This window comes from Nerophis ophidion, linkage group LG08, assembly GCF_033978795.1.
Source record: "Nerophis ophidion isolate RoL-2023_Sa linkage group LG08, RoL_Noph_v1.0, whole genome shotgun sequence".
Classification (NCBI taxonomy): domain Eukaryota; kingdom Metazoa; phylum Chordata; class Actinopteri; order Syngnathiformes; family Syngnathidae; genus Nerophis; species Nerophis ophidion.
Genome location: NC_084618.1, coordinates 9,031,994 through 9,104,082, shown reverse-complemented (window position 1 = coordinate 9,104,082; position 72,089 = coordinate 9,031,994). Strand labels below are relative to the sequence as shown.

The 72,089-nt window shown below is 40.8% G+C and overlaps 3 protein-coding genes across 3 annotated transcripts in view; 2 read left to right on the top strand and 1 right to left on the bottom strand.

Annotated features, from left to right (window-relative positions):
• Positions 1-20,941: 20,941 nt before the first annotated feature.
• col1a1b (collagen, type I, alpha 1b) lies at positions 20,942-34,943 on the top strand. Its single transcript, XM_061907635.1, has 51 exons — positions 20,942-21,171; positions 21,978-22,169; positions 22,716-22,735; positions 22,824-22,859; positions 23,163-23,255; positions 23,422-23,493; positions 23,579-23,623; positions 23,701-23,754; positions 23,840-23,893; positions 23,967-24,020; positions 24,097-24,150; positions 24,221-24,274; positions 24,355-24,399; positions 24,482-24,535; positions 24,616-24,660; positions 24,762-24,815; positions 25,037-25,135; positions 25,223-25,267; positions 25,341-25,439; positions 25,519-25,572; positions 25,646-25,753; positions 25,826-25,879; positions 25,954-26,052; positions 26,125-26,178; positions 26,247-26,345; positions 26,433-26,486; positions 26,575-26,628; positions 26,729-26,782; positions 26,874-26,927; positions 27,013-27,057; positions 27,142-27,240; positions 28,025-28,132; positions 28,221-28,328; positions 28,530-28,583; positions 28,664-28,717; positions 28,809-28,916; positions 29,000-29,053; positions 29,130-29,183; positions 29,264-29,425; positions 29,500-29,607; positions 29,691-29,798; positions 29,896-29,949; positions 30,024-30,131; positions 30,218-30,271; positions 30,352-30,459; positions 30,535-30,588; positions 30,679-30,786; positions 31,710-31,992; positions 33,828-34,018; positions 34,079-34,321; positions 34,392-34,943. The coding sequence occupies exons 1-51, from the start codon at positions 21,090-21,092 to the stop codon at positions 34,536-34,538; spliced, it is 4,347 nt and encodes a 1,448-aa protein (XP_061763619.1). The 5' UTR covers positions 20,942-21,089; the 3' UTR covers positions 34,539-34,943.
• A 6,029-nt stretch (positions 34,944-40,972) lies between these two features.
• Positions 40,973-63,315, bottom strand: sgca (sarcoglycan, alpha). The gene is made up of 10 exons (XM_061907634.1): positions 63,204-63,315; positions 62,945-63,073; positions 59,851-60,002; positions 54,278-54,344; positions 46,711-46,909; positions 46,479-46,647; positions 46,200-46,408; positions 41,596-41,622; positions 41,350-41,532; positions 40,973-41,265 (listed from the first exon to the last, which is right to left on the bottom strand). The coding sequence occupies exons 1-10, from the start codon at positions 63,238-63,240 to the stop codon at positions 41,235-41,237; spliced, it is 1,203 nt and encodes a 400-aa protein (XP_061763618.1). The 5' UTR covers positions 63,241-63,315; the 3' UTR covers positions 40,973-41,234.
• Positions 63,316-69,317: 6,002 nt separating this feature from the next.
• The window catches only part of LOC133557278 (neurabin-2-like), a 52,702-nt gene continuing 49,930 nt past the window's right edge, over positions 69,318-72,089 (top strand). Inside the window, exons 1-2 of the mRNA XM_061907633.1 lie at positions 69,318-69,481; positions 69,647-70,862. Of these exons, the coding sequence (XP_061763617.1) occupies positions 69,765-70,862 (1,098 nt within the window). The 5' untranslated portion in view covers positions 69,318-69,481; positions 69,647-69,764. The remainder of the gene's footprint in view (positions 69,482-69,646; positions 70,863-72,089) is intronic.

The window sequence follows — 72,089 nt, the reverse complement described above, 5'->3', positions numbered from 1 at the left end:
GTGTTATCTCCTTCAACAATTTAAAAATTTTTTTCCGGATTTCCAAGAATTCCCAGTTTTCAGGGACATTTTCCCCATTCAAAATGAATAGTCCATTTTTTAAACTTCCACAATTTGCACATTTTTCAACCGATTTAAACCATGCCACATTCAACATATTCCACTCATCTTGCACATTCAAACTATCATTTTTCCAAGTTCCAAAAAATTCCAGGAATTCCTAGAATTCCCTTTTTTGCAAACCCTTTCTTTTGGCGACTACTCTTTTGACATTTTTCAACATTCCACCTTCCAAACATTCCTCTTAATCAGGAAAAAAACCAAAGTGTTTTTTTAACTAAAAAAATTCCCGTTTTTCCCGAAATTCCTGGAATTCCTTAATACCGTTTCTCAATTAAAAATGTTACTACTTCAACATTTCTCAGCTGATTTGAAAAATTCCCACACCAACCATTTCAACTCATTCAGAACCTTCAAGTATTTTAACATTCTCCTCAAAATTTCCGCTTTTCCCGAAATTCCCAAATTTCCATGAAATTCCCATTGAAAGAAATGGGACATTTTTTAAAGTTTCATCCGATTCAAACTCTTCCAACAAAATATTCAGCCAGTTTAAAATTGTGTTCTCTCCTTCACCAATTTACATTTTTTCCCGGTTTTCCAAGAATTCCCAGTTTTCAGGGACATTTTCCCCATTCAAAATGAATTGTCCATTTTTTAAACTTCCACAATTTGCACATTTTTCAACCGATTTAAACCATGCCACCTTCAACATATTCCACTCATCTTGCACATTCAAACTATCATTTTTCCAAGTTCCCAAAAATTCCAGGAATTCCTAGAATTCCCTTTTTTGCAAACCCTTTCTTTTGGCGACTACTCTTTTCACATTTTTCAACCATTCCACCTTCCAAACATTCCTCTTAATCAGGACAAAAAACAACGTTTTTTTTTTAAACTGGAAAAATTCCCGGTTTTCCTGAAATTCCTGGAATTCCTTAATACCATTTCTCAAATAAAAATGTTACTACTTCAACATTTTTCGACTGATTTGAAAAATTCCAACACCAACCATTTCAACTCATTCAGAACATTCAAGTATTTTAACATTCTCCCCCAAATTTCCGCTTTTCCCGAAATTCACAAATTTCCATGAAATTCCCATTGAAAGAAATGGGACATTTTTCAAAGTTTCATCCGATTCAAACTCTTCCAACAAAATATTCAGCCAGTTCAAAATTGTGTTTTCTCCTTCAACAATTACATTTTTTTTTTCCGGATTTCCAAGAATTCCCAGTTTTCAGGGACATTTTCCCCATTCCAAATGAATTGTCCATTTTTTAAACTTTCACAATTTGCACATTTTTCAACCGATTTAAACCATGCCACCTTCAACATATTCCACTCATCTTGCACATTCAAACTATCGTTTTTCCAAGTTCCAAAAAATTCCAGGAATTCCTAGAAATCCCTTTTTTGCAAACCCTTTCTTTTGGCGACTACTCTTTTCACATTTTTCAACCATTCCACCTTCCAAACATTCCTCTTAATCAGGACAAAAAACAACGTTTTTTTTTTAAACTGGAAAAATTCCCGGTTTTCCTGAAATTCCTGGAATTCCTTAATACCATTTCTCAAATAAAAATGTTACTACTTCAACATTTTTCGACTGATTTGAAAAATTCCAACACCAACCATTTCAACTCATTCAGAACATTCAAGTATTTTAGCATTCTCCCCCAAATTTCCGCTTTTCCCGAAATTCACAAATTTCCATGAAATTCCCATTGAATGAAATGGGACATTTTTCAAAGTTTCATCCGATTCAAACTCTTCCAACAAAATATTCAGCCAGTTCAAAATTGTATTATCTCCTTCAACAATTTAATTTTTTTTTTCCGGTTTTCCAAGAATTCCCAGTTTTCAGGGACATTTTCCCCATTCAAAATGAATTGTCCATTTTTTTAAACTTCCACAATTTGCACATTTTTCAACCGATTTAAACCATGCCACCTTCAACATATTCCACTCATCTTGCACATTCAAACTATCATTTTTTCCAAGTTCCAAAAAATTCCAGGAATTCCTAGAATTCCCTTTTTTTGCAAACCCTTTCTTTTGGCAACTACTCTTTTCACATTTTTCAACCGTTCCACCTTCCAAACATTCCTTTTAATCAGGAAAAAAACCAAACTGTTTTTTTTTAACTGAAAAAATTCCCGTTTTTTCCGAAATTCCTGGAATTCCTTAATACCATTTCTCAAATAAAAATGTTACTACTTCAACATTTCTCAGCTGATTTGAAAAATTCCCACACCAACCATTTCAACTCATTCAGAACATTCAGGTATTTTAACATTTTGCAAAAAATTCACGCTTTTTGCGAAATTCCCAAATTTCCATGAAATTCCCATTGAAAGAAATGGGTAATTTTTCAAAGTTCTATCGGATTCAAACTCTTCCAACAAAATATTCAGCCAGTTTAAAATTGTGTTCTCTCCTTCAACAATTTACATTTTTTCCCGGTTTTCCAAGAATTTCCAGTTTTCATGGACATTTTCCCCATTCAAAATGAATTGTCCATTTTTTAAACTTCCACAATTTGCACATTTTTCAACCGATTTAAACCATGCCACCTTCAACATATTCCACTCATCCTACACATTCAAACTATCATTTTTCCAAGTTCCCAAAAATTCCAGGAATTCCTAGAATTCCCTTTTTTGCAAACCCTTTCTTTTGGCGACTACTCTTTTCACATTTTTCAACCATTCCACCTTCCAAACATTCCTCTTAATCAGGACAAAAAACAAAGTTTTTTTTTTAAACTGGAAAAATTCCCGGTTTTCCTGAAATTCCTGGAATTCCTTAATACCATTTCTCAAATAAAAATGGTACTACTTCAACATTTTTCGACTGATTTGAAAAATTCCAACACCAACCATTTCAACTCATTCAGAACATTCAAGTATTTTAACATTCTCCCCCAAATTTCCGCTTTTCCCGAAATTCACAAATTTCCATGAAATTCCCATTGAAAGAAATGGGACATTTTTCAAAGTTTCATCCGATTCAAACTCTTCCAACAAAATATTCAGCCAGTTCAAAATTGTATTATCTCCTTCAACAATTTAAAAATTTTTTTCCGGTTTTCCAAGAATTCCCAGTTTTCAAGGACATTTTCCCCATTCAAAATGAATTGTCCATTTTTTTAAACTTCCACAATTTGCACATTTTTCAACCGATTTAAACCATGCCACCTTCAACATATTCCACTCATCTTGCACATTCAAACTATCATTTTTTCCAAGTTCCAAAAAATTCCAGGAATTCCTAGAATTCCCTTTTTTTGCAAACCCTTTCTTTTGGCGACTACTCTTTTCACATTTTTCAACCGTTCCACCTTCCAAACATTCCTTTTAATCAGGAAAAAAACCAAACTGTTTTTTTTTAACTGAAAAAATTCCCGTTTTTTCCGAAATTCCTGGAATTCCTTAATACCATTTCTCAAATAAAAATGTTACTACTTCAACATTTCTCAGCTGATTTGAAAAATTCCCACACCAACCATTTCAACTCATTCAGAACATTCATGTATTTTAACATTTTGCAAAACATTCACGCTTTTTGCGAAATTCCCAAATATCCATGAAATTCCCATTGAAAGAAATGGGTAATTTTTCAAAGTTCTATCGGATTCAAACTCTTCCAACAAAATATTCAGCCAGTTTAAAATTGTGTTCTCTCCTTCAACAATTTACATTTTTTCCCGGTTTTCCAAGAATTTCCAGTTTTCATGGACATTTTCCCCATTCAAAATGAATTGTCCATTTTTTAAACTTCCACAATTTGCACATTTTTCAACCGATTTAAACCATGCCACCTTCAACATATTCCACTCATCTTACACATTCAAACTATCATTTTTCCAAGTTCCCAAAAATTCCAGGAATTCCTAGAATTCCCTTTTTTGCAAACCCTTTCTTTTGGTGATTTTACCATTCTCCCCAAAATTTCCGCTTTTCCCGAAATTCACAAATTCCCATGAAATTCCCATTGAAAGAAATGGGACATTTTTCAAAGTTTCATCCGATTCAAACTCTTCCAACAAAATATTCAGCCAGTTCAAAATTGTGTTCTCTCCTCCAACAATTAAAAAAAAAAAAATTCCGGATTTCCAAGAATTCCCAGTTTTCATGGACATTTTCCCCATTCAAAATGAATTGTCCATTTTTTAAACTTCCACAATTTGCACATTTTTCAACCGATTTAAACCGTTCCTACATCAACACATTCCACTCATCTTGCACATTCAAACTAACATTTTCCCAACTTCCAAACCAAATTCAGTTTTTCTTGAAAATTCCAACTATTCTCACATTCATCCTGCATTCTGTCAGCATTTCACTTCAACATCAGCATCGGAGCATTCACACGCAATTCCTTCAGGATTTGCCTCGTCTAGTTTCCACATATTATTTCCACCCTTGGGGGTCCACACAAGTTGAGGCGCTGGGCCATATCTGGCCCCCGGGCCTTGAGTTTGACACCAGTGTGTTAGACAGTTATTTTAAATAAATACAAAGAAAAATGAACACACAGTGACGACAACATTCCTACTAGTCCTGAACGTGAAACCGGAAAAAACCAACAAACAAAGGTTCATTTCACACGTTAACGGTGCTAAAAATTCAGCCCACGTTGGCGTTTGGTCATGAAGTGCGAGACGGCTGTGCAGAGTACTTTTCCCCTGCGCTAACGTCACATGTGGCGTGCAGATGATCCTCACTTGCAGCGTGGACGCCTCAAAAAAAGAAGAAAAATGCACCGAAGCCAATAGAAGACGAGGAATTTTTATGTCATTTTGTATTGAATGCTGTAAGACACAAACCTGCTATCGGCCTCTCTGCTATCAAACTTACATCCTACTTCTCCGTGAGCGCTTTGAGTGTTTAGAAAAGCGCAATATAAATCTAAGTTATTATAATTATTATTATTATTATTATTATTATTATTATTGTTATTATTATTATTATTATTATGATTACATCGTCTCCCTGCCTGCCGTCTCCTCATAATTTTGTCAAGATCCAGCGGTGACTGGCAGTTGCAGCGATGGACTTAACTTAACAATGTTTGCGCTCTGGTGTCCAAATAATAAAAACATCCTTCTTCTTTGACATATCTAGCGATTAGCGCTTTAGTTGTTACTGAGCGATCAGCATGCTAGCTGTTGCTGCAGTAAATCATGGTTTTACAATTAATTAACATTTGAAAAGGGAATAGTAATCACTGGGAATTTTTACCAGTGTTTAACTGTTATACTGGCCTTGAATTGTAACATTTTAAGGTCAAAAAAGTGTTTATATATATATATATATATATATATATATATATATATATATATATATATATATATATATATATATATATATTAACACTTTTACTTTATTTAACACGTATTTTTTACTTTATTTGCCACTTTTTTAACACTATATATATATATATATATATTCACTTTTTTGACCTTAAAATGTTACAATTCAAGGCCTGTATAAGGGATAAACACTGGTAAAAAGTATATATATATATATATTTATATATATATATATATATATATATATATATATATATATGTATATATATATTTATATATATATATGTATATATTTATATATATATATATGTATGTATTTATATGTATATATATATGTAGATATATATCTACATATATATATGTAGATATATACAGTATACAAAAGTATATGTATATATATTTATATATATATATATTTATATATATATTTATGTATATATATATATTTATATATATGTATATATATATATGTATATATATATACATATATATCTACATATATATGTAGATATATACAGTATATATATGTATATACATATATACATACATATATGTATATATATATATACATACACTGTATATGTATATACAGTTTTTTCCCCAGGACGTGGGCGGGTGTAAGGATCGGTGTAACTCGGCCTTTCGCCATCACGTCTCCACCTTGTCGCTGCCACCACTGCCTGGGGAGCAATAGACTACAGGCTGTGGTGAAGTAGGCATGCTTCGTTGCATGATGAAGCCTTAAATTTTTGGTTGTGTATTCTGCAGGAAACCTTGAATATATATATATATATATATATATATATATATGTATATATATGTCTTGATTGGATTATCCAGAGAATAGTGCTCGATACCGTGGTAGAGCGCAATATGTAGGTGTGGGAAAAAATCACAAGACTACTTCATCTCTACAGAACTGTTTCATGAGGGGTTCCCTCAATCATCAGGAGATTTTTTTTTTTTTTTTTTTTGATTGAGGGAACCCCTCATGAAACAGATCTGTAGAGATGAAGTAGTCTTGTGATTTTTTCCCACACCTACACATATATATATATATATATATATATATATATATATATATATATATATATATATATATATATATATATGTCCATTGTGGATCTCGTTGATAGTGTGAGAGTCCAGTCCACAGTGGATCTAACATAATAGTGAGAGTCCAGTCCATAATGGATCTAACATAATAGTGTGAGATTCCAGTCCATAATGGATCTTGTTAATAGTGTGTGAGTCCAGTCCATAGTGGATCTAATTAGTAGTGTGAGAGTCCAGTCCACAGTGGATCTAACATAATAGTGTTAGAGTCCAGTCCATAGTGGATCTAACATAATAGTGTGAGAGTCCAGTCCATAGTGCATCCTGTTAATAGTGTGAGAGTCCAGTCCATTGTGGATCTTGTTAATAGTGTGAGAGCCCAGTCCATAGTGGATCTAACATAATAGTAAGAGTCCAGTCCATAATGGATCTAACATAATAGTGTGAGAGTCCAGTCCATAGTGGATCTAACATTATAGTGTGAGAGTCCAGTCCACAGTGGATCTAGTTAATAATTTGAGAGTCCAGTCCATAGTGGATCTAGTTAGTAGTGTGAGAGTCCAGTCCACAGTGGACTCTCTAAATACATATATATATATATATATATATATATATATATATATATATATATATATATATATATATATATATATATATATATATATATATATATATATATATATATATATATATATATATATATATAAAATTGCCATCTTTCAACATTTTATAAATATATAAAAACAGTGTTCATGTATGAGATCTAGGGCAGCCAATTATGACCAAAGTAATAATTAAGATTATTGTTTTCAACTTGGAAATCATGATCAGTGATTGTTAGGTAAAGCAGTGGAAGGGTGTGAAGGTCATACCATCATCTTTTCTCCTATCATCAATGCACTGGGAAATGTTCTCTTCTTTTAATTTAGTGCATGGACACGTACTGATTGGCTCCATTGTTAGCTGATGTTCGCTAACATTTATGTGCGTGTTAGAATGCATTAAAGAAAAATAAAACATGTGTGTTCTTTTTTCACATGAGAATTGTGAATGACAGGAGAAACTTCCCAAAAAGTGCAGTTCCCCTTTAAAATTCTACAGTTCAAACACTCTTAAAGATGTGAACAAACAGGAGAGCCAACGTGGGGGTGAAAAGCAGCAGCGTACTTTAAAGAGGCTGACTGACTAACTTTCCCAGATGTTGGGAATGACGAACAACCCCCCAAAAAAAGAGCAAGAGATAGAGTGTGCAGGTCAACTGGAAATGTGGAGAAATCTGAGGACTCCTCCCTCTTGAAAGTGGCAGTGAAAGCACCGCTTAAAGCTTTGCAACCTCTTGTTTTGATGATTGTAAAAATAACACAAACGTGAGGCAAGTTTCTCACTTAAGTTTGTTGCTGCATGGAAACAGGACACCCCTCTCCACTCACACCCTTTGTCATCATTGCTGCTTTTTTACATTCTTTTGCCTGGTTCAGTTGGTGAAATAAAACAGTGATTTCCTGGAGCTTCTTTCGCTCCCTTTTGAGCAGCCCTTTGCCAGTGGACATTTATCTCAAAGTCCAAGCACAGGATCCAGTCATATTTTCCATCTCTGCTGTCTGACTGGATGTCTGCGGCACCGAGGGGGGAGCGCGAGGATGGGAGAAAGCGAGAGAGAGAGAGAGAGAGAGAGAGAGAGAGAGAGAGAGTGGATGGATGGGGGCTGGGATGGAGCACGAAGCCAGGCGTAAAAGAAAACCAGACGTTGGGAAGGAGAGGCGTCCTCAGTTCGTATGCACACAAAAGTATTGGGTCTTCATGCCTTTGTTATTCAGGAGAAGAGTGCCTGGCTTTGGGTGGAAGTCCACCACCTCACATAAGGCCCCAATGGACCTCCCTGGGTGGTAATTAATATTTCCCAGCCCACGAAACTGACACTGATGATTGATGCTCCCCTTCATGATGCAGCAATTCACATTTAGTTAACATAAATGCTTGGATTATATTGTATTGTAGCCCCGGTCCCCAATTCAACTGAACAATGGCGACACACTCCTTTGACTTATTTTAGCATTGTAACCCCGGTCCCCACTTCGACCGAACAATGGCGACCCACTCCTTTTACTTATTTTAGCATTGTAGCCCCGGTCCCCACTTCGACCGAACAGTGGCGACACTCTCCTTTAACTTATTATACATAGTAGCCCAGGTCTCTACTTCGACCGAACAATGGCAACGCACTCCTTTTACTTATTTCAGCATTTGGCCCCGGTCCCCACTTCGACCGAACAATGGCGACACTCTCCTTTTACTTATTGTACATTGTAGCCCAGGTCCCTACTTCGACCGAACAATGGCGACACACTCCTTTTACTTATTTCAGCATTTGGCGCAGGTCCCTACTTCGACCGAACAATGGCGACACACTCCTTTTACTTATTTCAGCATTTGGCCCCGGTCCCTACTTCGACCGAACAGTGGCGACACTCTACTTTTACTTCTTATACATTGTAGCCCCAGTCCCCACTTCGACTGAACAATGGTCACACTCTCTTTTTACTTATTTTAGCATTGTAGCCCCGGTCCCCACTTCGACCGAACAATGGCGACACACTCCTTTTACTTATTATACATTGTAGCCCAGGTCCCTACTTTGAGCAAACAATGGCAACACACTCCTTTTACTTATTTCAGCATTTGGCCCCGGTCCCCACTTCGACCGAACAATGCGACACTCTCCTTTTACTTATTGTACATTGTAGCCCAGGTCCCTACTTCGACCGAACAATGGCGACACACTCCTTTTACCTATTTCAGCATTTGTCGCAGGTCCCTACTTCGACCGAACAATGGCGACACACTCCTTTTACTTATTTCAGCATTTGGCCCCGGTCCCCACTTCGACCGAACAATGGCGACACTCTCCTTTTACTTATTATACATTGTAGCCCTGGTCCCCACTTCGACTGAACAATGGTCACACTCTCTTTTTACTTATTTTAGCATTGTATCCCCGGTCCCCACTTCGACCGAACAATGGCGACACTCTCCTTTTACTTATTATACATTGTAGCCCAGGTCTCTACTTCGACCGAGCAATGGCAAGACACTCCTTTTACGTATTTCAGCATTTGGCCCCGGTCCCCACTTCGACCGAACAATTTCGACACTCTCCTTTTACTTATTGTACATTGTTGCCCAGGTCCCTACTTCGACCAACAATGGGGACACACTCCTTTTACTTATTTCAGCATTTGGCTCAGGTCCCTACTTCGACCGAACAATGGCGACACACTCCTTTTACCTATTTCAGCATTTGGCCCCGGTCCCCACTTCAACTGAACAATGGCAACACTCTCTTTTTACTTATTTTAGCATTGTAGCCCCGGTCCCCACTTCGACCGAACACTGGCGACACTCTTCTTTTACTTATTTTAGCATTGTAGCCCCGGTCCCCACTTCGACCGAACAGTGGCGACACTCTCCTTTTACTTATTATACATTGTAGCCCTGGTCCCCACTTCGACTGAACAATGGTCACACTCTCTTTTTACTTATTTTAGCATTGTAGCCCCGGTCCCCACTTCGACCGAACAATGGCAACACTCTCCTTTTACTTATTATACATTGTAGCCCTGGTCCCCACTTCGACTGAACAATGGTCACACTCTCTTTTTACTTATTTTAGCATTGTAGCCCCGGTCCCCACTTTGACCGAACAATGCGACACTCTCCTTTTACTTTTTATACATTGTAGCCCAGGTCCCCACTTCGACCGAACAATGTTGACACACTCCTTTTACTTATTTCAGCATTTGGCCCCGGTCCCCACCTTGACGGAACAATGGCGACACACTCCTTTTACGTATGTTAGCATTGTAGCCCCCGTCTTCACTTCGACCGAACAATGGCGATGCTCTCCTTTTACTTATTATAGCATTGTAGCCCCGGTCCCCACTTCAACCGAACAATGGCGACGGTCTCCTTTTACTTATTTTAGTATTGTAGCCCAGGTGCGCACTTTGACCGAACAATGGCGACACACTCCTTTTTGTCTCGCCTACTTGTCCAAGAGTTCTCAAATGCGGGATTTGGATTCCTGTTGGTTAAAGGCTTGGCTGCGCTGGATTTGTCTACCGAGTAAACACTTCTGACTCGAAGTACAATTCCTGTCCCTTGCTAAGTGTGTACTGTGTGGGAACTCAGCATGTCTTTGCACCGTACCGAATGTTCCATACCTATAAATCCGAATGAATGTACCGTTACACTCATTAGAGGGAAAACATAGTCAGAGGTGGATAGGGTAGCCAAATTGTACTAAAGTAAGAGAACCATTACTTTAAAGAAATGTCAGGGTTTTCGCGGGTCACGCCCTGTAGTTTCTCTGAGGTAGGTGGTCACTGCACACTGAACACGGAAGCAGACCACAGTGCGGAATTGCAATGAATGGAATCAATGTGAACAAGATATTGCCGTTTGAAGGTTAATAAATACTCTGTGGACGTGTGAAGTGTTGTTGCGGGAAGTGAATCCCCAGGCAGGCAGGATTTTAGAGGCGCTTGCAAGTAGAAACACGTGGGCCAGGCTGCACGTCGCCGCTCTCAGGCTTGCTGGGAATGTAAAGTTTTGTATTTTAGCTACTCTATATAGCAAGCTCCATACTATCTTCAAGCTGCCATGTCCATCTATGCAAAGTAGTCCTCCATGCTCATCCCATTGATGACATAATTAATTGTCTGTAGTGACAAAAATAGTTATACATTCCAAAAACATTTTAGTCTGAGTCTTACTTGAAGCCCAAATCTTTGCCTAAGACTATATTTTACTCTACGTTTATAGCTAGGCCTACATCTGCTTTTGGCATTACATCTCTGGGTGAGTTTATGTCCAAACAAATAACCTACCTAAGTCTTTGACTAAGTTAATGCATGTTTACATTTAAATATATGCCTAATCTTTTATCTACATCTTGCATTACACCTATGACTGAGTCCATGTCCAAGCCTTCAGTATATCACCGGTTACATCTTTGTCTAATTCTACAGACTGGCTATGTCAAAATCTCAATTTTTGGTCTAAATCTGAGTAAGTCATTTTCAAAGTGTCTAAATGTAGACTAGTAAGTCAGTCCTGAGTATGTCAGTGTCTTAGTCAAAGTCTACAATAAGTATTTGTCTTAATCTAAGGCATAGTATTAGTTTCTCTATGAATTACCATGAATTGATTAACGTGGACCCCGACTTAAAAAAGTTGATACCATGAATTGATTAACGTGGACCCCGACTTAAAAAAGTTGAAAAACGTATTCGAGTGTTACCATGTACGGAATTTGTACTGTACTGTGCAATCTACTAATAAAAGTCTTAATCAATCAATCAATCAGTCTTTGGCTTTATGGTTAACCCTAAACTTAGATCTAAGTCTATATTTACGTATAAACCTATTTTTAAATCACACATTTCTTCTAAATCCCAATCACAAGTCAAACATATGTGAATTATTCTAAGTCTGCGATTAAGTCTAAGCTTTTAACTACATATTCTACTACACTTATAGTAAGTCTATGTCCGATCCCAAATTTACGACTATATCCAGGTCTAAGTTTAAACTTCAAAATTTGGTCTAAATGGACATAGTCAATATTTTTCATAGTGTCTAACTTTTAGTGGATACCAATGTCCATGTTTTAGTCAAAGTCTACTGTAATTCTTTGTCCAAATCAAAGGCAGTGTATGTGTTACTGGGTAAGTCTATGGCTCTATAGCTAATCCTACACATAGAGCCTATTTGTGCGTCTAAATCTACATGTCAGTCATACTAATAGTCTAAATCCCAGGCATACGTCAAATGTATGTGAATATTTCCAAGTAACAGACTAAGTCTATGTTGAAGCTCAAACTACATCTTTCATTACACCCATGCCTAAATCTAAATCCAAGCCTGGTTCTATGACTAAGTTTTGGTCTAATTATTTGTCAATATTTTTCATACTGTCTAAATCTTACTGGATAAGTATGTCCATGTCTCAGTCATAGTCTACAGTAGATCTTTGTCTGAATTTAAGGTAGTGTATGAGTTGCTCTATCAGTCTATAGCTTTATAGCTAACCCTAAAATTGTATTTAAGTCTATCTTTGTCTGACTACATCTAGGTCATACTTTTAGTCTAAATCCCAGGGGACAAGTCAAATGTATGTGAATTATTCTGAATCAAAGTCTTTGTCGATGTCTAATTCTACTGGTTAGGGCTAAATCTCAAGTTTTGTCCAAATCTAAGTCTTCTTTTTCATATCGTCTTAATTTATAAGTCATGAGTATGGCCATGTCTTAGTCTAAACCTACTGAAAGTCTTTGTCCGAATCTAAGGCAGTGTAATCTGTAAGTCTCTGGCTCTATAGATAACCCTAAATTTAGATTCAAGTCGATATGTATGTCTAAATCTACATCTAAGCCTTAGGTTAGATGTCATTCCCAAGCATATTGTAATTTATAAGTAAGTCATGAGTATGGCCATGTCTTATTTTAAACCTACTGAAAGTCTTTGTCCGGATCTAAGGCAGTGTATGTGTTTCTCTGTAAGTCTTTGGCTCTAGAGACAACCCTAAGTTTAGATTCAAGTCGATATGTATGTCTAAGTCTACATCTAAGCCTTAGGTTGGATGTAATTCCCAAGTATATATCCAATTCATCATGTCTACGTCCTACCAGTCTAAGTCAATGTCTTGCTTGTCCTTGTTCTCCCACGATCAGACGAGGACAGAATGTGGAATCTGCTCCTAAAGTCTGTGGTCTCGGCGGACACTCATCAGTCATTTTTGTCCTACATCTGCTTTTTGTCCCACTCGGACCTTCTCTGCTTGCTGGCGCTCACCTGAGCCGGCCGGAGCCAACAGGTCCTGTTCTGTGGGAGTCTGCTAGAATATTCTGCAGGTCTGAATGCGGCCCAAACAGAAACCTAAAAAAAAAAATAGGAGAGTCCGGGCCGTGCTCCCGACGAGCAGCCACAAAACAATCTGTTACAGAAAGGCAGCGACTGGATTCGGAAGAAAATTACAAGTTCTATTTAAACCTGAGTTTACTCGTGGAGGTTTTTCCCGTCCGCTTGTGTCATGGTTGCCTTTGCTCCCGGCCCCATGGCCGACAAAAACAGGACAAAATGTGTAAATGAATGTAATGATTGACAGCTGTCAGTGTGTGTCACACATTCATTTTGTCCAATCATAGAAGATACAGCAGACTATTTTTGGCAATACTAATAACTAACTATTAACTACCACAGCTACTGTTATCTCCACCACCAGGAGTAACACACCCAGTACTAACTCTATTAATATTTCCAGTGCTAAAGCTAGCATTTGGTTGTGCATACTAATACAAATACTACTTCCACTTCTAGTTACTATTCCATTATTAGTCCTTCTTATGTGTAAACACTAACACTGCTATTTCAACTACCATTACACCAACTGCTTTACCTACCAATACTATTACTAATAATAGCTAATACTGCTTTAATCGCTACTACTATTTCTATTGTAGACTACTAATGCAACACTAAGACTCCTGCACCACTGATACAAGAAGTATTAATTACCAATACTTGTTGAAATACTAGTAATATTATTAGTTTGATTTTTAACAACTACATATGTTACTACTACTATCACTACAAAAAGTACTACTACTGTTATTTAGTAAGACGACACATGCAAACACTACTATTATTGTTACTATTACCAATACCACAACCAATACCAGTATGAACGCTTTTATTACTATGACTATTACTAGTTTACACATTTCTCCTACACATATTACTATTAGCGCCACAGCAATGACTACGACAACACTTGCTACTACTACTACTACAGTTTTTTTTTATTAAGACTACAAACACAGACATTGACACTCATGCTACTACTATTATTGTAACTATTACCAATACTAAACCCGATACCAGTATGAAAGCTTTTACTACTATTACTAGTTTACACATTTCTAAAACACATTTACTATTAGCACCACATCAGTGACTACTACAACTACTGTTACTACTACTACTACAGCTTTTTAGTAAGACTACAAACACAGACATTGACACTCCTGTAACTACTATTACTGTAACTATTACCAATACTACAACCAATACAAGTATGAACACTATTACTGTAACGAGCACTACTTTTATACATTCCTACTACATATATTACTCCTAACACCACATCAATGACTACTACAATAACTACTACTATTACTAAAACTGTTTACTAGAAAGACTAAAAACACCAACACTAGTGCTACAGCTATTATTGTAACTATTACCAATACCACAACTAATACCAGTATGAACGCTTTTATTACTATGACTATTACTAGTTTACACATTTCTCCTACACATATTACTATTAGCGCCACAGCAATGACTACGACAACACTTGCTACTACTACTACAGTTTTTTAGAATGGCTACAAACACATACATTGACACTAATGCTACTACTATTATTGTAACTATTACCAATACTACACCCAGTACCAGTATGAATGTTTTTACTACTATTACTAGTTTACACATTTACTATTAGCACCACATCAGTGACTACTACAACAACTGTTACTACTACTACTACAGTTTTTTAGAAAGACTACAAACACAGACATTGACACTCCTGCTACTACAATTATTGTTACTATCACCAATACTACAACCAATACAAGTATAAACACTATTAATGTAACGAGCATTACTTTTACACATTCCTACTACATATATTACTACTAACATCACATCAATGACTACTACAATAACTACTACTACTACTAAAACTGTTTTACTAGAAAGACTAAAAACATTAACACTACTGCTACCACTATTATTGTAACTATCACCAATACCACAACCAGTATGATCACTATTACTGTTATGAGTAGTACTTTTACACATGTCTTCTACAGATATTACTACTAGCACCACATAAATACATGCTACTACTACTATTACAACTGTTTTATTAGTAAGACTACAAACCTAAACACTAACACTGCTGCTACTGTACTACTATTATCGTAACTACTAACAATAGTACAACCAATACCAGTATGAACACTTTTATTACTATGACTATTACTAGTTTACACATTTCTCCTACACATATTACTATTAGCGCCACAGCAATAACCACAACAACACTTGCTACTACTGCTATTACTACAGTTTTTTTTAGTAAGACTACAAACACAGACATTGACAGTCCTGCTACTACTATTATTGTAACATTACCAATACTACAACCAATACAAGTAAGAACACTATTACTGTAACGAGCACTACTTTTACACATTCCTACTACATGTACTACTACTAACACCACATCAATGACTACTAAAATAACTACTAGTACTACTAAAACTGTTTCACTAGAAAGACTAAAAACACCAACACTACAGCTACAACTATTATTGTAACTATTATCAATACCACAACCAATACCAGTATGAACACTTTTATTACTAGGACTAATACTAGTTTACACATTTCTCCTACACATATTACTATTAGCGCCACAGCAATGACTACGACAACATTTGCTACTACTACTACCACGACAGTTTTTTAGTAAGACTACAAACACAGACATGACACTCATGCTACTACTATTATTGTAACTATTACCAATACTACACCCAATACCAGTATGAATGTTTTTACTACTATTACTAGATTACACATTTCTAAAACACATTTACTATTAAGCACCACATCAGTGACTACTACAACAACTGTTACTACTACTACTACTACAGTTTTTTAGTAAGACTACTAACATAGACATTAACACTCCTGCTACTACTATTATTGTAACTATTACCAATACAAGTATGAACACTATTGTTGTAACGAGTACTACTTTTACACATTCCTACTATATGTATTACTACTAACACCACATCAATGACTACTACAATAACTACTACTACTACTAAAACTGTTTAATAGAAAGACTAAAAACACCAACACTACTGCTACAACTATTATTAGGGTAAAAGGAGTCCTTTTCCAATGGGCCAAAGGACCCTATTGAATTTGTAAGGTTTTATTATAACGAGTATCAATACTACAACCAATACCAGTATGATCACTACTACTGTTTTACAAATGTCTTCTACATATACTACTACTAACACCACATCAATACCTACTACTACTATTACAACTGTTTTATTAGTAAGACTACAAACACTAACACAACTGCTGCTGTACTACTATTATTGTCACTACTTACAATAGTACAACCAATACCAGTATGAACGCGATGAGTACTACTTTTAACATTCCTGCTGTTTGACAATACTACTAGTTCCACAACTATGACTGCTGCATCTACACTGGTAGCTCTACAACTGAGATTACTAATGTGACTACTACTACTACTACTACTTTTACTAATATTTTGCAAACACTAATACACATGCTACTACAGTACTACCGCAAAAATACCAATACTAATTCCAGTACCAACACAAGGGTTGTTAAAAATACTACTGATATGACTTCGCTATAACTGCCACAACAATATAGTCTGCTACCTAATACTAATATTACTGCTCCCACTCCTACTATGACTAGTAGTACTACTACTATTGACTGTTACTGCAACCACTACTACTATGACTCGTAGTACTACTACTATTGACTGCTACTGCGACCACTACTACCATGAGTACTAGTTGTACTACTAGGGACTGTTACTCCGACCACCACTACTATGACTCGTAGTACTACTACTAATGACTGTTACTGCGACCACTACTACTATGAGTAGTAGTTATACTACTAGGGACTGTTACTGCGACCACCACTACTATGACTAGTAGTACTACTACTATTGACTGCTACTGCGACCACCACTACAATGACTAGTAGTACTACTACTAGGGACTGTTACTGCGACCACCACTACTATGACTAGTAGTACTATTACTATTGCCTGTTACTGCGACCACCACTACTATGACTAGTAGTACTACTACTAGGGACTGCTACTGCGACCACCACTACTATGACTAGTAGTACTACTACTAGGGACTGTTACTGCGACCACCACTACTATGACTAGTAGTACTATTACTATTGACTGTTACTGCGACCACCACTACTATGACTAGTAGTACTACTACTAGGGACTGTTACTGCGACCACTACTACTATGACTAGTAGTACTACTACTAGGGACTGTTACTGCGACCACCACTACTATGACTAGTAGTACTATTACTATTGACTGTTACTGCGACCACCACTACTATGACTCGTAGTACTACTACTAATGACTGTTACTGCGACCACTACTACTATGAGTAGTAGTTATACTACTAGGGACTGTTACTGCGACCACCACTACTATGACTAGTAGTACTACTACTATTGACTGCTACTGCGACCACCACTACAATGACTAGTAGTACTACTACTAGGGACTGTTACTGCGACCACCACTACTATGACTAGTAGTACTATTACTATTGCCTGTTACTGCGACCACCACTACTATGACTAGTAGTACTACTACTAGGGACTGCTACTGCGACCACCACTACTATGACTAGTAGTACTACTACTAGGGACTGTTACTGCAACCACCACTACTATGACTCGTAGTACTATTACTATTGACTGTTACTGCGACCACCACTACTATGACTAGTAGTATTACTACTAGGGACTGTTACTGCGACCACTACTACTATGACTAGTAGTACTACTACTAGGGACTGTTACTGCGACCACCACTACTATGACTAGTAGTACTATTACTATTGACTGTTACTGCGACCACCACTACTATGACTAGTAGTACTACTACTATTGACTGCTACTGCGACCACCACTACTATGACTAGTAGTACTACTACTATTGACTGTTACTGCTCCCACTCCTACTATGACTCGTAGTACTACTACTATTGACTGTTACTGCGACCACCACTACTATGACTAGTAGTACTACTACTATTGTCTGTTACTGCGACCACCACTACTATGAGTAGTAGTTATACTACTAGGGACTGTTACTGCGACCACCACTACTATGACTAGTAGTACTACTACTAATGACTGTTACTGCGACCACTACTACTATGACTAGTAGTACTACTACTATTGACTGTTACTGCGACCACCACTACTATGACTCCTAGTACTGCTACTATTGTCTGTTACTGCGACCACCACTACTATGACTAGTAGTTATACTACTAGGGACTGTTACTGCGACCACCACTACTATGACTAGTAGTACTACTACTATTGACTGTTAATGCAACCACCACTACAATGACTAGTAGTACTACTACTATTGTCTGTTACTGCGACCACCACTACTATGACTAGTAGTACTACTACTATTGACTGCTACTGCGACCACCACTACTATGACTAGTAGTACTACTACTATTGACTGTTACTGCGACCACCACTACTATGACTAGTAGTACTACTACTATTGACTGTTACTGCGACCACCACTACTATGACTCCTAGTACTACTACTATTGTCTGTTACTGCGACCACCACTACTATGACTAGTAGTTATACTACTAGGGACTGTTACTGCGACCACCACTACTATGACTAGTAGTACTACTACTATTGACTGTTAATGCAACCACCACTACAATGACTAGTAGTACTACTACTATTGTCTGTTACTGCGACCACCACTACTATGACTAGTAGTTATACTACTAGGGACTGTTACTGCGACCACCACTACTATGACTAGTAGTACTACTACTATTGACTGTTAATGCAACCACCACTACAATGACTAGTAGTACTACTACTATTGTCTGTTACTGCGACCACCACTACAATGACTAGTAGTACTACTACTATTGACTGCTACTGCGACCACCACTACTATGACTAGTAGTACTACTACTATTGACTGTTACTGCTCCCACTCCTACTATGACTCGTAGTACTACTACTATTGACTGTTACTGCGACCACCACTACTATGACTAGTAGTACTACTACTATTGTCTGTTACTGCGACCACCACTACTATGAGTAGTAGTTATACTACTAGGGACTGTTACTGCGACCACCACTACTATGACTAGTAGTACTACTACTATTGACTGTTAATGCAACCACCACTACAATGACTAGTAGTACTACTACTATTGTCTGTTACTGCGACCACCACTACAATGACTAGGAGTACTACTACTATTGTCTGTTACTGCTCCCACTCCTACTATGACTCGTAGTACTACTACTATTGACTGCTACTGCGACCACCACTACAATGACTAGTAGTACTACTACTATTGACTGTTACTGCTCCCACTCCTACTATGACTCGTAGTACTATTACTATTGACTGCTACTGCGACCACCACTACAATGACTCGTAGTACTATTACTATTGACTGTTACTGCTCCCACTCCTACTATGACTCGTAGTACTACTACTATTGACTGTTACTGCGACCACTACTACTGTGAGTAGTAGTTATACTACTAGGGATTGTTAATGCGACCACCACTACTATGACTAGTAGTACTACTACTATTGACTCTTACTGCTCCCACTCCTACTATGACTAGTAGTACTACTACTATTGACTCTTACTGCGACCACCACTACTATGACTAGTGGTACTACTACTATTGTCTGTTACCACTACTATGACAAGTAGTACTGTAACTGCGGCGACTACAAGAAACAAGGAGGAATAAACATTTCAAACTTTCTTTCGGCTAACATTTCACGTTCAAATATTTCATTTTGTTCTTCTTCATCGTCGCCTCATTCCTTTTCCCTTCCAGTTTAAAGAGAGACAGAGAGGAGAACAAAATGAGAGGTCAGACTCGTCCAACATGTAAAAGCTGCAACGTGTCCACATTGTAAGCAGGCTGCTTTGTGGATCTGCCAGCTTTTTTCTCCTCCTTCTCTCTCTCTCTCATTCTCTCTCTGTCTCTCTCTCTCTCTCTCTCTCTGTCTCTCTCTCTCTCCATCTCTCTTGTTCTTCTCTTTCATCTTTACACCACTTAAAGAAATAAACGTGTCTAAAAAACATTAGACTGTTCTATTGCAGTGTCATGCTTTTCACTTGGACTATCAGGGGTGCGTAATTACGCACAGGATCAGCCATCTCATTGCCTTAGTTAGATTCAAACATGGCACCTGCGCGGTGGTTCACACTTCAACCACCCTCTTCCAACCCTCACACTGCGAGCATGCAAACTATCCTGATAACGTAGATCGATCTGATGCCGACCCATCCGAACATGAAGAGTCGACGTGCGTAAATGATCCTCCATCATCACCATGCAACGTTTTTTCCTCTGTTCGCAGACACCCACCCCTCTACGCACACTGGAAGGGAGGGTGTGTGTGTGTGTGTGTGTGTGTGTGTGTGCGTGCGTGTAGGGGGGGGCGTGCTCTGGCGCGCGCCCGGATCCTTCACACCCCCCCTACCGCAAAAAAAGTTTGGGGCATATAAAAGCGCAGCTAAGTGATTTGTTGAGGCAGTAGGGAGTTTCTGCCTGGGTCTGGATTGGAGTTACACACACAGACCGGACCCTACCGTGTATGAGTGGCGTTTGAGACACAAAAGAGGACCCCCCCCTGTCGCAAAGAATCTACATGTCTAATATTTAGACATGTTCAGCTTTGTGGATATTCGGTTAGCGCTTTTGCTCAGCGCTGCGGTGCTTTTGGTGAGAGGTCAAGGCGAGGATGACAGTGAGTATCACTTTTATCACTTGTATTTGGAAGGTGTTATTAGGGGGGGATAGAGTGGGGGGGTGGGGGGCACCATCAGGACCGGGCAGAGCCCAGAGAGAGGATGCTGAGCACATCATTCTGGAACATTTTTTGCTTCTCTTGGAGGCCCATTCGGTGCACATCTGGATTGTTTTTTTTGTTCCCCCCCCTCTCCCTTCTTTTCTGGCGTGCACATACACGCTCAGTGCGTGTCGATCCTGAGGAAGGAGGTGGGGGGGGGGGGATGTGAGGGTGGGCGAGGGGCGCAGCTGCATCTCCTCTCTCTGACTTCTGCAACATTCTAGTACAAAACATCTGACTCAAGCTCCGTTAAAGTCCACAGGTTAGGCTAGTAAGTCTTAATTGGGGTGATTTGGTGTTCGTCGCTGACAAGAGAAAAACTCCTTCAAAGTGGACTCATGTAAAGTTAGAATCAAAGTAAAGTCAAATGATGAACCAGAAAAAAGTTGAGGGAGACAATGGAAAATTGCAGCGGTGTGACGTCGCTGCCATAAAGTCTAGACGTCAACTCTGCCTTGTTTTGGTGTGCAACAGCACCACTTGGTGGCCAAGTTTAGTATTGTCACATCTCTTTTTTTCTTCTTTTTCTTCAAGGCCTCGACTCCACCATAAAAGTCCATATTTGGAATACTTAAAAGCACCTCTATTTCAAAGAGGTTTTACCACTAATTAAAATCCCGCATTCATAAATGTAGCCTCCTGACTTGAGTCTGCGTTTTTGGTTTGGTGTCCCCTGACCCTGACCCATGTGTTTGTCCCCCCAGGCACATTTGGCAGCTGCACGCTAGACGGACAATTGTACAACGACAAGGATGTGTGGAAACCGGAGCCGTGCCAGATCTGCGTGTGCGACAGCGGCACTGTCATGTGCGACGAAGTCATCTGCGAGGACACTTCCGACTGCGCCGACCCCATCATCCCAGACGGGGAGTGCTGTCCCATCTGCCCCGAAGACGGTACTTCGCTCCCATCCCTCCCGCTCTATGCTGTAGCCTCTCAATGGCGCCGTCTCCAGGACTCGCAAGACCTTACACACCCCTTCCGCCCCCCGGGGACTATTGCTTGAAACCGCCTTGGATGTTTCTCCACGTCCTGCGTAGATAGTTTGGGGTGGTAGGACACCACGGAGCAGCCAGCGGGCTGTAATTATGTCTCTCTGGAGGCCCGTGTATAGAACTTCTAAAGGACGTCCCTTGTTTTCCAAGTTAATGTTAACTTTTTACGGAGGCAAAGGAGCCGCCGTCCTGACAAATGCGACGTCATGAAGGCGACATGTTAGCCTGTCTGTCACCCTCGACACGTTTCTAGTATTTGTGTCACATATTTTGGTCCGTCCGTGGACTGTTTTTCGAAAGCTAGGCAGAGAACCGACCCGATACGGGGCTTATTTACGTCAGTTGTGGTACGAGCGTTGGCTGCCATGCATGACTGTTGATTGTGGAACTCATGTGGTGAACAGCGTGTGACCCTTTTCATCCCTCTCCCCTCTTCTGCTCCCGTAGGACCCCAGATTCCCGGAGAGGTACTTTACCTTTTGCTGACCTTCTCACGTCACGATTTGTGGCGCACGCACGAAGACTTGACTCATTTTTGTTTTCCTCTCCCCTCAGCCAATAAAGGGAGATGTTGGCCCCAAAGGAGACATCGTAAGTTTCGAGATTTCCATCGTGATCGTTGACTTTAGCCAATTTAGCGCTTTTAACGTGACTTTGGTGCGTTTTCGCAATGTTTTTTTTTTTTACACGACATTAGCATTGAGCTAGCGTGCCGCGAATGTGATGATTATTGGGTCACGCCAGGTCAAAGGTCGCACAGTGGGTTGTAAGCTAGTGTTAGCTTAGCATCATACTGAATCCAATTTAGCACGCTTTATTGACATTGTTTACATGAAGTGTTAGTTTTGTTGCAAATGAAATGTACTTGCTAACGGACCACGTGACGTGTTGTAGGGTCCCATGGGTCCTCCTGGCAACGATGGAATCCCCGGACAACCTGGCTTCCCTGGACCACCCGGCCCCCCTGGCCCCCCTGGCCTTGGCGGAGTAAGTCAATTCATCCCGATGTAAACTCTGCTTATTTTCATAAATGTCTTGGCACTCTGGAAGCTTCCATTCCGGTACCGGCTCTTCAGAGCCGAGATTAGGGTATTTCTTCCACAAAGATAAGCAACTAATCCTTCTTCATCTCCTCTCTTGCACCCCCCGACAGAACTACTCTCCTCAAATGAGCTATGTGGACCACTCCAAGTCTGGGCCAGCCCAAAACCTGCCCGGTCCCATGGTACGAAAGCACCTGTTTTTGCTTCTTAAACTGGACTAGTTTGCTCAGTGGCTGTACTGATGCTGTTGTTCTTCTTCATCAACAGGGCCCAATGGGCCCCCGTGGTGCTCCCGGAGCCCCTGGCGCCGCTGTAAGTGTCCCCTCAACAGCTGTCAGCTTCTTAGAAAGCGAAAATCTCGTTAATCTTTTGGTCTGGTTGTCTATCAGGGTCCTCAGGGTTTCACTGGCCCACAAGGAGAGCCTGGTGAGCCCGGAGCTTCTGTGAGTCCCCCATCCCGCATCACATCTCTTAGCCTCTATATTTCTTGACACTACATTTCAACGCTGACATCCTTGGGTTTCGCAGGGTCCCATGGGTCCCCGTGGTCCCGCTGGCCCCATTGGAAAGAACGGAGATGATGTAAGGGGTTCATTGATCTACTTTGGAATTTGCTTACATAGCATATGCTAACTTGGTTTCTGTTTGTTGGTAGGGTGAGGCTGGCAAAGCCGGACGCCCCGGCGAGCGTGGAGCCCCTGGCCTGCAGGTGAGTGACCCAGGCATGGAGTCAAAAACACTTCCATCAGGACTGCGTTCAGTTGACCTAATTCTTCCTGCTGCAGGGTACCCGTGGATTCCCCGGAACCCCCGGACTTCCCGGCATCAAGGGACACAGAGTGAGTTGGCAACATCCACACTTTGACCCACCTGAGGGAGTTGACGTCACGCTGATGATTTTGTCTGCAGGGTTTCAGCGGCTTGGATGGAGCTAAGGGAGACGCTGGACCTGCCGGACCCAAGGTGAGTGGGACGGGCGGGTGGACGATCATAGCCGTCAGCTTATTTGTATGTGAGTAAAACCTTTTGACATTTCTCTACAGGGAGAGGGTGGTGCTTCTGGAGTGAACGGTATCCCCGGAGCCATGGTGGGTCCACAATCCGACTGACAGAATCAACCCCCCGGCCCGTGTTCGTGCTAATGTTGCGCTCTGTCTGCGTATTCCCCAGGGTGCTCGCGGTCTTCCTGGTGAGAGAGGCCGTCCCGGACCTGCTGGCCCCGCTGTAAGCATCACACACCAAGACCCCATATATAGCATAAAGTATCCCCAGACCAACTTCATACTTCAATGCTCCCTGTGCAGGGTGCTCGCGGTAACGATGGCAACGCTGGCCCTGCCGGACCCCCTGTGAGTATTTGGCCTGTCAGGAGTGACCCCAGCCACAAAAAAATGACATCCAGATCGACATCAGTGGTTCTCTGCTGACATCGTTTGTCTTTATGCTTCAGGGATCTACTGGACCTGCTGGCCCCCCTGGATTCCCTGGTGGTGCTGGAGTGAAGGTAAACCACCCCAAAGATGACATTTGTTTGAAATGATTGGCTTAGTTTCCAATGTAAAGGACAAATATCCATTGCAGAGGACCCTGGGATATGATCATAGTGGAGGTTTAAAATGTGATGGTGCTAACTGGCATCTGATTTGATGAAACCATTGCAGCGTCAGAACAAAAGTGGAGGTTCCATGAACTGCTCAATTATTGACATGTCTTTTCCCGAAACAGGGAGAGACTGGTCCCCAAGGAGGCCGTGGTTCCGATGGACCCCAGGGAGCCCGTGGTGAGCCTGGTAACCCAGGAGCCCAGGGAGCTGCCGGACCTGCCGTGAGTATAGAACAGATTTTACATTCGTCTTCATTTTGATCATGAAAAAATACATGACGATGATGTTGGTGCTTCCTCCCTCCACAGGGTGCCCCAGGATCTGATGGTCATCCCGGTGCCAAGGGTTCCGTTGTAAGTACCACGCGACCGGTTTGGCACCCCCGAACCAACATTAGGACTTATTGTAACATCCCTATTCCCCAAGGGTCCCGCTGGTATTGCTGGTGCTCCCGGTTTACCCGGTGCCCGTGGACCTTCTGGAGGTGTGGGCCCCGTCGGTGCCGTTGGTCCCAAGGGTAACAATGTGAGTCGTCAGCAGATGATTAGGAAAACTTTCGGTTTTGGCTCGTGTACAATGCTATGGTGTGTGTTTCTGTCCTCAGGGTGACCCAGGTCCCTCTGGTGCTAAGGGAGAGCCCGGTGCAAAGGGAGAGACTGTAAGCACATGCACAGATTGGTCTTCCTATTGGGTGACACAACAATGACTGACTTGGCGTTCTCTCTCTTTAGGGCCCCACCGGAGTTCAGGGACTTGCTGGAAACTCTGGTGAGGAGGGCAAGAGAGGAGCCCGTGGAGAGCCCGGTGTTGGTGGACCCCGTGGACCCCCTGGAGAGCGTGTAAGTTGCTGCCTCGTCAAGAGCGTCGAACCCTGATGGGCCCGCAGTCACGTGGTGTGTTTCCTCTCCCAGGGCGGTCCTGGTGCTCGTGGTTTCCCTGGATCTGAGGGAGCTGTTGGTGGAAAGGTGAGTCGGCGAATCGCCTTCAGCGTGATCAAGACTTGACGGGCATTCTTAACCTGTTACCTCTTGTGTGATAGGGAGCCCCTGGTGAGCGCGGTGCCCCCGGCCCATTGGGACCTCAGGGATCCACCGGTGAGACCGGAGCTCCTGGCGCTCCTGGTGCCACTGGATCCAAGGTGGGTTTTGCTATGTGTTCTTTCAGGTAGAAGATCCAGCATGGACACTCTCTAAACGGTATCTCTCCACAGGGTGTGACTGGTAGCCCTGGAAGCTCTGGCGCTGATGGCAAAGCCGGACCCGCTGTAAGTCCCAATTGACACCTTTTAGCACTCAGTGGAGCACAGTCTCATTATGTTCTCACAATCCTCAGGGTCCTCCTGGACAAGATGGACGCCCCGGAGCTGCTGGCCCCGCTGGAGCCAGAGGACAGCCAGGAGTTATGGGATTCCCCGGACCCAAGGGAGTTACTGTGAGTGCGAGACTCTGAAAAGTTTGAAACATAAAACTAAAGATCCCCCCTCACTGGCTGACCTTTTTTTTTTGTTCTCTTGTTCAGGGTGAGAACGGCAAGGCTGGAGAGAAAGGTCCCGCTGGCAATGTTGGCCCCGTTGTAAGTCCTGCCATGGTTTCACACCTTAAAGGTGGAAAAATATTGCCGTGTCGAAATGAATGAAAGTCGACTCTTCTCTCCTTTTCAGGGTGCCCCCGGCAAAGATGGTGACCTTGGTGCTCCTGGACCTTCCGGCATCGCTGTGCGTATCTTTTCTATTTCATCCGACTTTTTTTTACATGCGCTAAAACAAACCGGCTGAAAAGTCTCTGAACGCTTGGTGTTCTGGTCTTCTTCTTCAGGGACCTGCTGGAGAGAAGGGAGAGATGGGACCCGCTGGAGCCAGCGGATTCCAGGTGAGTTCAGACAATATCATTGGACATATTTGTTCTTTGGTTAGTATGTCTTTGCAAATGTGACAATGTGTTGCTTCTCTTCCTCGCACAGGGGCCTACCGGAACCCAAGGTGCTACTGGTGAGACTGGAAAGCCCGGTGAGCAGGTAAGCGTCACAGAGAATTCAAATTCAGCCTTGGTTTGTACATTTTAGGACCATGTTGATTGGTAACTGTTTGTTTTCCCGTCAGGGTGTTGCTGGCGAGTTTGGACCTAGCGGCCCATCCGGACCTAGAGTGAGTATCCTGTATTCCCGGTAAACCTGGTTCCTTGGGTCTACTTAGCCAACGCTCCTGACTGATGTGTCTTTTCTCTTTCAGGGCGACAGAGGTTTCCCTGGTGAGCGTGGGGCTCCTGGTGTCGCTGGTCCAACCGGACCCCGTGGTTCTCCTGGCCCCTCTGGTAACGATGGACCTAAGGTACGTCTGAGAAACTCTTTGAAAAAAAAATCACGTTAAAACATTTCGTATGCCGCTAGAAATGAGCTCCTTTGGTGCAAAAATGGGAAATGCGACAAAGGTCCGGAATGCGTCGAGCCTCACGCAGGGGCGTGTAGCTAGCTAACCAGCTGGCGAGTTAGTCACAGACTCTGTTCTCAAAACTTCAGACATCCCCAAATCTGCACTTTTAAAGTGTTAATGTTAGTTTCATTTTGTAAAACATCGCAATACTAGAACGCATTTGCAACATTTACAGCAAACTGACAACCTTACGCAGGAGCATGTAGCTCGCTAGCCAGCTAGCTAGTTAGTCACATACGAGCCCTCATGCTCTGTTCTCAAAATTTCAGACATCCCCCAATCCACACTTTTAAAGTGTTATGTTGGTTTCATTTTGTAAAACATCGCAATACTAGAACGCATTTGCAACATTTACAGCAAACTGACTACCTTACGCAGGAGCATGTAGCTCGCTAGCCAGCTAGCTAGTTAGTCACATACGAGCCATTGTGCTACGTTCTCGAAGCTTTAGACATCTCTCGAGCTAGTATTGTATTTACTTTAACTTTGCAAAACATTACAATACATTTAAAGACTAGCTGACGGAAAACGTGCACAGCAAAATAACAACCAAGCGAGCTGCTGTTGAGGCTAGCAGACATTCACCGCTTATTTCGAAATGATTCAAACTTCAACCTGGATAAGTTGTCCTGTTAGCGGTTGGCGCCACGGCTCAATGAGGCGGTTCTGTTTACGTGTGCAGGGAGAGCCTGGTGCCGGTGGTGCCAACGGTGCCGCAGGAAGCCCCGGTATGCAGGGAATGCCCGGCGAGCGCGGAGCTTCTGGTCTGTTTGGCGTCAAGGGAGAGAGAGTAAGAGTCATTTCCTTAATCCCTTTTTCAAACGTTTTACTTACCCGTCCATTCGTAACATCGCCACTTGTGAACCTGCTTCCCTCAGGGTGATGCCGGTGTTAAGGGAGCCGATGGTGCCGTAGGCAAAGATGGCGCCCCTGGTATGACTGGCGCTATTGGACCCCACGGACCTCCTGGTTCTCAGGGTGAGAAGGTAAGACCCCTTTATTTTAATCTGGTTGTCCTGGTGGTATCCCACCTCTGGGCCTATCTCAGCTGGGAGTGGTCCACAATGCCCACACTTTGCCATCCGATATGAAAGGATGGTTAGATCTTTAAACCTGAGGTCACAATCAAAACAGAATCCACTCTTTTAAGGGTTTGTCGTCTGATCTCCTTTTCATTGTGCCGTTAGGGTGAGCCTGGCCCCGTCGGAGCTGTTGGACCCAGCGGCCCCCGTGGCTCCCCTGTAAGTTCTTCTTCATCCGTGACTGCTGAAAAACTGTACATTATGATGTCTGAGGATCACCTCGCTTCTCGTGCCAACAGGGTGAGCGTGGAGAGGCTGGCCCTGGTGGACCTGCTGGATTTGCCGGACCTCCTGTAAGAACCTGACTTCGTCCACCGATCCATATCCCCTGACAAAAGCTCTGTCTGGTGCACTTTGTGCTTATGCCTTGTTCTCCGAATCCAGGGTGCTGATGGTCAGCCTGGTGCCAAGGGAGAGAGTGGTGATACTGGACCCAAGGGAGATGCTGGTGCACCTGGACCCGGTGGACCTGTTGGAGCTGCTGGACCTCAGGTAGGTGGACTTGCCATTCAATCAAACCAACACTATCCAAAGATCGGGCTTGTAGTTTCATCTTCAAACACTTGGGTGCACAGGGACCTGCTGGAGCCGTTGGAGCCAAGGGTGCTCGTGGTGGTGCTGGAGCCCCTGTAAGTATCTGGACTAGCTTTGTGTGATGTCGCAATGTGGACTAGCAATAATCACCCTACACCTCCTCTGTGTTAGGGGGGTACTGGTCACCCTGGACCTTCTGGAAGAGTTGGACCCGCTGGACCCTCTGTACGTGTCTTCCGCTGTTGGAATCCGCCAAGCTTCGGCATCAGCAACTTTGTGTTGATACCTCTCTGTGTCTCTGCTAGGGAGCCGCTGGAGCCCCTGGACCTGCTGGACCCGCTGGCAAAGACGGCCCAAGAGGCGCTCGTGGTGAGACTGGTCCCGCCGGTCGCCCCGGTGAGCCTGGTGCTATGGGACTTGCCGGAGTTCCCGGTGAGAGAGGATCTCCTGGTTCCGATGGAGCCCCTGTGAGTCTTCTTTCAAGTAGCGTAAGGCTTATAGTTCATAGTCCTGAACTGAACCAGACTGTTTCTCTTTGCAGGGTGCCGCCGGTCTGCCCGGACCCCAAGGTATTGGTGGACAGCGTGGTATTGTAGGTCTCCCTGGACTGCGTGGAGAGCGTGGTTCCGATGGTCTGCGTGGTCCTTCTGTGAGTGTTGTCCGAGGGGCTGCTTGATTCTTAAAGCTCTCCTCAGACCTTCCTCATGACTCTTTCCTTTTACGCCGATTCAGGGTGAGCCTGGAAAGCAGGGACCTGGCGGACCTGTTGGCGAGCGTGGATCCCCCGGACCCGCCGGACCTCCTGGACTGTCTGGTGCTCCCGGAGAGGCTGGTCGTGAGGTACGAGGTGTCGCCAGTTCAAGTAATTTCTGGTCGGATAGATTTGATTCATTCTGGCGCCTGAGCAAAGTCATCAAACATGGCCGCTCTCCCACAGGGATCTCAGGGACACGATGGTGCACCCGGTCGCGATGGAGCCGCTGGCGCCAAGGTAAGCTTTTTCTGTTCAAATGGACTCTTTTGGCCATTTGCAGGCACTGCCTTACTAAAAGTGTCCTCTCATAGGGAAACCGTGGTGAGAGTGGTATTGCTGGACCCCCTGGACCTCCTGGTGGTCCCGGTGCCCCCGGTGCTGTTGGCCCATCTGGCAAGACTGGCGATCGTGGAGAGTCTGTATGTCCCCCCCCCCCACCCCCCTTACCCTCTAATCTCCCTGTCCTGTCCAGTGGTCTGATATTTCAACTTCATCTCCTTGTTAGGGTCCCGCTGGTTCCGCTGGCCCCGCCGGTCCCGCTGGCGTCCGCGGTCCTGCCGTACGTTTCTCGCTCCTCATTGGTGTTTGTGAGACCCTGCACTAGATGGTCAGCTTCACATCTCTTGTTCTGTCCTGAAGGGCCCTGCTGGAGCTAAGGGAGACCGAGGAGAGGCCGGTGAGGCCGGAGAGAGAGGACACAAGGGACATAGAGGATTCACCGGCATGAGTGGTCTGCCTGGACCTCATGTGAGTTTCAGTGCCCCTTGGACTCTTCGGTTTAGTCTGGGTTTGTTGTGAACCCACGCCTTCTTTGGTCTCCAGGGAGTTGCTGGAGAAAGAGGACCCGCTGGAGTGTCTGGACCCGCTGGACCAAGAGTACGTACAATCAGCCCTAAACTCTGCGCTGTCCTCAGGAGATGTTGTCACAATCTCAGCAAGTGGGATCACACGGCTCTTGCTTCTTAGGGACCTGCTGGATCTAACGGCTCCCCCGGAAAGGATGGCATGAACGGTATCGCCGGACCCATCGGACCCCCTGGACCCCGTGGCCGCAACGGAGAGATGGGACCTGCTGTAAGGCTTTTTCCAGGCTCTTAAACGTCCACTTTGAATGTTTTTTTTTTTTTAACCGCTTAATTGTGAAGTGAATTATATTTATGTAGCGCTTTTCTCTAGTGACTCAAAGTTACATAGTGAAACCCAATATCGAAGTTACATTTAAAGCAGTGCGGGTGGCACTGGGAGCAGGTGGGTAAAGCGTCTTGCCCAAGGACACAACGGCAGTGACTAGGATGGCGGAAGTGGGGATCGAACCTGGAACCCTCAAGTTGCTGGCACGGCCGCTCTACCAACCGAGCTATACCCCCCCACCCCCTGCCAATGATTGTCACACACACACTAGGTGTGGAGAAATTATTCTCTGCATTTGACCCATCACCCTTGATCACCCCCTGGGAGGTGAGGGGAGCAGTGAGCAGCAGGGATGGCCGCGCCCGGGAATCATTTTTGCTGATTTAACCCCCAATTCCAAGCCTTGATGCTGAGTGCCAAGCAGGGAGGTAATGGCTCCCATTTTTATAGTCTTTGGTATGACTCGGTCCGGGTTTTGAACTCACGACCTACCGACCTCTGACCACTAGGCCACTGAGGAGATTTGATGATTATTCTATAAAATATGACTTATTTTATAACCGTGTATTAAATATAGTTTATTTTGATTTTGATTTGTAATATTATGAATTAAAAAGACTTAAAATTTAAAATCCCTACACCTTGCAGTCATATGACATGTGCTAACTGATAACATGCTAGCGTTTGCTTGCTAGCATGCTAAATTTTGGAGCTAGTTTTGCAACCGTTTACCCCACAGTCAAATATAAAACAAACAGGTTTTGTAGTTGACATCCAAGCAATGTTATCATGGATGCCCCTGCTTATTTCAGCAAGACAATGCCAAGCCACATGTTACAACAGCATTGTCGTATTGTGTCATCCAGGGACCTCCTGGACCCCCTGGCATTGCCGGACCCCCCGGTGCTCCCGGCGGCGGATTCGACTTCATCAGCAGTCCTATTCAGGAGAAAGCCCCCGATCCCTTCCGTGGCGGCTTCTACCGCGCCGACGACCCCAACGTGCTGCGTGATCGCGACATGGAGGTGGACTCTACTCTGGAGTCTCTGACCAGCAGAATCGAGAAGCTCCGCAGCCCCGACGGCACCCAGAAGAGCCCCGCCCGCATGTGCCGCGACCTCAGGATGTGCCACCCCGAGTGGAAGAGCGGTGAGTGGCCATGGATGGTCAAAGATCCTTTCAATGATAAGAGCTCTATGCTATTTTTCGGACCTGTGGTCAGAAGACGATTCATATGGCCCCCATTCGTCGCCGTTTACCTGACACATGAAACCTGACACATTTTTAGGGACTGTTGCGTTTGACCAAGGGAATTTAAGTTGCTGGTCAATCCCAAATTCTTTTGATGACACATAAAAGGAGTGTAAATGATCCCCCAGAACAAAATAGGTATTTTGCAATTTATTCCAAAGCTTTGGGGAGACCAACCTAAAAACAACACATTCAAATCGCGTCGCCAAGTCGATCTAACATTCAAACGGTAAGAGACTACTTCTTGAATCCGCAAACAGTCCCCACCATCTCCAGATGGGACATACAGGTTCATTGTTCAACTAAAGATAAGATATTTAGGGAGTACGCCAACTTCCTACATTGCAAATGTTTGAAATTCTCCAGATTACCTTTAGATCTAGCCGTCGACTTTAATGTGTTTTTTTGTTTGTTGTACGCCCTTTTTGTCCAAGAAAACTTAGTTTTTCATGTGGCAAACACACAAAATATGCAATCGTTCCCCCCAAAAAATTCCACTTTGAAACATTTTCTATATTTTATAAGCCAATGGAGCCTTGAATTGATCAATAATTCATAAGAACAAAAGGGCAGATAGTTAAAAAGAAAATTAAAATTAAATGAATATTAAAATTTAAAATATTTAGAATTTATGCTTTAATATTTTTATGTAATTGCAGCCTTGAATTGGTCAATAATTCATAACAACTTTGATTTTAAGTCATCATTATTTTTTGAGGTAAGACAGTAAAAAAAAAAAAAATCCCACTAAAATATTTGGTGATCCAAAACGGCAGATAGTTAAAAAAAAACAAGTGAAAGTAAAATGCAAATAAAAAAGTTAAATGAAAAAATATTTATATTTTATATTATTATATTTTTAAGTAATTTGAGCTTCTAATAGGTCAAAAATGTATAACAACTTTGCTTTTGAGTCTTTTTTAATTTTTTAACTAAGACAGTAAAAAAAAAAAAAATCCCACTAAAATATTTGGTGATCCAAAAGGGCAGATAGTTAAAAAAATAAAAAAAGGAAAATTCAAATAAAAAAAGTAGACTAAAAATTATTCATAGTTTATTGTTATTATATTTTGAAGTAGTTTGAGCCTTGAATACTGTAGGTCAATAATTCATAACAACTTTGATTTTAAGTCATTATTATTTTTTGAGCTACGACAGTAAAAAAAAAAAAAAAAAAAATCCTACTAAGATATTTGGTGATCCAAAAGGGCAGATAGTTAAAAAAAAAAAAAAAGTAAAATGCAAATAAAAAAAGTAGACTAAAAATGATTCATAGTTTATATTATCATATTTTTAAGTAGTTTGAGCCTTTAATAGGTCAACAATTTATAACAACTTTGTTTTTAAGTCTTTTTTAATTTTTTAACTAAGACAGTAAAAAAAAAAAAAAAAAATCCCACTAAAATATTGGGTGATCGAAAAGGGCAGCAAAAAAAAGTAAAATGCAAATAAAAAAAGTAGACTAAAAATTATTCATATATTTAAGTAGTTTGAGCCTTGATACTGTAGGTCAATAATTCATAACAACTTTGTTTTAAGTCATTATTATTTTTTGAGCTACGACAGTAAAAAAATAAAAATTAAAAAAATCCCACTAAAATATTTGGCGATCCAAAAGGTTGGATAATTTAAAAAAATGAATTGAAAAATAAAAAACAGGTCAATAATTGATACTGTGCCTAAGAGCAAAGAACTCCCGGACAGCCGTCTTACTTCCGGCCCGTCCCCTCCAGGCACCTACTGGGTGGACCCCAACCAGGGATCCTCTCTGGATGCCATCAAGGTCCACTGCAACATGGAGACCGGCGAGACCTGCATCTACCCCAGCCAGTCCACCATCCCCATGAAGAACTGGTACCGCAGCAAGAACCCCAGAGAGAAGAAGCACGTCTGGTTCAGCGAGTCCATGAGCGGTGGATTCCAGGTGAGAGAAGCCTCTTTTGGAGCTTTTCTTCCCGCGCTCACGCCCGTCCCCTTCACGCAGTTCCAGTATGGCAGCGACGGAGCTGATGTGGAGGACGTCAGCATCCAGATGACCTTCATGCGTCTGATGGCCAACCAGGCCTCCCAGAACGTCACCTACCACTGCAAGAACAGCATCGCCTACATGGACTCGGCCTCCGGCAACCTCAAGAAGGCCCTGCTCCTCCAGGGCTCCAACGACGTGGAGATCAGAGCCGAGGGCAACAGCCGCTTCACATACAGCGTCAACCAGGACGGCTGCACGGTGAGTCCCCCGCCCACCTTTGACCCCCCCGGCCCACCTCCAGGCTTTCTGACCTTCTTTGTGTCCGCAGTCACACACTGGCTCCTGGGGCAAGACGGTCATCGACTACAAGACATCGAAAACATCCCGCCTGCCAATCATTGACATTGCTCCTATGGATGTTGGGGCCCCTGATCAGGAATTTGGCGTCGAAGTTGGCCCAGTTTGCTTCTTGTAGAAAAAGGAAAAAAAAGGAAGAAGAAATATGGACATGACATTGTTGTTTTTTTTTCTCGCAGTCATCTTCTAAATCCTCTTTTCTATGCATTCAAAACTCATTCGGCCGCCATTGGTCCCCCGGGCTTTTTTCTTTTTTAAAACCACTCCGCTCCAGACGTTTGTGGGACCTCCGCTCCACAAGGACACTTTAAAAAAAAAGGGGGAAAGAAGCAAAGAAATGAGAGGAGAAAAAAAAGTTGGTTCCCCCACGGCAACAAGAACATATTTGTGTAAAATGTCCCCCTTTTGGAGTTTGAGAGAAAGAAAAAACAAAAAATGCGTTTTCGCTCGCTGCGGAAGGACTTTTAAGGAACAACAAATGATGTGTACCATTTTTCTGGTGTTAAATAAATTGTAAAAAGTGTGACGTGTCTCCTTGTTGTGAAATAAGACCAACCAAACGCGCGTCTTCGTTGCTACGAGATAAGATGGCTACCTCATAACAAGAAGTCACCCACTCATTTTTCACGTTGTTTCTCAAAGGAAAAGGGTTGTATTTTACACGAGAACATGTCAAGGTGCTAAAAGCAACTGGACGAGGTCCGGTGCTACCATTTGACTCTTGTTGACTTGTAACGCATGTCATTGTAGACACTTTCCATCCCTCCGCCCCTTCTTTTCACTCTTCTTTCTCTCTTTTTTTTTTTTTTTGCCATTGTGGAAAATTCATCTTCACTAAAAAAAAAAAAAGAAAGCACACTTCCCCCGTCCTGTTGTTTATGTTTGTCGTTGTTGTCTTTTTTGGCGGAAAAAAAACAAACAAAAAAAACCATCAACCGTAAGCAGACCCACTTTCACGGTTGAAAAAGAGAGTTTGTGTACTTATGTTGTACATGTATAATAAATCAAGATGTTTTTAATTATTATTTTTTTTTTTTTCTGGGTGCTGAAATAAAGCATGTGAAGTGGTTCTACTACCTGGCCGACTTTTCCCTGTGCTGACTGTTGTGAAACGCCTCCAAAAAAAAAAAAAAATGGAACCCTTTTACGTCACTTTTCCGCAACAGTTGTGCTTGTGAAAACAACGCCAAATGTTTAGATTTATTCCCTGGAATACATACTTTTATTTTTAAATTGGGGGTAAAAATACACTTGCTAAAATAAAAATTAGATGATGCGGCTTGTTTAAAATTTAAACAAAATCTCAACATTGTATTGCCGATACAAAGAATGGGAGAAGTACTGCACTTTAGTGACCTCTGGTGGACACATTTAGTGCAGCATGTGTGCAAAAAGAGGCATTCACAATACATTGATAAGTGTGTTTTTTCTTGATAATGAATTGTTGTATTAACGATTTTAAGCGGAAAAATGTTGGTGTCAAACTGATTATTACATATTTGGTATAATATCAGTACAAAATATTGTTTTATATCCTAAATATGCCCTGAATCCAGTGGTTCCAATGATATGTTGTTTGTTTGTCCAATTTCCCTTGAACAGCCCAAAATGGCCGCCTTACCGACCGGCAGCAGAGAAGTAAGTTATTACATTTATACATTTTTTGGTTCTTAAAGATGGAATTTAAGGGTTTTTTTTCAGCACAATAATTTAATAAATATTTGGAGGGGGGTTTGAGACATTGAAAGCGACACTTTTCCCATAAGCAGCAGTGAAAACAAAGCCAAATGTTTCGATTTATTCACTAGAATACATCTTTTTTATTCTATAATTGGGGCGAAAATGCACCTGATAAAATAAAAAATGTGACGATGCAGCTTATTTTTTAAATCTAATCTACAAAATCTCAACATTGTATTGCCGATAAAAAGAATGGGAGAAGTACTGCACTTTAGTGACCTCTGGTGGACACATTTAGTGCAGCATGTGTGCAAAAAGAGGCATTCACAATACATTGATAAGTGTGTTTTTTCTTGATAATGAATTGTTGTATTAACGATTTTAAGCGGAAAAATGTTGGTGTCAAACTGATTATTACATATTTGGTATAATATCAGTACAAAATATTGTTTTATATCCTAAATATGCCGTGAATCCAGTGGTTCCAATGATATGTTGATTGTTTGTCCAATTTCCCTTGAACAGCCCAAAATGGCCGCCTTACCGGCCGGCAGCAGAGTAATTAGTTATTACATTTATACATTATTTTGTTCTTAAAGTTGAAATTTAAGGTTTTTTTTCAGCACAATAATTTAATAAATATTTGGAGGGGGGTTTGAGACGTTGAAAGCGACACTTTTCCCATAAGCAGCAGTGAAAACAAAGCCAAAAGTTTCGATTTATTCACTAGAATACATCTTTTTTATTCTATAATTGGGGCGAAAATGCACCTGATAAAATAAAAAATGTGACGATGCAGTTTATTTTTTAAATCTAATCTACAAAATCTCAACATTGTATTGCCGATAAAAAGAATGGGAGAAGTACTGCACTTTAGTGACCTCTGGTGGACACATTTAGTGCAGCATGTGTGCAAAAAGAGGCATTGAAGAATACATTGACAAGTGTGTTTTTCTTCGATAATGAATTGTTGTATTATCGATTTTGAGTGGAAAAAACAAACTATGTTGGTATCAATTTGAGTATTAAATTGATAGTGTATTATCGGTACATAATATTGTTTTATATCTTAAATATACCCAGAATCCAGTGGTTCCAATGATATGTTGTTTGTTTGTCCAATTTCCCTTGAACAGCCCAAAATGGCCGCCTTGCCGACCGGGAGCATAGAAGTAATCTATTACACATTTTTTTTTCTTAAAGATGGAATTTAAGGGTTTTTTTCAGCACAATAATTCATTCAATATTTGTAAGGGGTTTTAAGACATTGAAAGTGACACTTTTCCCATAAGCAGCAGTAAAAACAAAGCCAAATGTTTAGATTTATTCCCTGGAATACATACTTTTATTTTAAAATTGGGGGCAAAAATGCACTTGCTAAAATACAAATTAGACGATGCTGCTTATTTTTAAATCTAATCAACAAAATCTCAACATTGTATCGCCGATAAAAAAAAAGAATGGGAGAAGTACTGCACTTTAGTGACCTCTAGTGGGCATATTTAGTGCAGCATGTGTGCAAAAAGAGGCATTCACAATACATTGATAAGTGTGTTTTTCCTCGATAATGATTGTTGTATTAACGATTTTGAGTGGAAAAAACAAACTTTATGTTGATATCAAACTGAGAATTAAATATTTTGTGTAATATCAGTACATAATATTGTTTTATATCTTAAATATACCCTGAATCCAGTGGTTCCAATGATATGTTGTTTGTTTGTCCAATTTCCCGTGAACAACCCAAAATGGCCGCCTTTTCCGACCGGCAGCAGAGAAGTAAGTTATTACATTTATAAATCTTTTGGTCCTTAAAGATGAAATTTAAGGTTTTTTTTCAGCACAATAATTTATTAAATAGTTGTAGGGGGTTTTGGTGCCATGGTGGCGTTTTTAAGACACAGAAAACCACACATTCACCCTAATGCGTTGATGGTAAACATGATGACTACTTTTACTTTTCCACAAAGTGACGAAGATCCTTAAATGTGTGAGACTAAAAAAATGCTTGTTTTTTTATTTTTTAAAAACAACAACTCCAGTTTATATTTTTGCTGTGACTACGTCTGAAATATTTATTTGTTTTAAAAGTGGCGCTAACTCTTCTTCGCTCTTGCCTTGGCTCTAAGTAATCTGCAGGCAAACGCCACTGCCCCCTAAAGGCCAACCTTTGAATCACAACAAGCTTACCGCAATAGATGATCTTTGATCAGCAATTTTTGCAGTAGGGGGTTAAAAAAACGTTATACATAGGATCCTTGACATAACATTTGTGTAGTAGATCCTTAAACAATTCGCAGCTCCTTGTCATATAGAGGATCTTTGACCTAGCGTTTTTGTAGGCCCATAATAACAACTGTGATATAGAGGATCTTTGATCAGCATTTTTACTGCAGGTCCTGAAATAAGTAGGCTCTAATCTGTCATTTTTGTAGTGAGTACTTCAAAACAACAGAAGATCTTTTGACTAAAGTTTTTGGAGCTAATCAGCAGAGCTCCTGTCACACTGAGAGGATCTTTGATCCCACTGGGTGTGAGTTTTCCTACCGAGGATGTCGTGGTGGTTTGTGCAGCCCTTTGAGACACTAGTGATTTAGGGCTATATAAGTAAACATTGATTGATTGATTGATTGATTGATTGATCTAGAGTTTTTTTTGTAAGGCCTTAAAAACAACAAAGGGCTCCTGTTTTATTAAATATTTTTGAATATATTTTTTGCGGTATCCATCCATTTCCTACCGCTTTTTCCCTTCGGGGTCGCGGGGGTGCTGGAGCCTATCCCAGCTGCATTCGGGCGATGGTTGTAGTGAAGTTGTGAAGTCCTATCAATAGAGCAGGGGTGCCCACACTTTTTCTGCAGTCGAGCTACTTTTCAATTGACCAACTCGAGGGGATCTACCTCATTTATATATATCATTTATATTTATTTATGTATGAAAGAGAAATTTTTGTAAACAAGTTAAATGTGTTTAATGATAATACAAGCATGTGTAACACATATAGATGTCTTTCTTTCACGAAGACAAGAATATAAGTTGGTGTATTACCTGATTCTGATGACTTGCATTGATTGGAATCAGACAGTAACGATGATAACGCCCACTTTTTAAAATGGAGGAGAAAAAAAGTGGTCCTTTCTGTACAATACCACATGAAAGTGGTTGGTTTTTGGCATCTGATTCATCCAGCTTCCATACACTTTACAAGAAAAACATTGGCGGCAAATTCCGTAGCTTGCTTGATTGACATTCACGGCACCCGAGGGTCTTGTGAGATGACGCTGGCTGCTGCCAGTTCATTATTATGAAAAAATGACAGAGAGGAAGGCGAGAAACACTTTTTATTTCAACAGACGTTCGCGCCGTCCCTTCCGTCAAAACTCTAAAGGCCGACTGCACATTTCCTATCTTCACAATAAAAGCCCTGCTTCATGCTGCCTGCGCTAACAAAATAAGAGTCTCGGAAAGCTGGCGTGCACAAGTGATGTGCACGCCAGCTTTCTGAGGGATCGCTTGTGCACGCCAGTTTTCCGAGACTCTGTATTTAGTTAGCGCAGGCAGCATGAAGCAGGGCTTTTATTGTGAAGATAGGAAATGTGCAGTCGGCCTTTAGAGTTTTGACGGAAGGTACGGCGCGAGAGTCTGTTGAAATAAAAAGTGTTTCCCGCCTTCCTCTCTGTCATATTTTCATAATAATGATCTTGCAGCAGCCAGCGTCATCTCACAAGACCCTCCGGTACCGTGAACGTCATTTAAGTGACTCTTGGTGAAGATTGATGATCACTCATTTTTAGGTCTATTTTTTTTAAAAGCCTGGCTGGAGATGGACTGACACACCCCACGCGGTCGACTGGTAGCTCGCGATCGACGTAATGGGCACCCCTGCAATAGAGGATCTTTGGCTAGAGTTTTGAAGTTACTCCCTAAAACAACAGAACACTCCTATAAGTGTTTGATGAGCATTCCTCAACTTTATCAGTATTTATTAACAACCCATTTATCAACAACACCCAGGAACGCCGCTGGCTTCGCCGGGCCCGAGCTCATCTAAGATGGACTGATGCAAAGTGGAGAAGTGTTCTGTGGTCTGACGAGTCCACATTTCTAATTATATTTGGAAACTGTGGACATGGTGTCCTCCGGAACAAAGAGAAAAATAACCACGCAAAGTGTAAAAGCCAGCATGTGTGATGGTATGGGGGTGTATTAGTGCCCAAGGCATGGGTAACTTACACATCTGTGAAGGCACCATTAATGCTGAAAGGTACATACAGCTTTTGGAGCAACATATGTTGTCAGCCAAGTAACGTTATCATGGACGCCCCTGCTTATTTCAGCAAGACAAGTGTTACAACAGCGTGGCTTCGTAGTAAAAGAGTGCGGGTATTTTCCTGGCCCGCCTGCAGTCCAGACCTGTCTCCCATGAAAAATGTGTGGCGCATTATGAATCCTAAAATAGGACAGCGGAGACCCCGGACTGTTGAAGGACTGAAGCTCTACATAAAACAAGAATGGGAAAGAATTCCACTTTCAAAGCTTCAACAATTAGTTTCCTCAGTTCCCAAATGTTTATTGAGTGTTGTTAAAAGAAAAGGTGATGTAACACAGTGGTGAACATGCCCTTTCCCAACTACTTTGTCACATGTTGCAGCCATGGAATTCTAAGTTAATTATTATTTGCAAAAAGGAAATAAAGTTTATGAGTTTGAACATGAAATATGTTGTCTTTGTAGCATATTCAACTGAATATGGCTTGAAAAGGATTTGCATATCATTGTATTCTGTTTATATTTACATCTAACACCATTTCCCAACTCATATGGAAACGGGGTTTGTAGTTCTTATTTGGATTTACGACACAGGTGTCCAAAGTGCAGCAGCCAGATGTTTATTGAGCAAAACCCAGCTGATTGGTAGTTGATGACATGTTAGTTAGTTAGTTAGTTAGTTAGTTAGTTAGTTAGTTGTAGAAGTGCAGCATGTTTGCATCCTGCTGCACAAAAGCTGCTTGAATGATGAGAACATTTAGAGTTAGGAGTTCACACCAACGTCAAAAAGATGTTTCTCATGACTCGTTGCAGGTCTCAGACCGCCGTCACCTCCAGGAAGCGCCACGGCCAGCGTGATGGCGCTCTCACCGAGGCAGCGTGTCGCTGTACGGGTCCCTGCGTGGCGGGAGACACAGGTGAGCACCCTCCTTGAAACAGGTGTGTGTGTGTGTGTGTGTGTGTGTGTGTGTGTGTGCTCACTGCTGGGCCATGATGAGCGGCACGCGGGGGCTCTCGGGGGGCGTCTGCGGCGTGGCCCCGCCCCCGCTGCGGCTGTCAAACATGGGGAGCGTAGAGAGCGGCGGCGAGACGCCGCGGTGGTCGGCCATGTTCCTCAGCTCATCCATGTTGTCCCGGATGGTGTGATGGTGGTGTAGTTGTATCCTGCAGGGGGCGCACTTCTTCACGCGGGCAGCAGTAATGCACACCTCTTTGTGTTCTACTCACTGGTTCGTTCGCGCGTTCCTCTTCTCCCTGCAAGGAAACATCAAGTCTCACTTTGACAGGCTGGCATCTTCTGATCTAACAGTGCACTCCTGTCTTATAGAGGATCTTTGACTTGTCTTTGTGTAATGCAGCGTTACAAAACGTAGCATTCCAATATAGAGGATCTTTGACCTTATGTTCTTGTACGACGTCCCAAAAAACAACAGAGCGCTCCTATCAATAGAAAATCTTTGACTTCGGTTTTTGCAGCTACTTCAATCAATCAATCAATCAATGTTTATTTATATAGCCCCAAATCACAAATGTCTCAAAGGACTGCACAAATCATTACGACTACGACATCCTCGGAAGAACCCACAAAAGGGCAAGGAAAACTCACACCCAGTGGGCAGGGAGAATTCACATCCAGTGGGACGCCAGTGACAATGCTGACTATGAGAAACCTTGGAGAGGACCTCAGATGTGGGGAACCCCCCCCCCTCTAGGGGACCGAAAGCAATGGATGTCGAGCGGGTCTAACATGATACTGTGAAAGTTCAATCCATAGTGGCTCCAAGACAGCAGTGAGAGTCCCGTCCACAGGAAACCATCTCAAGCGGATCAGCAGCGTAGAGATGTCCCCAACCGATACAGGCGAGCGGTCCATCCTGGGTCCCGACGAGCGGTCCATCCTGGGTCTCGACTCTGGACAGTCAGTACTTCATCCATGGTCATCGGATAGGAGAAAGAAAAGAAGCGGCAGATCAACTGGTCTAAAAAGGAGGTCTATTTAAAGGCTAGAGTATACAGATGAGTTTTAAGATGAGACTTAAATGCTTCTACTGAGGTAGCATCTCGAACTGTTACCGGGAGGGCATTCCAGAGTACTGGAGCCCGAACGGAAAACGCTCTATAGCCCGCAGACTTTTTTTGAGCTCTAGGAATCACTAATAAGCCGGAGTCTTTTGAACGCAGATTTCTTGCCGGGACATATGGTACAATACAATCGGCAAGATAGGCTGGAGCTAGACCGTGTAGTATTTTATACGTAAGTACTTCTTCAAAACAGCTGAGAGCTCCTGTCTTATTGAGGATCTTTGACTTGTTTGTGTGCAATAAAGCTTCAAAAACAGCAAGAGTTCTTCTAATATAGAGGATCTTTGACGTGGTGTTTTTTTTTAACTAAGTCCTGAAAAACAATTAATAGAAAATCTTTGACTCGCTTTTTTGCAGCTACTTCTTCAAAACAGCTGAGAGCTCCTGTCTTATTGAGGATCTTTGACTTGTTTTTGTGCAATAAAGCTTCAAAAACAGCAGAGTTCTTCTAATATAGAGGATCTTTGACTTTAACTAAGTCCTGAAAAACAATCAATAGAAAATCTTTGACTTCGGTTTTTGCAGCTACTTCTTCAAAACAGCTGAGAGCTCCTGTCTTATTGAGGATCTTTGACTTGTTTTTGTGCAATAAAGCTTCAAAAACAGCAGAGTTCTTCTAATATAGAGGATCTTTGACTTTAACTAAGTCCTGAAAAACAATCAATAGAGAATCTTTGGCTAGCGTTTTTTGCAGCTACTTCTTCAAAACAGCTGAGAGGTCCTGTCTTATTGAGGATCTTTGACTACTTTTTGTGCAATAAAACTTCAAAAACAGCAGAGTTCTTCTAATATAGAGGATCTTTGACTTTAACTAAGTCCTGAAAAACAATCAATAGAAAATCTTTGACTCGCTTTTTTGCAGCTACTTCTTCAAAACAGCTGAGAGGTCCTGTCTTATTGAGGATCTTTGACTTGTTTTCGGGCAATAGAGCTTCAAAAGCAGCAGAGTTCCTTTTATAAAAAGGATCTTTGACTTGTTTTTGTGCAATACAGCTTTACAAAACGTGGCCTTCCAACATAGAAGATCTTTGACTTGTCTTTGTGCTCATCTTAACAAAACATAGCCTTCCAACACAGAGGATCTTTGACCTTATGTTCTTGTACGACGTTCCGAAAAAGAACAGAGCGCTCCTATCAATAGAAAATCTTTGACTTCGGTTTTTGCAGCTACTTCTTCAAAACAGCTGAGAGCTGCTGTCTTATAGATGATCTTTGACTTGTTTTTGTGCAATAAAGCTACAGAACAGCAGAGTTCTTATAATATAGAGGATCTTTGACTTTAACTAAGTCCTGAAAAACAATCAATAGAAAATCTTTGACTTCGGTTTTTGCAGCTACTTCTTCAAAACAGCTGAGAGCTCCTGTCTTATTGAGGATCTTTGACTTGTTTTTGTGCAATAAAGCTTCAAAAACAGCAGAGTTCTTCTAATATAGAGGATCTTTGACTTTAACTAAGTCCTGAAAAAAATCAATAGAAAATCTTTGACTCGCTTTTTTGCAGCTACTTCTTCAAAACAGCTGAGAGGTCCTGTCTTATTGAGGATCTTTGACTTGTTTTCGGGCAATAGAGCTTCAAAAACAGCAGAGTTTCTTTTATAAAAAGGATCTTTGACTTGTTTTTGTGCAATACAGCTTTACAAAACGTGGCCTTCCAACATAGAAGATCTTTGACTTGTCTTTGTGCAATAGAGCTTCAAAACAGCAGAGTTATTCTAATATAGAGGATCTTTGACTTTAACTAAGTCCTGAAAAACAATCAATAGAAAATCTTTGACTTCGGTTTTTGCAGCTACTTCTTCAAAACAGCTGAGAGCTCCTGTCTTATTGAGGATCTTTGACTTGTTTTTGTGCAATAAAGCTTCAAAAACAGCAGAGTTATTCTAATATAGAGGATCTTTGACTTTAACTAAGTCCTGAAAAACAATCAATAGAAAATCTTTGACTCGCTTTTTTGCAGCTACTTCTTCAAAACAGCTGAGAGGTCCTGTCTTATTGAGGATCTTTGACTACTTTTTGTGCAATAAAACTTCAAAAACAGCAGAGTTCTTCTAATATAGAGGATCTTTGACTTTAACTAAGTCCTGAAAAACAATCAATAGAAAATCTTTGACTCGCTTTTTTGCAGCTACTTCTTCAAAACAGCTGAGAGGTCCTGTCTTATTGAGGATCTTTGACTTGTTTTCGGGCAATAGAGCTTCAAAAACAGCAGAGTTCCTTTTATAAAAAGGATCTTTGACTTGTTTTTGTGCAATACAGCTTTACAAAACGTGGCCTTCCAACATAGAAGATCTTTGACTTGTCTTTGTGCTCATCTTAACAAAACATAGCCTTCCAACACAGAGGATCTTTGACCTTATGTTCTTGTACGACGTTCCGAAAAACAACAGAGCGCTCCTATCAATAGAAAATCTTTGACTTCGGTTTTTGCAGCTACTTCTTCAAAACAGCTGAGAGCTGCTGTCTTATAGATGATCTTTGACTTGTTTTTGTGCAATAAAGCTACAGAACAGCAGAGTTCTTATAATATAGAGGATCTTTGACTTTAACTAAGTCCTGAAAAACAATCAATAGAAATTTTTTGACTAGCGTTTTTGCAGCTACTTCTTCAAAACAGCTGAGAGCTGCTTTCTTATAGATGATCTTTGACTTGTTTTTGTGCAATAAAGCTTCAAAAACAGTAGTGTTCTTCTAATATAGAGGATCTTTGACTTTAACTAAGTCCTGAAAAACAATCAATAGAAAATCTTTGACTAGCGTTTTTGCAGCTACTTCTTCAAAACAGCTGAGAGCTCCTGTCTTGTAGAAGATCTTTGACTTGTTTTTTGTGAAATACAGCTTCAAAAACAGCATAGTTCCTTTTATAAAATGGATCTTTGACTTGTTTTTGTGCAATACAGCTTTAAAAAAGGCAGGGTTCCAACATAGAGGATCTTTGAACTAATGTTTTTGTACGACGTCCCGAAAAACAACAGAGCGCTCCTATCAATAGAAAATCTTTGACTTTGGTTTTTGCAGCTACTTCTTCAAAACAGCTGAGAGCTCCTGTCTTATAGATTATCTTTGACTTGTTTGTGTGCAATAAAGCTTCAAAAACAGCAGAGTTCTTCTAATATCGAGGATCTTTGACTTTAACTAAGTCCTGAAAAACAATCAATAGAAAATCTTTGACGAGCGTTTTTGCAGCTACTTTTTAAAAACAGCAGAGTGCTTGTAACATATCCTGTAGAGGATTTTTAACTTGTCTTTGTGAAATACGGATTAAAACAGCAGAGTTCTTCTCATATAGAGGACTTACCGTTTTGGTATTTCCTCGAAAACCACAATGGACTACTGTCATATCGAGGATCTTTGATTATTTTTTTTTACAGTAGTTGCTGATATAAGAAGGACCTCTTCTGTCTCATAGAGGATCTTTGAAATGTTTTTTTTGCAGTAGTTTGCAGTTTAAAACAACAAAGTGACTCTCCTGCGACATAGAGGATCTTTGACTGTTTGCCTCATACTGTTTGAGGAATCTTCGATAAACATTTTTGCAAGAAGGTGTCAAAGAAAGCCAGGGCTCCTGTCACATAGAGGATCTTTGACGAGAGAAATCATATCGAGGTAAAGCTTTGAAGGTACGGCAGAGGTTTGTGTTGAGACGTTGAATAGAAAATAAGACTGTTAGTGAAGAAAAGGAAGTTTGGAGTGTGAATGTGGCCCCCGTGTCAAGTATGATTCCCGTGACGGTGGCGATGTGGAGTACGTACACGCCCTCTCTGCGCCCACACATGATGTAGGCCAGCAGCACACAGAGAACCAGGGCCAGGACCAGCGGCACGAGGATGGTCACCAGGTAGTCCGGCAAGAAGTCTCTGGTCTCGGGCGACACGGGGGGGTCAAAGTCGGCCCCCGCCTCCAGGACGCCGGAGCCCACGGTGGGAGGGGCCAGCGTGGGTTCCTGCTGGCTGGAGTCAAACTGCGACAGAGAGAGAGACGAGTGAGACCTCGTCACCCCTCCCGGTCCTCCCAGTCCCAAGTGGTCTCACCAGCTCCGTGTGGCACCAGCTGATGCAGTTGCTGGGGATGCTGCAGAAGTTGCAGCCCCCGGGCACCTTCACCTTGGCGCCCGCCGCACACCTCGCCCGATGCTCCGCCGTCCGCACCCTCAGGAGACAGCCGGAGAAGCTGTGCTCGGAGCCCACTTTCACGAACACACTGACACAAAGTGAATGTTACCTTCCAGCAGGGGGCAGCCTCGTCGCCGCCAGTGCTTGTTACCCTTCAAAGTGGCCCGCCAGGGGGAGGGGCACCCGGCCGCCGCGGTCCAGGGCGTTGGACACGTTGACCACGTCCAAGGCCTCCGTGTCCCACAGCTTCTGCAGGTCCTGCTTGATCTCGTCCTGGACAGCAGGGGGCAGCACCTTCTCAATCTCCCTCAGCTTGATGAAGAACTCTGCCTGGTAGGGGGGGCTCTTGGCTGGGGGGCGGGGACAAGGGAGCGTGACGTCACACTGGCCACCTCTTTAGGCACACCTGCACAATCTCACGCAGGCGTGTCCAAACTTTTGTGACACTGAGGGCCGCACGGTTGAAAAATAAAAGATGCGGGGGCCATGTTGAGACTTTCATGTTCAAAACAATTCAATATACAAAAGGGTCTCAGTCAGAAAAATAAGTCATTTTCTTTTTTCTTTTCATTATTCAATGCCTAAAACTGCAGATAAATTTCAAAGCTATTTGTCGATGTATAGTTATTTTTTGCCAAATGGTACACAATAATAGACGTGAATAATGTGGCAGACCACATTAATTGATGTGACAGACCACATCAATTACGTGACAGGCCACATTAATTACGTGAAAGGCCACACCCAACTGATGTGAAGGACCACATTAATTGATGTGACAGATCACATTGATTGATATGACAAACCACATCAATTACGTGACAGGCCAGATTAATTACGTGAAAGGCCACACCTACTGATGTGACGAACCACATTAATTGATGTGACGGACCACATGAATGACGTGAAGGACCACATTAGTTGATGTGATGGACCACTTTAATTGATGTGACGGACCACATGAAGGACCACGTTAATTAATGTGACATACCACATGAAGGACCACATTAATAACGTGACAGATCACATTAATTGATGTGAAGGACCACATTAATTAATGTGACGGACCACATGAAGGACCACATTAATTAATGTGACGGACCACATGAAGGACCACATTAATAACGTGACAGATCACATTAATTGATGTGACGGACCACATTAATTGATGTGACAGATCACATTAATTGATGTGACAGACCACATTAATTGATGTGACGGATCACATTAATTGATGTGACAGACCACATTAATTGATGTGACAGACCACATTAATTGATGTGACGGATCACATTAATTGATGTGACAGACCACATTAATTGATGTGACGGATCACATTAATTGATGTGACAGACCACATTAATTGATGTGACGGATCACATGAAGGACCACATCAATTAATGTGACAGACCACATTAATTGATGTGACGGATCACATTAATTGATGACGTGAAGGACCACATTAGTTGATGTGACGGACCACATGAAGGACCACATTAATAACGTGACAGATCACATTAATTGATGTGACAGACCACATTAATTGATGTGACGGATCACATTAATTGATGACGTGAAGGACCACATTAGTTGATGTGACGGACCACATGAAGGACCACATTAATAACGTGACAGATCACATTAATTGATGTGACAGACCACATTAATTGATGTGACGGATCACATGAAGGACCACATTAATTAATGTGACAGACCACATTAATTGATGTGACGGATCACATGAAGGACCACATTAATTAATGTGACAGACCACATTAATTGATGTGACAGACCACATTAATTGATGTGACGGATCACATTAATTGATGTGACAGATCACATGAAGGACCACATTAATTAATGTGACAGACCACATTAATTGATGTGACGGATCACATGAAGGACCACGTTAATTAATGTGACAGACCACATTAATTGATGTGAAGGACCACATTAATTGATGACGTGAAGGACCACATTAATTGATGTGACGGATCACATTAATTGATGTGAAGGACCACATTAATTGATGACGTGAAGGACCACATTAATTGATGTGACGGATCACATTAATTGATGTGAAGGACCACATTAATTGATGACGTGAAGGACCACATTAATTGATGTGACGGACCACATGAAGGACCACATTAATTAATGTGACAGACCACATTAATTGATGTGAAGGACCACATTAATTGATGACGTGAAGGACCACATTAATTAATGTGACAGACCACATTAATTGATGACGTGAAGGACCACATTAATTGATGTGACGGATCACATTAATTGATGTGACGGATCACATGAAGGACCACGTTAATTAATGTGACAGACCACATTAATTGATGTGAAGGACCACATTAATTGATGACGTGAAGGACCACATTAATTGATGTGACGGATCACATTAATTGATGTGACAGACCACATTAATTGATGTGACGGATCACATGAAGGACCACATCAATTAATGTGACAGACCACATTAATTGATGTGACGGATCACATTAATTGATGACGTGAAGGACCACATTAGTTGATGTGACGGACCACATGAAGGACCACATTAATAACGTGACAGATCACATTAATTGATGTGACAGACCACATTAATTGATGTGACGGATCACATGAAGGACCACATTAATTAATGTGACAGACCACATTAATTGATGTGACGGATCACATGAAGGACCACATTAATTAATGTGACAGACCACATTAATTGATGTGACAGACCACATTAATTGATGTGACGGATCACATTAATTGATGTGACAGATCACATGAAGGACCACATTAATTAATGTGACAGACCACATTAATTGATGTGACGGATCACATGAAGGACCACGTTAATTAATGTGACAGACCACATTAATTGATGTGAAGGACCACATTAATTGATGACGTGAAGGACCACATTAATTGATGTGACGGATCACATTAATTGATGTGAAGGACCACATTAATTGATGACGTGAAGGACCACAATAATTGATGTGACGGATCACATGAAGGACCACATTAATTAATGTGACAGACCACATTAATTGATGTGACAGACCACATTAATTGATGTGACGGATCACATTAATTGATGTGACAGATCACATGAAGGACCACATTAATTAATGTGACAGACCACATTAATTGATGTGACGGATCACATGAAGGACCACGTTAATTAATGTGACAGACCACATTAATTGATGTGAAGGACCACATTAATTGATGACGTGAAGGACCACATTAATTGATGTGACGGATCACATTAATTGATGTGAAGGACCACATTAATTGATGACGTGAAGGACCACATTAATTGATGTGACGGATCACATTAATTGATGTGAAGGACCACATTAATTGATGACGTGAAGGACCACATTAATTGATGTGACGGACCACATGAAGGACCACATTAATTAATGTGACAGACCACATTAATTGATGTGAAGGACCACATTAATTGATGACGTGAAGGACCACATTAATTAATGTGACAGACCACATTAATTGATGACGTGAAGGACCACATTAATTGATGTGACGGATCACATTAATTGATGTGACGGATCACATGAAGGACCACGTTAATTAATGTGACAGACCACATTAATTGATGTGAAGGACCACATTAATTGATGACGTGAAGGACCACATTAATTGATGTGACGGATCACATTAATTGATGTGACAGACCACATTAATTGATGTGACGGATCACATGAAGGACCACATCAATTAATGTGACAGACCACATTAATTGATGTGACGGATCACATTAATTGATGACGTGAAGGACCACATTAGTTGATGTGACGGACCACATGAAGGACCACATTAATAACGTGACAGATCACATTAATTGATGTGACAGACCACATTAATTGATGTGACGGATCACATGAAGGACCACATTAATTAATGTGACAGACCACATTAATTGATGTGACGGATCACATGAAGGACCACATTAATTAATGTGACAGACCACATTAATTGATGTGACAGACCACATTAATTGATGTGACGGATCACATTAATTGATGTGACAGATCACATGAAGGACCACATTAATTAATGTGACAGACCACATTAATTGATGTGACGGATCACATGAAGGACCACGTTAATTAATGTGACAGACCACATTAATTGATGTGAAGGACCACATTAATTGATGACGTGAAGGACCACATTAATTGATGTGACGGATCACATTAATTGATGTGAAGGACCACATTAATTGATGACGTGAAGGACCACAATAATTGATGTGACGGACCACATGAAGGACCACATTAATAATGTGACAGATCACATTAATTGATGTGACGGATCACATGAAGGACCACATTAATTAATGTGACAGACCACATTAATTGATGACGTGAAGGACCACATTAATTGATGTGACAGACTACATCAATTACGTGACAGACCACATTAATTACGTGAAAGGCCACACCAACTGATGTGACGGACCACATTAACTGATGTGATAGACCACATGAATGACATGAAGGACCACATTAATTGATGTGATGGACCACACCAACTGATGTGACGGACCACATTAACTGATGTGATGGACCACATTAATTGATGTGATGGACCACACCAACTGATGTGACGGACCACATTAACTGATGTGATGGACCACATTAATTGATGTGACGGACCACATGAATGACATGAAGGACCACCATAATTGATGTGACGGGTCACATTAATTACGTCAAAGGCCACACCAACTGATGTGATGGACCACATTAATTGATGTGTGGACCACATGAATGACATGAAGGACCACCATAATTGATGTGACGGGCCACATCAATTACGAGAAAGGCCAACTAATTGATGTAATGGACCACACTAACTGATGTGATGGACCACATTAATTTATGTGATGGACCACATTAATTGATGTGATGGATCACAATAATTGACATGGCGGGCCCCATTAATTAATGTGATGGACCACAATAATTGACATGGCGGGCCACATTAATTGATGTGATGGACCACAATATTTAATGTGATGGACCACATAAATTTATGTGATGGACCACAATAATTGACATGGCGGGCCACATTAATTGATGTGATGGACCACAATAATTGACATGGCGGGCCACATTAATTGATGTGATGGAGCACAATAGTTGACATGGCGGCCCACATTAATTGATGTGATGGACCACAGTATTTGATGTGATGGACCACAATAATTGACATGGCGGGCCACATTAATTGATGTGATGGACCACAATAATTGACATGGCGGGCCACATTAATTGATGTGATGGACCACAATATTTAATGTGATGGACCACATAAATTTATGTGATGGACCACAATAATTGACATGGCGGGCCGCATTAATTGATGTGATGGACCACAATAATTGACATGGCGGGCCACGTTAATTGATGTGATGAACCACAATATTTAATGTGATGGACCACATAAATTTATGTGATGGACCACAATAATTGACATGGCGGGCCACATTAATTGATGTGATGGACCACAATAATTGACATGGCGGGCCACGTTAATTGATGTGATGGAGCACAATAATTGACATGGCGGGCCACGTTAATTGATGTGATGGACCACAATAATTGACATGGCGGGCCACATTAATTGATGTGATGGACCACAATAATTGACATGGCGGGCCACGTTAATTGATGTGATGAACCACAATATTTAATGTGATGGACCACATAAATTTATGTGATGGACCACAATAATTGACATGGCGGGCCACATTAATTGATGTGATGGACCACAATAATTGACATGGCGGGCCACGTTAATTGATGTGATGGAGCACAATAATTGACATGGCGGGCCACGTTAATTGATGTGATGGACCACAATAATTGACATGGCGGGCCACATTAATTGATGTGATGGACCACAATAATTGACATGGCGGGCCACGTTAATTGATGTGATGAACCACAATATTTAATGTGATGGACCACATAAATTTATGTGATGGACCACAATAATTGACATGGCGGGCCACATTAATTGATGTGATGGACCACAATAATTGACATGGCGGGCCACGTTAATTGATGTGATGGAGCACAATAATTGACATGGCGGGCCACGTTAATTGATGTGATGGACCACAATAATTGACATGGCGGGCCACATTAATTGATGTGATGAACCACAATATTTAATGTGATGGACCACATAAATTTATGTGATGGACCACAATAATTGACATGGCGGGCCACATTAATTGATGTGATGGACCACAATAATTGACATGGCGGGCCACGTTAATTGATGTGATGGAGCACAATAGTTGACATGGCGGCCCACATTAATTGATGTGATGGACCACAGTATTTGATGTGATGGACCACAATAATTGACATGGCGGGCCACATTAATTGATGTGATGGACCACAATAATTGACATGGCGGGCCACATTAATTGATGTGATGGACCACAATATTTAATGTGATGGACCACATAAATTTATGTGATGGACCACAATAATTGACATGGCGGGCCACATTAATTGATGTGATGGACCACAATAATTGACATGGCGGGCCACGTTAATTGATGTGATGGAGCACAATAATTGACATGGCGGGCCACGTTAATTGATGTGATGGACCACAATAATTGACATGGCGGGCCACATTAATTGATGTGATGAACCACAATATTTAATGTGATGGACCACATAAATTTATGTGATGGACCACAATAATTGACATGGCGGGCCACATTAATTGATGTGATGGACCACAATAATTGACATGGCGGGCCACGTTAATTGATGTGATGGAGCACAATAGTTGACATGGCGGCCCACATTAATTGATGTGATGGACCACAGTATTTGATGTGATGGACCACAATAATTGACATGGCGGGCCACATTAATTGATGTGATGGACCACAATAATTGACATGGCGGGCCACATTAATTGATGTGATGGACCACAATATTTAATGTGATGGACCACATAAATTTATGTGATGGACCACAATAATTGACATGGCGGGCCACATTAATTGATGTGATGGACCACAATAATTGACATGGCGGGCCACGTTAATTGATGTGATGGAGCACAATAGTTGACATGGCGGCCCACATTAATTGATGTGATGGACCACAGTATTTGATGTGATGGACCACAATAATTGACATGGCGGGCCACATTAATTGATGTGATGGACCACAATAATTGACATGGCGGGCCACATTAATTGATGTGATGGACCACAATATTTAATGTGATGGACCACATAAATTTATGTGATGGACCACAATAATTGACATGGCGGGCCACATTAATTGATGTGATGGACCACAATAATTGACATGGCGGGCCACGTTAATTGATGTGATGGACCACAATAATTGACATGGAGGGCCACATTAATTGATGTGATGGACCACAATAATTGACATGGCGGGCCACATGAATGACTCATCAACACTGTTTTCCATGGCAAAAACACCAATTAGGCATTATTTATCTCCACAAAAAAGTTGAATATTAAATACGTCAATAATTCAGAGCAACATTGTTTTTGATTCATTATTACTTTTTGAGCCATTGCAGTTTTAAAAGAAACAAAATGGGCCACACTTGAAAAAAATGTAAACAAGTCAGCCACTTTCAGTCTGCTGTACCTAATGAAGTGTCCGTACCTGCGATCACGTTGACGACGAGATTCTGTCTGGTGGTTTCGTAAGTCCGCTTGTTGATGGCGTAGATCTGTCAAAGAGTGATGGGACGTCACCATGGAAACAAGCACTAGTCTCACTTACACCAGGACTTGACTTTTATTGCACTTACACAAATATTATTATTCTATCGCAGGGAATTATTACAAAGTATTTGCAGTAACTTCATTTTTTGTTGGCAGTGACAACACTCATAAAAATACACAAACAATAAGTAAGAATAATATGCATTATTGGATTAAAAAAATGCATCATTAAAGTAGAATAGAGAAGGACATGATTAAAAATGTGAGTACAAAATTATATTACATAACTGTGTGTGTCTACTTCAACTACTGTCCTTTAATAATCAAGATGAAAAGTCAATACAGGTGAAAGTAAAATAAATACAAGAAATATAAACCCGATTTAAAAATAACATTAATTAAGATATATATTTATACAATTAAAACATTTTTTTAGTAAAAAAAAAAATAAGTTAATCCAAATGCTGCTAAATATCCTTTTATTCTGACTCATTTTCTAGTCTTGTTGCCACATTAAAAAATGGCTCAAAAGGTATAAATTAAAACTACATAAAAATAATTGGAAAAGTGAATACAGATGAAATAAAATAAAATAAAAAACATTAATTTAAAAGATATGTATATTTTTCTATATTTAAAGGTTTTTTTTTTGTTGTTAAAAAAAACTACAAATATATATTTTCATTCTGACCCATTTTCTAGTCCATTTGCCAAATAAAAAAATGGCTCAAAAAGTATAAATAAAACTACAATAAAAAATTGGATAGCATTTAATGTTGAAATTAATTTGAATTAAATTTAAATTTAGAGAGAAAATACAACAAAAAAAAACATTAATTTGAAAATGTGTATTTTTATATATTTAAAGTTTTTTTTGTAAAAAAAAATATTGTAATATATATTTTAATTCTGACCCATTTTTTTGTTTCAGTTGCCAAATATAAAAAGGCTCAAAAAGTATAAACAAAACTACATAAAAATAATTGGAAAAGTGAATACAGATAAAATAAAAAAAATAAAAAACATTAATTTAAAAGATATGTATATTTTTCTATATTTAAACGTTTTTTTGTTGTTGTTAAAAAACTACAAATATATATTTTCATTCAGACCCATTTTCTAGTCCATTTGCCAAATAAAAAAATGGCCCAAAAAGTATAAATAAAACTACAATAAAAAATTGGATAGCATTTAATGTTGAAATTAATTTGAATTAAATTTAAATTTAGAGAGAAAATACAAAAAAAAAAACATTAATTAGAAAATGTGTATTTTTATATATTTAAAGTTTTTTTTGTAAAAAAAAATATTGTAATATATATTTTAATTCTGACCCATGTTTTTATTTCAGTTGCCAAATATAAAAAGGCCCAAAAAGTATAAACAAAACTACATAAAAATAATTGGAAAAATGAATACAGATAAAATAAAAAAATAAAAAACATTAATTTTAAAAGATATGTATATTTTTCTATATTTAAAGGTTTTTTTTTGTTGTTAAAAAACTACAAATATATATTTTCATTCTGACCCATTTTCTAGTCCATTTGCCAAATAAAAAAATGGCCCAAAAAGTATAAATAAAACTACAACAAAAAAATTGGACAACATTTAATGTTGAAATTAATTTGAATTAAATTTACATTTAGATAAAAAATACATTTTAAAAAAACATTGATTTGAAAATGTGTATTTTTATATATTTAAAGTTTTTTTGTAAAATTTTTTTTAATATATATTTTAATTCTGACCCATTTTTTTATTTCAGTTGCCAAATATAAAAAGGCTCAACAAGTATAAACAAAACTACATAAAAATAATTGGAAAAGTGAATACAGATAAAATAAAAAAATTAAAAACATTAATTTAAAAGATATGTTTATTTTTCTGTATTTAAAGGTTTTTTTTTTTGTTGTTAAAAAAAACTACAAATATATATTTTCATTCTGACCCATTTTCTAGTCCATTTGCCAAATAAAAAAATGGCCCAAAAAGTATAAATAAAACTACAATAAAAAATTGGACAACATTTAGTGTTGAAATTAATTTGAATTAAATTTAAATTTAGATAAAAAATACATTAAAAAAACATTGATTTGAAAATGTGTATTTTTATATATTTAAAGTTTTTAGTTTTTTTTTGTAAAAAAAAAAAATTGTAATATATATTTTAATTCTGACCCATGTTTTTTATTTCAGTTGCCAAATATAAAACGGCTCAAAAAGTATAAACAAAACTACATAAAAATAATTGGAAAAGTGAATACAGATAAAATAAAAAAATAAAAAACATTAATTTAAAAGATATGTATAGTTTTCTATATTTAAAGGTTTTTTTTTGTTGTTGTTAAAAAAAAATACAAATATATTTTTTCATTCTAACCCATTTTCTAGTCCATTTGCCAAATTAAAAAATGGCTCAAAAAGTATAAATAAAACTACAATAAAAATTGGACAACATTTAATGTTGAAATTAATTTGAATTAAATTTAGATAAAAAATACAATTAAAAAAAAACATTAATTTGAAAATGTGTATTTTTATATATTTAAAGTTTTTTGGGTTTTTTTTTGTAAAAAAAAAAATTGTAATATATATTTTAATTCAAATGCCAAATATAAAAAGGCTCAAAAAGTATAAATAAAAACTACTGTTAAAAAATGGTGTGTTTATACTTCAACTACTATCCTTTAATAATCAACCCAAAAAATGGAATCCAGATAAAGTAAATAAAAGAAGAAAATAAACACTATTAAAAAACAATAATTATTTTTAAAATACATATCTATTTTTTATAAATTCAAAAACATTTGTTAGTTAAAAAAAAAAAAAGTTAATCCATATGCTGCTAAATTTCCTTTAACTCTGACTCATTTTCTAGTCCAGTTGCCACATTAAAAATGGCCCAAATATTATATTTAAAAAGCGCCTTTCTCAAATGAAACAAAACGCTTTACATAGGAAAAAAACTATAATAAAACTGTGGACAACATTTAAATGTGAGTACAAAATGATGCTAACATACCTGCTGGGTTTCCGTTAAACTTAATAATGAACCTGAAAAATAAATCCATATAAAATAAATACTGTTAAAAAACATTAATTTAAAAAAATATATATTTTTATATATCTAAACCTTTTTTTAATTACATTTTTTTAAAATATATTTTAATTCTGACTCATTTTGTAGTCCAGTTGCCAAATGAAAAATGGCTCAAAAAGTACAATTGAAACTACAATAAAAAAAAGTAAATAGTTTAAAATGTGAGTAAGAAATTGTACTAAAATAACTGGTGTGTGTATACAAGCTATACAAGTACAACCCATTTATCATTTATTTATTTACTTCAACTACTGCCCTTTATTAATGAACCCAAAATGGAATCCAGATGAAAGTAAATACAAATAAATAAATAAAAACAATATTAATTAAATTTTTTGTTTTTTTTCATGTATTTAAAACATTTTTTGGGTTTAAAAAAAAAGTTAATCCATTAATTTACTACTGTTAATCCCTTTTGGGGTCGTGGGGGGGAGGGGGGAGTGGAGCCAATCTCAGCTGCATTTGGGGAGGTGGGATGGGCCTATCCCCAGGTGCATACTTTGGAGTTAGGGAGGGGCCTATCCCCAGGTGCATGTCTTTGGAATTAATCCAAATATCCTTTAAATCTTTTTGTTTCTTTTTTTTTCTCCTTGTCATGAAAAGGGACGTTTTTGTCATGAAAAAGGGACGTTTTTTTCATAAAAAAGGGACGTTTTTGTCATACAAAAGGAACGTTTTTGTCATGAAAAAGGGACGTTTTTGTCATGAAAAAGGGACATTTTTGTCATAAAAAAGGGACGTTTTTGTCATGAAAAAGGGACGTTTTTGTCATGAAAAGGGGACGTTTTTGTCATGAAAAAGGGACGTTTTTGTCATGAAAAAGGGGACGTTTTTGTCACGATAAAGGGACGTTTTTGTCACGAAAAAGGGACGTTTTTGTCACGAAAAAGGGACGTTTTTGTCATGAAAAAGGGACGTTTTTGTCATGAAAAAGGGACGTTTTTGTCATGAAAAAGGGACGTTTTTGTCACGAAAAAGGGACGTTTTTGTCATGAAAAAGGGACGTTTTTGTCATGAAAAAGGGACGTTTTTGTCATGAAAAAGGGACGTTTTTTGTCATGAAAAAGGGACGTTTTTGTCAAGAAAAAGGGACGTTTTTGTCACGAAAAAGGGACGTTTTTGTCCACGAAAAAGGGACGTTTTTGTCATGAAAAGGGGACGTTTTTGTCATGAAAAAGGGATGTTTTTGTCTTGAAAAAGGGACGTTTTTGTCATAAAAAAGGGACGTTTTTGTCATAAAAAAGGGACGTTTTTGCCATGAAAAAGGGACGTTTTTGTCATGAAAAAGGGACGTTTTTTTCATGAAAAAGGGATGTTTTTGTCATGAAAAAGGGACGTTTTTGTCATGAAAAAGGGACGTTTTTGTCATGAAAAAGGGACGTTTTTGTCATGAAAAGGGGACGTTTTTGTCATGAAAAAGGGACGTTTTTGTCATGAAAAAGGGACGTTTTTGTCATAAAAAAGGGACGTTTTTGTCATAAAAAAGGGACGTTTTTGCCATGAAAAGGGGACGTTTTTGTCATAAAAAGGGACGTTTTGTCATGAAAAAGGGACGTTTTTGTCATGAAAAAGGGACGTTTTTGCCATGAAAAAGGGACGTTTTTGTCATAAAAAAGGGACGTTTTTGTCATAAAAAGGGACGTTTTTGCCATGAAAAAGGGACGTTTTTGTCATGAAAAAGGGACGTTTTTTTCATGAAAAAAGGATGTTTTTGTCATGAAAAAGGGACGTTTTTGTCATGAAAAAGGGACGTTTTTGTCATGAAAAAGGGACGTTTTTGTCATGAAAAGGGGACGTTTTTGTCATGAAAAAGGGACGTTTTTGTCATGAAAAAGGGATGTTTTTGTCATGAAAAAGGGACGTTTTTGTCATGAAAAAGGGAGGTTTTTGTGGTTGGTGCACTAATTGTAAGTGTATATTGTGTTTTTTATGTTGTTTTAATAAAAATAAAAAATAAATAAAAAATAAAAAAAGATATATGTATATATTTTCAATAAAATTTAATTAAAAAAAATTCTGCGGCCCGGTACCAATCGGTTGGTTGGGGGCCACTGCTTTAAAGTACAAATAAAACTACAATAATAAATTGGACAGAATTAAAAATGTGGGTACAAAATTATACAAGCAAAACCGGTTTGTGTACGCTTCAACTTAATAATGAACCTGAAAAGTGAATCCAGACTAAATTAAATAAATAGAATACAACATAAATACAATAAAATATGTATATTTTTTTATATATTTAAAGGGTGTTTTTTTCTTAAACATTTTTTAAACATATATTTTCATTCGATGGCTCCCAAACGAACGGCTGAAAACTGGGAATCAATTGGCTTTGTTCACTCAAAAGAGCCGCTCAAAAGACTGGATCCGTTCACGAATGTTACATTTTAAATGCTGGTTCGTACCTCAATGAAAGTCTTCCCGGGGGACGTGGGCGTCCCGTACAGGAAGCCGTTGTCGTAGGGATGCCTCTGGGTGAAGCGGAGCCACTCGGGAAGGTCGGGGAATCCCTTCTTGTTGCACTTGAAGGTCATGGGGTCGTCGTACTGCCGCTCGTCTTCATGTTGATGAGAGTACATCACACGCTAGCTCAGTTTGTCGCGAGTTGTGCTCGTCCAGTCGCACATGCTCAGAATCACTGATAATTTTCAAGGACATTAATCACACTTTTCATGTGGGATTATCCTGTTTTACAGACTGTACAAGAAAAAAACGAGTTTCCATATACAGACCCTGTTTCCATATAAGTTGGGAAATTGTGTTAGATGTAAATATAAACAGAATACAATGATTTGCAAATCCTTTTCAAGCCATATTCAGTTGAATATGCTACAAAGACAACATATTTCATGTTCAAACTCATAAACTTTATTTCCTAATTGCAAATAATAATTAACTTAGAATTCCATGGCTGCAACATGTGCCAAAGTAGTTGAGAAAGGGCATGTTCACCACTGTGTTACATCACCTTTTCTTTTAACAACACTCAATAAACGTTTGGGAACTGAGGAAACTAATTGTTGAAGCTTTGAAAGTGGAATTCTTTCCCATTCTTGTTTTATGTAGAGCTTCAGTCCTTCAACAGTCCGGGGTCTCCGCTGTCCTATTTTAGGATTCATAATGCGCCACACATTTTTCATGGGAGACAGGTCTGGACTGCAGGCGGGCCAGGAAAGTACCCGCACTCTTTTACTACGAAGCCACGCTGTTGTAACACTTGTCTTGCTGAAATAAGCAGGGGCGTCCATGATAACGTTACTTGGCTGACAACATATGTTGCTCCAAAAGGTGTATGTACCTTTCACCATTAATGGTGCCTTCACAGATGTGTAAGTTACCCATGCCTTGGGCACTAATGCACCCCCATACCATCACACATGCTGGCTTTTACACTTTGCGTGGTTATTTTTCTCTTTGTTCCGGAGGACACCATGTCCACAGTTTCCAAATATAATTAGAAATGTGGACTCGTCAGACCACAGAACACTTCTCCACTTTGCATCAGTCCATCTTAGATGAGCTCGGGCCCGGCGAAGCCAGCGGCGTTCCTGGGTGTTGTTGATAAATGGGTTTTGCTTTGCATAGTAGTTTTAACTTGCACTTACAGATCTAGCGACCAACTGTAGTTACTGACAGTGGTTTTATGAAGTGTTCCTGAGCCCATGTGGTGATATCCTTTACACACTGATGTCGGTTTTTGATGCAGTACCGCCTGAGGGATCAAAGGTCCGTAATATCATCGCTTACGTGCAGTGATTTCTCCAGATTCTCTGAACTTTCGATGATTTTACGGACCGTAGATGGTAAAATCCCTAAAATGCTTGCAATAGCTCGTTGAGAAATGTTGTTCTAAAACTGTTCGACAATTTTGCTTACAAAGTGGTGACCCTCACCCCATCCTTGTTTGTGAATTACTTAGCATTTTTTGGGAAGCTGCTTTTATAGCCAATCATGGCACCCACCTGTTCCCAATTAGCCTGCACACCTGTGGGATGTTCCAAATAAGTGTTTGATGAGCATTCCTCAACTTTATCAGTATTTTTTGCCACCTTTCCCATCAAAAAAAAAAAAGTTTTTAATTGGGAACAGGTGGGTGCCATGATTGGCTATAAAAACAGCTTCCCAAAATATGCTCAGTCTTTCACAAGAAAGGATGGGGCGAGGTACACCCCTTTGTCCACAACTGCGTGAGCAAATAGTCAAACAGTTTAAGAACAACCTTTCTCAAAGTGCAATTGCAAGAAATTTAGGGATTTCAACATCTACGCTCCATAATATCATCAAAAGGTTCAGAGAATCTGGAGAAATCACTCCACGTAAGCAGCATGGCCGGAAACCAACATTGAATGACCGTGACCTTCCATCCCTCAGACGGCACTGTATCAAAAACAGACATCAATCTCTAAAGGATATCACCACATGGGCTCAGGAACACTTCAGAAAACCACTGTTACTAAATACAGTTCGTTGCTAAATCTGTAAGTGCAAGTTAAAGCTCTACTATACAAAGCCAAAGCCATTTATCAACAACATCCAGAAACGCCGCCGGCTTCTCTGGGCCCGAGATCATCTAAGATGGACTTATGCAAAGTGGAAAAGTGTTCTGTGGTCTGACGAGTCCGCATTTCAAATTGTTTTTGGAAATATTTGACATTGTGTCATCCGGACCAAAGGGGAAGCGAACCATCCAGACTGTTATCCACGCAAAGTGTAAAAGCCAGCATCTGTGATGGTATGGGGGTGCATTAGTGCCCAAGGCATGGGTAACTTACACATCTGTGAAGGCACCATTAATGCTGAAAGGTACATACAGCTTTTGGAACAACATATACTGCCATCTTTTTCATGGACGCCCCTGCTTATTTCAGCAGGACAATGCCAACCCACATTTAGCACGTGTTACAACAGCGTGGCTTCGTAAAAAAAGAGTGCGGGTACTTTCCTGGCCCGCCTGCAGTCCAGACCTGTCTCCCATGGAAAATGTGTGACGCATTATGAAGCGTAAAATAGGACAGCGGAGACCCCGGACTGCTGAAGGACTGAAGCTCTACATAAAACAAGAATGGGAAAGAATTCCACTTTCAAAGCTATAACAATTAGTTTCCTCAGTTCCCAAACGTTTATTGAGTGTTGTTAAAAGAAAAGGTGATGTAACACAGTGGTGAACATGCCCTTTCCCAACTACTTTTGCACATGTTGCAGCCATGAAATTCGAAGTTAATAATTATTTGAGTTTGAACATCAAATATGTTGTCTTTGTAGCATATTCAACTGAATATGGCTTGAAAAGGATTTATTATTCTGTTTATATTTACATCTAACACCATTTCCCAACTCATATGGAAACAGGGTTTGTAAAATCGGTACCAGTTCTATTTGCATTAATGTACATTGAAAAACAGAACCTTTTTTGAGGTGGTGATTTTATTTTTCGCCCCCCGCAATGTAAGAAAAGCGAGGTACCGGCCAGACATTTAGCGGCGGGAGCGGGGGTCTTACTGTAGAGCTTGGACAGGGGCTCGAAGTCGCCCTGGAAGGTCTCCCTCATCAGCTCGTAGGTGAAGAACTTCCCCGATGGGACGTCGAATTTGATCTCCGCCCGGGCCGCCCTCACCGCCGCGCCGACAACTGTGGTAGGAGCCAACACAAAAGCTCACAACCGTGGTAGGAGCCAACACAAAACTTGGCCAACGTCCCCCCCGAACAGAAACGTCCAGAAGGTGCGACGTCAGGTGACAAAGAAGGAGAAGAAACTCGCCTGTTAGAAAGAACAAGCAGCCTTTGAAACCCGCCATCTTCTTTTGGCCTTTGATTGACACCTCCAAGTGCACAGTGAAACTTGGCCGGAGTTATTTTAGACCCTCCCGCCCCCAACTAACATGGGGGTGGGGGGGGGGTCTGCACTCCTGTCTGGCGATGGTGGTGATAGAACTATATAACAATAACAATACAGGCTAATACTGCCCTGCGATGAGGTGGCGACTTGTCCAGGGTGTACCCCGCCTTCCGCCCGATTGTAGCTGAGATAGGCGCCAGCGCCCTCCGCGACCCCAAAAGGGAATAAGCGGTAGAAAATGGATGGATGGATGGAATACAGGCTAATACTGGCTATTTATTGCAGTTTTAGCTTCATGTGAGAATAAATAGCAACAAACTTAGCTACGGGCTAACAGCACTATGCTAACAATAGAGACAGTTAGCTTGAGTGAAATGCCAACATATATTACCATGACGGGTACACCTGCTATTAAAAAAAAACAGTTAGCATGCTAGAAAGTATGCCTGAAACTTGGGATGCTAGCCTGCGTTAGCATGCATCAAGTACCAAAATATGACTCGGGCGTATACCTACCAAATTAGCAAAAAATACTGGCTATTTATTGCAGTTTTAGATTCATGTGAGAATAAATAGCAACAAACTTAGCTACGGGCTAACAGCACTATGCTAACAATAGAGACAGTTAGCTTGAGTGAAATGCCAACATATATTACCATGACGGGTACACCTGCTATTAAAAAAAAACAGTTAGCATGCTAGAAAGTATGCCTGAAACTTGGGATGCTAGCCTGCGTTACCATGCATCAAGTACCAAAATATGACTCGGGTGTATACCTACCAAATTAGCAAAAAATACTGGCTATTTATTGCAGTTTTAGATTCATGTGAGAATAAATATCAACAAACTTAGCTACGGGCTAACAGCACTATGCTAACAATAGACACCGTTAGCTTGAGTGAAATGCCAACATATATTACCATGACGGGTACACCTGCTATTAAAAAAAAAAGAGTTAGCATGCTAGAAAGTATGCCTGAAACTTGTGATGCTAGCCTGCGTTAGCATGCATCAAGTACCAAAATATGACTCGGGTGTATACCTACCAAATTAGCACAAAAAAAATAAAGGAACGAACGTTAGCATGCTAATACAAACCCCGTTTCCATATGAGTTGGGAAATTGTGTTAGATGTAAATATAAACTTGTAAATATAAACTTAGCTTCGTGTGAGAATAAATATCAACATTTCAAATTGTTTTTGGAAATATTCCACATGGTGTCATCTGGACCAAAGGGGAAGCGAACCATCCAGACTGTTTTCGATGCAAAGTGTAAAAGCCAGCATGTGTGATGGTATGGGGGTGCATTAGTGCCCAAGGCATGGGTAACTTACACATCTGTGAAGGCACCATTAATGCTAAAAGGTACATACAGCTTTTGGAGCAACATATGCTGCCATCTAAGCGTCGTCTTTTTCATGGACGCCCCTGCTTATTTCAGCAGGCCACCTTAAGCATGTGTTACAACAGCGTGGCTTTGTAAAAAAAGAGTGCGGGTACTTTCCTGGCCCGCCTGCAGTCCAGACCTGTCTCCCATGGAAAATGTGTGGTGCATTATGAAGCGTAAAATATGACAGCGGAGACCCCGGACTGTTGAAGGACTGAAGCTCTACATAAAACAAGAATGGGAAAGAATTCCACTATCAAGGCTTTCAGTTCTTAAATGTTTATTGAGTGTTGTTAAAAGAAAAGGTGATGTAACACAGTGGTGAACATGCCCTTTCCCAACTACTTTGGCACATGTTGCAGCCATGAAATTCTAAGTTAATTATGATTTGCAAAAAAATTAAATAAAGTTTATGAGTTTGAACATCAAATATGTTGTCTTTGTAGCATATTCAACTGAATATGGCTTGAAAAGGATTTGCAAATCATTGTATTCTGTTTATATTTACATCTAACACAATTTCCCAACTCATATGGAAACGCGGTAAAGTCCTAAACTGCTACTGGTTGCCGGATATAAATGAAGCTAGTTTAGACATGTGCAGCCAGCTAATAACCGATGTCCAGAATTGTGTCCGTGTTGAACAAAAATGTTTATCAACATGCAGTCTCGGGAATAAAACTCTGTCAGTTTAGCATCTTTGTTTTCTACCTGTCAACTGTCAGTTGAGCATCTTTGTTTTCTACCTGTCAACTGTCAGTTTAGCATCTTTGTTTTCTACCTGTCAACTGTCAGTTTAGCATCTTTGTTTTCTACCTGTCAACTGTCAGTTTAGCATCTTTGTTTTCTACCTGTCAACTGTCAGTTTAGCATCTTTGTTTTCTACCTGTCAACTGTCAGTTGAGCATCTTTGTTTTCTACCTGTCAACTGTCAGTTTAGCATCTTTGTTTTCTACCTGTCAACTGTCAGTTTAGCATCTTTGTTTTGTACCTGTCAACTGTCAGTTTAGCATCTTTGTTTTCTACCTGTCAACTGTCAGTTTAGCATCTTTGTTTTCTACCTGTCAACTGTCAGTTTAGCATCTTTGTTTTCTACCTGTCAACTGTCGGTTTAGCATCTTTATTCTACCTGTCAACTGTCAGTTTTGCATCTTTATTCTACCTGTCAACCGTCAATTTTGCATCTTTATTCTACCTGTCAGCTGTCAGTTTAGCATCTTTGTTTTCTACCTGTCAACTGTCAGTTTAGCATCTTTGTTTTCTACCTGTCAACTGTCAGTTTAGCATCTTTGTTTTCTACCTGTCAACTGTCAGTTTAGCATCTTTGTTTTCTACCTGTCAACTGTCAGTTTAGCATCTTTGTTTTCTACCTGTCAACTGTCAGTTTAGCATCTTTGTTTTCTACCTGTCAACTGTCGGTTTAGCATCTTTATTCTACCTGTCAACTGTCAGTTTTGCATCTTTATTCTACCTGTCAACCGTCAATTTTGCATCTTTATTCTACCTGTCAGCTGTCAGTTTAGCATCTTTGTTTTCTACCTGTCAACTGTCAGTTGAGCATCTTTGTTTCCTACCTGTCAACTGTCAGTTTAGCATCTTTGTTTTCTACCTGTCAACTGTCAGGTTGGCATCTGTGTTTTCTACCTGTCAACTGTCAGTTTAGCATCTTTGTTTTCTACATGTCAACTGTCAGTTTAGCATCTTTGTTTTCTACCTGTCAACTGTCAGTTTAAGATCTTTTTTCTACCTGTCAACTGTCAGTTTAGCATCTTTGTTTTCTACCTGTCAACTGTCAGGTTAGCATCTTTGTTTTCTACCTGTCAACTGTCAGTTGAGCATCTTTGTTTTCTACCTGTCAACTGTCAGTTTAGCATCTTTGTTTTCTACCTGTCAACTGTCAGTTTAGCATCTTTGTTTTCTACCTGTCAACTGTCAGTTTAGCATCTTTGTTTTCTACCTGTCAACTGTCAGTTTAGCATCTTTGTTTTCTACCTGTCAACTGTCAGTTTAGCATCTTTGTTTTCTACCTGTCAACTGTCAGTTTAGCATCTTTATTTTCTACCTGTCAACTGTCAGTTTAGCATCTTTGTTTTCTACCTGTCAACTGTCAGTTTAGCATCTTTGTTTTCCACCTGTCAACTGTCAGTTTAGCATCTTTGTTTTCTACCTGTCAACTGTCAGTTTAGCATCTTTGTTTTCTACCTGTCAACTGTCAGTTTAGCATCTTTGTTTTCTACCTGTCAACTGTCAGTTTAGCATCTTTATTTTCTACCTGTCAACTGTCAGTTTAGCATCTTTGTTTTCTACCTGTCAACTGTCAGTTTAGCATCTTTGTTTTCTACCTGTCAACTGTCAGTTTAGCATATTTGTTTTCTACCTGTCAACTGTCAGTTTAGCATCTTTGTTTTCTACCTGTCAACTGTCAGTTTAGCATCTTTGTTTTCTACCTGTCAACTGTCAGTTTAGCATCTTTGTTTTCTACCTGTCAACTGTCAGTTTAGCATCTTTGTTTTCTACCTGTCAACTGTCAGTTTAGCATCTTTGTTTTCTACCTGTCAACTGTCAGTTTAGCATCTTTGTTTTCTACCTGTCAACTGTCAGTTTAGCATCTTTGTTTTCTACCTGTCAACTGTCAGTTGAGCATCTTTGTTTTCTACCTGTCAACTGTCAGTTTAGCATCTTTGTTTTCTACCTGTCAACTGTCAGTTTAGCATCTTTGTTTTGTACCTGTCAACTGTCAGTTTAGCATCTTTGTTTTCCCCCTGTCAACTGTCAGTTTAGCATCTTTGTTTTCTACCTGTCAACTGTCAGTTTAGCATCTTTGTTTTCTATCTGTCAACTGTCGGTTTAGCATCTTTGTTTTCTGCCTGTCAACTGTCAGTTTAGCATCTTTGTTTTCTACCTGTCAACTGTCAGTTTAGCATCTTTGTTTTCTACCTGTCAACTGTCAGTTCAGAATCTTTGTTTTCTACCTGTCAACTGTCAGTTCAGAATCTTTGTTTTCTACCTGTCAACTGTCAGTTTAGCATCTTTGTTTTCTACCTGTCAACTGTCAGTTTAGCATCTTTGTTTTCTACCTGTTAACTGTCAGTTTAGCATCTTTGTTTTCTACAGTTTCTGTCAACCGTCAGTTTAGCATCTTTGTTTTCTACCTGTCAACTGTCAGTTTTGCATCTTTGTTTTCTACCTGTCAACTGTCAGTTTAACATCTTTGTTTTCCGCCTGTCAACTGTCAGTTTAGCATGTCTGTTTTCTACCTGTCAACTGTCAGTTTAGCATCTTTGTTTTCTACCTGTCAACTGTCAGTTTAGCATCTTTGTTTCTACCTGTCAACTGTCAGGTTGGCATCTGTGTTTTCTACCTGTCAACTGACAGTTTAGCACCTTTGTTTTCCACCTGTCAATTGTCAGCTTAGCATCTTTGTTTTCTACCTGTCAACTGACAGTTTAGCATCTTTGTTTTCCACCTGTCAACTGTCAGTTTAGCATCTTTGTTTTCCACCTGTCAACTGTCAGTTTAGCATCTTTGTTTTCCACCTGTCAACTGTCAGTTTAGCATCTTTTTTTTCTAGATGTCAACTGTCAGTTTAGCATCCGTGTTTTCTACCTGTCAACTGTCAGTTCAGAATCTTTGTTTTCTACCTGTCAACTGTCAGTTTAGCATCTTTGTTTTCTACCTGTCAACTGTCAGTTTAGCATCTTTGTTTTCTACCTGTTAACTGTCAGTTTAGCATCTTTGTTTTCTACAGTTTCTGTCAACCGTCAGTTTAGCATCTTTGTTTTCTACCTGTCAACTGTCAGTTTTGCATCTTTGTTTTCTACCTGTCAACTGTCAGTTTAACATCTTTGTTTTCCGCCTGTCAACTGTCAGTTTAGCATCTCTGTTTTCTACCTGTCAACTGTCAGTTTAGCATCTTTGTTTTCTACCTGTCAACTGTCAGTTTAGCATCTTTGTTTCTACCTGTCAACTGTCAGGTTGGCATCTGTGTTTTCTACCTGTCAACTGACAGTTTAGCACCTTTGTTTTCCACCTGTCAATTGTCAGCTTAGCATCTTTGTTTTCTACCTGTCAACTGACAGTTTAGCATCTTTGTTTTCCACCTGTCAACTGTCAGTTTAGCATCTTTGTTTTCCACCTGTCAACTGTCAGTTTAGCATCTTTGTTTTCCACCTGTCAACTGTCAGTTTAGCATCTTTTTTTTCTAGATGTCAACTGTCAGTTTAGCATCCGTGTTTTCTACCTGTCAACTGTCAGCTTAGCATATTTGTTTTCTACCTGTCTACCTCACAGGTGTAAAGCTAAATGTGTGCCAACCCGAAATAAGTTGGGGGGGGGGGGGGGTTGCGCATGCGTGCACCTGCGTGTGCATGCGCAGTCCACAGGTGTGCCGGGCAGTGTTTTGGCAGGGCGTCATTGTCAAACCAACATGTGTGTAGCTATTTTTAAAAGCTTAACTCACCAAAATTAAAACTACTGATTTTATTAGTTTCATCCTGCTTTTTGTCCATATTTAATAGCCTAAGACAACATATATCACAGTAACTTTGGTATGATACAGTTTTTATTTCGCAGCGAGCACTTATTTGGCTTGACACCGGCTCCTCATCACCACTTCAAGATGGCGGCCCAATTTCTCGCGTCACCGCAGCCAATGCTGCGTCTGTGGGAGTACGCCCTTTGACGGGCAGGCGCTAGGACCCGGCGGAGGCCTCCTCCATGCAGCAGCAGCAGTAGTGAAAGGGACCAGAAATCCGCTGCTGGCTGCCAGAGGAGATCGCAATGATGCTGCCGTCAAAAAAGGATTAAAAACGTAAGCAATCTGTCGTCGCCTTCATGCCGCGGCGAACTTGTTTAGTTGAGTTTCCATCGATGCGACGTCGATGAAGTGTCGTGTCGCGCTGATGACAGATGCCCACTTTCGGGTCGCACGCAGGCCTTTAACGTTGTTTTTGTCTCCCTCCACCTGCACGGCTAGCCGGAGCATCAACCCGCCGCCGCCGGTGGAAACGTAGACCCGGAGGAGGAGGAGAGGGGGCGGGGGGGAGACATGCCGTCGCAGAGCATCCGTGGAGACGCCTGAGTGGACCCCCACCATGATGAAGACAGAAGCCCCCAGCAAGAGCTCCACTCTCAGGAGCGCCTCCCCGCACAGGAGCGCCTACGAGGCGGGGATGCAGGCCCTCAAGCCCGTGGCGGACTGCGCCGCCGCCAACGGGGACGTACGGCCGGACGGCCCCCGCGGGCGCCGCTACGGATCCAACGTGCACCGCATCAAGAACATGTTCCAGCAGCTGCAGACCCCGGGCGAGGCCGAGGCCGAGGAGGACGCCAAGGAGGCCGACAAAGCCGTGCGCCTGTCCCTGCCCAGGGCGGGCAGCCTGAACGAGAACGTGGACCACAGCGCCCTCCTCAAGCTGGGCTCCACCGTCTCCGAGCGGGTCAGCAAGTTCGACCCCAAGCCCGACAACGGGCACCAGCGGGCGTCCTCCAAGCTGCAGGAGACGCGGCGCATCTTCGAGCAGGACAAGCTGGCCACCACCCGGGTCCTGCTCAAGTCCGACAAGGGCCCCGGCCTGCAGGAGGGCCGGCTGGACATGATGGCGCGCTTCAACGGCAGCACCGAGTCCCTGGACAGCCTGGACGCCGGCGAGGCCGTGTCGCCCACCGTCAGCCAGCTCAGCGCCGTCTTCGAGCGGGCGGCCGAGCTGCGCAACAACCTCAACCGCCTCTCGTCCACGCCGCCGCTGCCCTCCCGGGGGGTCAGCAACAACGCCAAGGTGGGCGTGCTCAACTCCAAGGTCATCACCAAGCGGGCCGGCGCTCTGGGCGAGGAGAAGGACCAGGAGGCACGAGCCAGGAGCCTGAATGACGGTCAGAAGGAGGCGGAGCAGCACGGGGCCAAGATGGTGTCGGACGCCGGCGTGGAGGCCAAAGCGGAGCAGCTGGAGGAGGCCGGCGACGCGGCGAGGACGGAGAACGGGGAAAGCCAAGTGCTGGGACTGGCCGGCGCGGAGGGTAGCAGGACTCTGGGAGACCACCACGACCACGACCACGACGAAGGAAGCCAGGAGGAGGACGAGGAGGACGACCGCTACGAGGCCGAGTCCAGCTGCGTGGACATCGCCGGGCTGCCCGCCGAGGAGGACCCGCCCCCTTCCAGGAAGATCCGCTTCAGCTCGGAGCCCATCAAGGTGAGCCTTCCGAGTGTCGGTGCTCGCGCGTGACGGCCGACATTTTGGGCTCAGTCAGGCGCGAGGGAAAGCGAGGCGAGGGAAAGCGAGGCGTGTTGAGACACATCACGTCAGAAGTCCCTCTCGCCGCTCTCGAGAGGCTGTGCGGATAGCAAAACGTGCAAAAGACGCCACGTCGATTTCAAACACCGGGCTTTAAAATCCCCTGCGGCTCAGACCAGTCGGAAGGTGGCCGTCTTCAACCTGACAGAAGAAATAAGGCAGAAAACTAAACCTCATAAACATCTTGTAGATTCACCCGGCCACAACATCAGCGTACACCTGCCCGGTTTTAAATCCACTCGGACTTTTTTTTTGCAGAATTTATGTCACCACATGTTGAACTATTATGAACTAAACATTCTAAGTGAAATTAATTATATTTATATAGCGCTTTCCTCTAGAGCAGGGGTCACCAACGCAGTGCCCGTAAGGACCAGATGAGTCGCCCGCTGGCCTGTTCTAAAAATAGCTCAAATAGCAGCACTTACCAGTGAGCTGCCTCGATTTTTTAAATTGTATTTATTTACTAGCAAGCTGGTCGACATTTTTAATTCTAAGAGAGACAAAACTCAAATAGAGTTTGAAAATCCAAGAAAATATTTTAAGATTTGGTCTTCACTTGTTTAAATAAATGCATTTATTTCTTTACTTTGCTTCTTATAACTTTCAGAAAGACAGTTTTAGAGAAAATATACAACCTTAAAAATGATTGTAGGATTTTTAAACACAAAAAAAGTATTTAGTCAGCCAGCGATTGTGCAAGTTCTCCCACTTCAAATGATGACAGAGGTCTGTCATTTTCATCATAGGTACACTTCAACTGTGAGAGACAGAATGTGAAAAAACAATCCAGGAATTCACATTGTAGGAAATTTTAAAGAATTTATTTGTAAATTGTGTTGGAAAATAAGTATTTGGTCAAGCATTCAAAGCTCTCACTCAAGGAAGGAGGTTTTGCCTCAAAATCTCAGGATACATGGCCCCATTCATTCTTTCCTTAGCACGGATCAATCGTCCTGTCCCTTTAGCAGAAAAACAGCCCCAAAGCATGATGTTTCCACCCCCATGCTTCACAGTAGGTGTGGTGTTCTTGGGATGCAACTCAGTATTCTTCTTCCTCCAACATGACGAGTTGCGGGTCGTTTTCACGTTCGTCATGAAGCCATGTTTGTTTGCTTTATGCAA

Bases quoted from the DNA above. Each gene is read 5' to 3' on its own strand.
- sgca (XM_061907634.1), bottom strand. From the start codon at position 63,240: ATGGCGGGTTTCAAAGGCTGCTTGTTCTTTCTAACAG. The intron at 54,345-59,850 runs GTACGAACCAGC...ACTCTTTGACAG, and splicing joins CCGGGAAGACTTTCATTGAG to ATCTACGCCATCAACAAGCG. The intron at 46,648-46,710 runs GTAACAAGCACT...ACTTTGTGTCAG, and splicing joins CTGGCGGGCCACTTTGAAGG to TGTGTTCGTGAAAGTGGGCT.
- col1a1b (XM_061907635.1), top strand. From the start codon at position 21,090: ATGTTCAGCTTTGTGGATATTCGGTTAGCGCTTTTGCTCAGCGCTGCG. The intron at 26,179-26,246 runs GTAAGTCCCAAT...CACAATCCTCAG, and splicing joins ATGGCAAAGCCGGACCCGCT to GGTCCTCCTGGACAAGATGG. The intron at 29,608-29,690 runs GTGAGTGTTGTC...ACGCCGATTCAG, and splicing joins ATGGTCTGCGTGGTCCTTCT to GGTGAGCCTGGAAAGCAGGG.